This window comes from Pongo pygmaeus, chromosome 2 (assembly GCF_028885625.2).
Source record: "Pongo pygmaeus isolate AG05252 chromosome 2, NHGRI_mPonPyg2-v2.0_pri, whole genome shotgun sequence".
In the NCBI taxonomy this organism is placed as follows: domain Eukaryota; kingdom Metazoa; phylum Chordata; class Mammalia; order Primates; family Hominidae; genus Pongo; species Pongo pygmaeus.
In genome coordinates, this window is record NC_085930.1 from 101,548,109 (window position 1) to 101,612,879 (window position 64,771).

General features: G+C 55.7%; 7 protein-coding genes across 36 annotated transcripts; 3 read left to right on the top strand and 4 right to left on the bottom strand.

The window, feature by feature from the left end:
* Positions 1–1,682: 1,682 nt before the first annotated feature.
* On the bottom strand, positions 1,683–8,123 carry ACY1 (aminoacylase 1). Of its 2 annotated transcripts, none has more exons than XM_054483673.2 (15): positions 7,309–8,123; positions 6,737–6,848; positions 5,625–5,689; positions 5,431–5,535; positions 4,949–5,043; positions 4,564–4,640; positions 4,391–4,480; positions 4,230–4,286; positions 3,829–3,902; positions 3,694–3,743; positions 3,437–3,581; positions 3,266–3,334; positions 2,287–2,366; positions 2,060–2,120; positions 1,683–1,975 (listed from the first exon to the last, which is right to left on the bottom strand). In XM_054483673.2, exons 2-15 carry the CDS (start codon positions 6,840–6,842, stop codon positions 1,811–1,813), a joined length of 1,239 nt encoding a protein of 412 aa, XP_054339648.1. In that variant the 5' UTR covers positions 6,843–6,848; positions 7,309–8,123; the 3' UTR covers positions 1,683–1,810. The 2 variants fall into 2 exon arrangements, with proteins under 2 accessions (XP_054339648.1, XP_054339647.1); XM_054483672.2 differs by having other exon boundaries at positions 7,340–8,120.
* A 1,559-nt stretch (positions 8,124–9,682) lies between these two features.
* On the bottom strand, positions 9,683–16,311 carry ABHD14A (abhydrolase domain containing 14A). Of its 4 annotated transcripts, none has more exons than XM_054483675.2 (6): positions 15,815–15,922; positions 13,353–13,517; positions 12,950–13,161; positions 12,658–12,773; positions 10,265–10,500; positions 9,683–10,053 (listed from the first exon to the last, which is right to left on the bottom strand). In XM_054483675.2, the coding sequence occupies exons 2-6, from the start codon at positions 13,398–13,400 to the stop codon at positions 9,871–9,873; spliced, it is 795 nt and encodes a 264-aa protein (XP_054339650.1). In that variant the 5' UTR covers positions 13,401–13,517; positions 15,815–15,922; the 3' UTR covers positions 9,683–9,870. The 4 variants fall into 4 exon arrangements, with proteins under 4 accessions (XP_054339650.1, XP_063517989.1, XP_054339649.1 ...); XM_063661919.1 differs by having other exon boundaries at positions 14,032–15,913; XM_054483674.2 differs by lacking the exon at positions 13,353–13,517 and having other exon boundaries at positions 15,815–16,311.
* A 602-nt stretch (positions 16,312–16,913) lies between these two features.
* On the top strand, positions 16,914–22,395 carry ABHD14B (abhydrolase domain containing 14B). 3 transcript variants are annotated; one of them, XM_054483700.2, is made up of 4 exons: positions 16,914–17,055; positions 19,001–19,434; positions 20,718–20,959; positions 21,301–22,395. In XM_054483700.2, the coding sequence occupies exons 2-4, from the start codon at positions 19,224–19,226 to the stop codon at positions 21,478–21,480; spliced, it is 633 nt and encodes a 210-aa protein (XP_054339675.1). In that variant the 5' UTR covers positions 16,914–17,055; positions 19,001–19,223; the 3' UTR covers positions 21,481–22,395. The 3 variants fall into 3 exon arrangements, with proteins under 3 accessions (XP_054339675.1, XP_054339676.1, XP_054339677.1); XM_054483701.2 differs by having other exon boundaries at positions 16,941–17,055; positions 19,196–19,434; XM_054483702.2 differs by lacking the exon at positions 19,001–19,434 and having other exon boundaries at positions 16,944–17,055.
* Positions 22,396–22,446: 51 nt separating this feature from the next.
* PCBP4 (poly(rC) binding protein 4) lies at positions 22,447–33,480 on the top strand. Of its 17 annotated transcripts, none has more exons than XM_063661929.1 (15): positions 23,041–23,146; positions 23,473–23,581; positions 25,404–25,535; positions 29,590–29,734; positions 29,884–29,907; positions 30,017–30,049; positions 30,273–30,389; positions 30,595–30,726; positions 30,891–31,019; positions 31,263–31,337; positions 31,506–31,550; positions 31,625–31,688; positions 31,818–31,870; positions 31,959–32,128; positions 32,786–33,480. In XM_063661929.1, the coding sequence occupies exons 4-15, from the start codon at positions 29,654–29,656 to the stop codon at positions 32,832–32,834; spliced, it is 972 nt and encodes a 323-aa protein (XP_063517999.1). In that variant the 5' UTR covers positions 23,041–23,146; positions 23,473–23,581; positions 25,404–25,535; positions 29,590–29,653; the 3' UTR covers positions 32,835–33,480. The 17 variants fall into 17 exon arrangements, with proteins under 17 accessions (XP_054339654.1, XP_063517996.1, XP_054339667.1 ...); XM_063661922.1 differs by lacking the exon at positions 23,041–23,146 and adding an exon at positions 27,465–28,082 and having other exon boundaries at positions 23,399–23,581; positions 32,589–33,480; XM_054483679.2 differs by lacking the exons at positions 23,041–23,146; positions 25,404–25,535 and adding an exon at positions 22,447–22,565 and having other exon boundaries at positions 32,589–33,480.
* An 8-nt stretch (positions 33,481–33,488) lies between these two features.
* Positions 33,489–41,786, bottom strand: GPR62 (G protein-coupled receptor 62). Of its 2 annotated transcripts, none has more exons than XM_054483698.2 (2): positions 41,638–41,786; positions 33,489–35,311 (listed from the first exon to the last, which is right to left on the bottom strand). In XM_054483698.2, exon 2 carries the CDS (start codon positions 35,284–35,286, stop codon positions 34,195–34,197), a length of 1,092 nt encoding a protein of 363 aa, XP_054339673.1. In that variant the 5' UTR covers positions 35,287–35,311; positions 41,638–41,786; the 3' UTR covers positions 33,489–34,194. The 2 variants fall into 2 exon arrangements, 1 of the variants encoding a protein (XP_054339673.1); XR_010125724.1 differs by lacking the exon at positions 33,489–35,311 and adding an exon at positions 39,352–39,467.
* A 296-nt stretch (positions 41,787–42,082) lies between these two features.
* PARP3 (poly(ADP-ribose) polymerase family member 3) lies at positions 42,083–48,877 on the bottom strand. Of its 6 annotated transcripts, XM_054483705.2 has the most exons (12): positions 48,242–48,655; positions 47,903–48,133; positions 47,412–47,598; positions 46,738–46,863; positions 46,379–46,567; positions 46,047–46,179; positions 45,733–45,959; positions 45,313–45,462; positions 45,018–45,104; positions 44,614–44,791; positions 43,064–43,219; positions 42,083–42,641 (listed from the first exon to the last, which is right to left on the bottom strand). In XM_054483705.2, the coding sequence occupies exons 3-12, from the start codon at positions 47,589–47,591 to the stop codon at positions 42,472–42,474; spliced, it is 1,596 nt and encodes a 531-aa protein (XP_054339680.1). In that variant the 5' UTR covers positions 47,592–47,598; positions 47,903–48,133; positions 48,242–48,655; the 3' UTR covers positions 42,083–42,471. The 6 variants fall into 6 exon arrangements, with proteins under 6 accessions (XP_054339680.1, XP_054339678.1, XP_054339681.1 ...); XM_054483703.1 differs by lacking the exon at positions 47,903–48,133 and having other exon boundaries at positions 47,412–47,593; positions 48,242–48,877; XM_054483706.2 differs by lacking the exon at positions 47,903–48,133.
* A 69-nt stretch (positions 48,878–48,946) lies between these two features.
* Positions 48,947–57,589, top strand: RRP9 (ribosomal RNA processing 9, U3 small nucleolar RNA binding protein). 2 transcript variants are annotated; one of them, XM_054483707.2, is made up of 15 exons: positions 48,947–49,187; positions 49,473–49,555; positions 52,770–52,879; positions 53,238–53,305; positions 53,388–53,429; positions 53,709–53,835; positions 54,471–54,595; positions 54,677–54,769; positions 55,334–55,434; positions 55,549–55,683; positions 55,766–55,828; positions 56,241–56,386; positions 56,466–56,545; positions 57,238–57,311; positions 57,420–57,589. In XM_054483707.2, exons 1-15 carry the CDS (start codon positions 49,101–49,103, stop codon positions 57,511–57,513), a joined length of 1,428 nt encoding a protein of 475 aa, XP_054339682.1. In that variant the 5' UTR covers positions 48,947–49,100; the 3' UTR covers positions 57,514–57,589. The 2 variants fall into 2 exon arrangements, with proteins under 2 accessions (XP_054339682.1, XP_063518005.1); XM_063661935.1 differs by having other exon boundaries at positions 49,025–49,187; positions 57,238–57,589.
* Positions 57,590–64,771: the final 7,182 nt, after the last annotated feature.

Consider the following 64,771-nt stretch of genomic DNA (forward strand, 5'->3'; position numbering starts at 1 on the left):
GGGGGCGGCAACTCATGGAGGAGGCTCCGGCCGCACAGGAGTCCATGGAGGGGGTGGGAGGCTCAGGCATGGCGGGCTGCAGGTCGGGAACCCTGCCCCGGGGGAAGGCAGCTAAGACCCGGTGAGAAATCGAGAGCAGCGTCGGTGGGCTGGCACTGCTGGGGGACCCAGTACACCCTCCGCAGCTGCTGGCTCGGGTGTTAAGCCCCTCATTGCCCGGGGCAGGCAGGGCCGGCCGGCTGCTCCGAGTGCGGGGCCCGCCAAGCCCACGCCCACCCGGAACTCCAGCTGGCCCGCAAGCGCCGCGCGCAGCCCCGGTTCCCGCTCGCGCCTCTCCCTCCACACCTCCCTGCAAGCTGAGGGAGCCGGCTCTGGCCTTGGCCAGCCCAGAAAGGGGCTCCCACATTGCAGGGCTCCTCAAGTGCCGCTAAAGTGGGAGCCGAGGCAGAGGAGGCGCCGAGAGCGAGCCAGGGCTGTGAGGACTGCCAGCACGCTGTCACCTCTCACCAGCACTTTGGGAGGCCAAGGCAGGCGGATCCCCTGGGGTCAAGAGATCGAAATCATCCTGTTCAACATGGTGAAACCGTCTCTACTAAAAATACAAAAGTTAGCTGGCCGTGGTGGCACGCGCATGTAGTCCCAGCTACTTGGGAGGCTGAGACAGGAGAATCCCTTGAACCCCGGAGGCGGAGGTGAAACCCCGTCTCTACTAAAAATACAAAAAGTTAGCCGGGTGTGGTGGTGGGGGCCTGTAGTCCCAACTACTCAGGAAACTGAGGCAGGAGAATGGCATGAACCCAGGAAGCAGAGCTTGCAGTGAGCCGAGATCACGCCCACTGCACTCCAGCCTGGACGACAGAAAAAGACTCCATCTCAAAAAAAAAAAAAAAAAAAAAAAGCCAGTCTAAGTCCTGGCTCCTTGTCAACTATGAGCAGAAGTGATTGTTATTTCTATTAGTACTAAGCCTGCAGCCCAGAGCCAGGCTCTGGACTTCTGGCTACAACTAGAAACTTAAAAAATCCAACTACCCCACCCCAGCCCTGTCTCCCCTGCCCCATGCTCGGGGAAGTCAGAACAGGATAGAGCAGATCTGGCTAGATCAGGCTCTGCTATTGGGGCCATAGTTTACTCTTGGTACTGCCTGGGGGTCCTAGCAAGGCTGAGGTGGAAGCCCAGTTCCTGGGCCTCTGCATACACAGATCCAGGGTGCTGAGGCCCCTAAGATGAACTGACCTAGTCTACCAGGGACCCTGCCCCTCTGTGGCCCCTGCTGCCAACACAAGGGTGTACAGGTTTTGACAGGAGCCAGCAGTCACCGTTGGCCCTCTGCCTGCCCCTCATCTGGCAGGGGCCCAGCTGGTGCTATTCTGGTCCTGTCTTAGGATCCCAGATGTACACCCAGGAAGATGGGAGTAGTTCCTGAGGTCCTTAGTATCCCCCTTTGATGGGAATGGAATCCCTGACAGGTCAGAATAAGTATGGTGGCCACTCAAATAGGAACTGTGGCCCTTTCTTGCTAGGCACAGACATGGCTGGATGGTACTGAATGGGTGTGCTGTGTCAAGGGGCACAGAGCAGTGTGGGGTAGTGGGGAAGTGCTCACTGCCAGGCTCAGTTTCCTCATCTGTGAAATGGAGATGGTAACATGTCCCCAGGAAAAGGAAAATTCTTGCTCCACGGGTGTCCTTGCTGTTAGTACTTCAGAGACAGCCCTGTCCATAGACTTTATTATTTGGAAGGGGGAAGAGGAGGTCCTTGGCACTGGTTGGGATGGAAGCCCCAGGGGCAAAGGTTGAGGAGTTCCGGGGCTCAGCTCTCACTGGGCAGGGCAGGCACACTGGCAAGGGCAGGCAGCAGGCGTGTATATATGTCCACCCCACGGAGGAACACAGCCTCATGCAGCCGTTCATCGTGGTCGTGCAGCAGCACAGGTGTGCGGTTCATGGGTGAGAAGCCTAGAGCTGGGATCCCCACCTGCAGGGGCAAGGAAGAGCCGTTAGGGAAAAGCCAGCAGTCAGGCCCAGTCCACTGCCCAGGCACTATATGCAAGTGGCTCACCGCGCGGATATAGCGGTTGTCAGTGGCAGCAGGCATGATCTCAGGCTCCAGAGTAAGCTTCCTGTAGGAGAAAGAGCCTGATGAATGGGGAGGGAGAAAGGGAAGAATTGAAGAGACAAAGGAAGGTGGGAGAGAGGTGGGAGGAGGGAGGAGGGATAAGGGAGGGGGCAGCAGGAAGGAGAGGAGTGGGGGGCTGGGCTGTGAGGAGAGCTGGCCAGCGAGCTCACATGTCCTTGCAGACCCGGCTAAAAGCTGCCCACCAGGGGTTTGAGTCATCAGTAGGTGTCACTTGGGGGTGCATCCACTTCTGAGGGACGGGAAGAATGGCAGGATCAGGACATGGGCCTGGGCATCTTGCCCTATTTCCCATAGAACGGGCTGTGCCTAGCACAGAACACCTCCCCACCCCCACTCCTTCACCTACCCAGACATCTGGGTGGCCAGTCCAGCCACAGGTCCTCTTTCAGCCCCTCAAATGTCCTAGGTCTGGGACCTTCCCACCCTCCATCTACTTACCTCCTGTCCATCCTTCAGATCCTAGCCCAAGTGCCCCTTCCTTAAGATGGCTCCCCCAGACCTCTCAGACTAGTTGGATACTCCAGTTACAGGTTTTCAGAGTGCAAGGGGCCACCCTTTCTTGTACCACATGTGTTATATGAAAGTACGGCTGGGCGCAGTGGCTCATGCCTGTAATCCCAGCACTTTGCAAGGCCAAGGCGGGTGGATCACTTGAGGCCAGGAGTTTGAGACAAGCCTGGCCAACATGGTGAAACCCTGTCTCTACTAAAAATGCAAAAATTAGCTGGGCATGGTGGCAGGTGCCTGTAATCCCAACTATTCTGGAGGCTGAGGCACAAGAATTGCTTGAACCCGGGAGGCGGAGGTGAGCCGAGATTGTGCCACTGCACTGCAGCCTGGGTGACGGAGTGAGATTCTCTCAGAAAAAAGTAATATCACATAAATGTTTGATTTATATCTCCCCGTTTCACCATACAAGGGCATGAACTGTGCCTAATTTTACACCCCACAGCATTCCCCAGCACCCACAGTGGCCTCTACAACGAATGCTTGTTGGAATAAAATGTGTCTCTCACAGATAAAGAAATGCCCAGACATATGCAGACATACCAAGCACACACTCCACTGTTGCACACTTGGGTCTCTCCCAGCTCCCACACTCTCCCATCACATGTCCCAAGTCCATACCTGAGCAAACTCTAAGGTGACCCCCTCGCCAGCTGCCTGGCACCAGCTCTGCAGCTGCTCCTCAAAAGCCTAAGAGAAGGGAGACGAGCTGATCCTTCAGGCTTTCCAGAGGCCTCTAGGACAAGATTGAGGACCCAGGATCCCTCCTCCAAACCCAGGTGGAGGTGGCACCTTGAAGTCCACATCCGGTGCCACACGGAAGTCAAAGCTGGCGCTCATGGTGGCAGGTATCACGTTATAGGCCACGCCACCCTCTAGCTTAGTCAGGTTCACGGAGGTCACGGACCCCTCTTTCAGGTGGGGGTTTGACTGCAGCCTGTAGTGCGGGGGCAGGGTAGCGGCAGCAACAGATAAAAGAGGTGGCTCAGACTCTATCCTCTGTGGTACCGCCTCCCAGAGCCACCCCACCGCTTCCCAGCCTGCCTCACCTCTGCCATTCCTTCTCCCGGAATGCCAGGATGGAGCTCACAACCTTGTGCTACGAGAACATGAGGTTAAATGGGACAGTGGCCTCAGGATAGAGCCTCTTGAACTCCCAGACTCCCTCCCGGGGTGCCACGTACCAGCTTCTCTGCTGCTGTGTCCTCCATGAAGCGTGAGGCATGGCCTGGCCTCCCAGTGCTGGTGACCCGCACCCCTGGGGAGGTGTAGGGGGAAGGGAGTGTCTTCAGCATGAGGGGCTGGAGACACAATCAGCCCTGGGGTGGGCCCAGGTCTCCCCCTCATTCCAGGCTCCTCTGGCAGGGTCCTGTCCCCACTTAGGGCCCGTAGCATAGAGCTGGTTTCTGCCCAGTCAGGGCTTGCCCTCAGATAAGCTCAGATAGGAAAGAGCTGGGAGGCAGAGGCCCTGGGTTCAAGGCCTTCTCAGGCCTCAACTTTGCTGTGCAACCCTTCATAGGACTGTGCCCTTTCTGGCCTAGCCTCCCACCTGTAGAGTGAGCCCTCCCTCCAAGCTCATACTTACACCAGGGACTCCGCTCACTATAAAAGACAGTGAAGGCATCAGTGGGATTGGCTATGCCTGAGGAGGGAAAGGGGGTTCAGAGGGTGGAGCAGCTCAGTCCCCACTAGCAGCCTCCTACTCCCTCCCTGCCTGGCTGCTCATTGGCTTGCCAACCTGCTCACCCTCATCCAGGGCAAAGCCTGCCCTCAGGGCATGGAACTCAGGCCGCTGCACGAACAGCTCCATGCCTTGGTGACCACCAACCTCCTCATCTGTGAAAGCAGCAGGGACATGAGATAAGGAGGCTGCCCCGCCCCACCCTCCCCTTTCCCAAAGGTATCTGAGCCACTCCTACCAGGTACAAAGGTCATGTGGATGGTTCTGGGGAACCGGTGGCCCTCCACCTTCAGCCTCCTCACAGCTTCCAGGTACCTGAGGGGGCATAAGCCAGGTGCTGGGGGAGCCACCAGATGCTCAGGCTGGCCCCGCAGGCAGGGCCAACAGGCTGGAGTCCTGTGCCCTGGACTGTACCCTGCCACACCCTGATAGGGACTCCAGAAAGTCCCTGCTCCTCTCTGGTCTGAATCTCCCTATCCATGCAATGGTCATGGCAGTAATTCCTGTCCAAGAAGTCAAGGTGTTCCTTGGCCTTGAGTTTCTCCAATCACCCCCTCAGGTCCTGGGTCAATCCATTGGACCAGTGGGGACATTGTAGAGGAGTAGGAATGGAGGACACTCACTGGATGCTGATGCACTTCATGTCCTGGGCACCCCTGGCATAGATGTAGCCCTCAGAATCCTTGAAGGCCTCAAAGGGGTCGTGACTCCAATGTTCCTGGGGGCAGGGATGGAAAGAGGGGCCCAAACCCCAAATTTAGCCATTAATCCACTCTGGTCAACAGTGGCCCTGCCCTGGGAGCCCACCATAGGGTTGGAGTGACAGGTGGAGTGGTGGGAGAGGAAAGACGGGGGCTGAAGAAGGCAGCTGATTGCCATCCCCCATCACTGTCTCCTGCTTCCCACCCCCCAGTCCCCCACCCCACTCTGGCCCAGAACTTGCTGCTGGATGAAGGCTGCTTGAGTGGTGTAACGTCATAAGGATGTTGAGAGTTACTGCCAGGACTGGGACCAGGACCATGCGCTCCCTGAGGTTGAATCCTGGGGTCTGCATCACATCTGTCCCCAAGGCCTGCACTGCCCACCTCCCCAGCCCCTTACACACCTTGAAGACAGGCACCACATCCGTGTGGGAGTTGAGCAAGATGGAGGAGAGTGTAGGGTTGGTGCCTGGCCAGGTCAACACGGTCACCACATAGCCAGGTGCCACCTGGAGATGGTCATGAGGGTAGGTGGTCTGAGCAGGGTGAGGAGGTGCCCAGGCCCACCTCCCTTCCCCGCTTAGGGCCCCCGGCTCACCTCCACTTTCTGACAGCCCAGGCCCAGCTGGCGGGCTCTCTCCTCAAAGAAAGCCACAGCAGCTCCTGGAGGCACAGAGTGTCTTGGGGCTGCTTCTGCCTACCCACGGCTTCCCACCAGCCCAGGCAGCCCGGAGAGGGGAGCATACCCAGAAATGGGCTGCTGCCTCCCTGACACACTCCATATCCCTCAGAGACTCCTGCATTTCCATCCCCAAGAAAGAAGATATTTTTGGCTAGTCAGTGACCCTTTCTGGAAGGCCAGGCGGATGTCCAGGGTTGGAGGAAGGTGTTATCTTCCTTAAATATGGGAAACTATGGCACAGAGACATGAAGAGATTCACCCACCATCTCTCAGCTGATTAATCACAGAAGAGGAATTTGGACCCATGTACACAATTCCCAGCCACCAAGTTTTTTTTTTTTTTTTTTTCTTTTCCTTTCTTTTTTTTTTTTTCTGAGACAGGGTCTCACTCTGTCACCAAGGCTGGAGTGAAGTGGTGTGATCTAGGCTCACTGCAGCCTCGACCTCCCAGGCTCAAGCGATCCTCCCACTCAACCTCTGGAGTAGCTGGGACTACAGGTGCACCACAATTCCTGACCAATTTTTGTATTTTTCTGTAGAGACAGAGTCTTGCCATGTTGCCCAAGCTAGTCTTGAACTCCTGGGCCCAAGCAATCTGCCAGCCTCAACCTCCTGAAGTGCTGGGATAACAGGCAGGAGCCACCTCCAAGGCCCTAGCCACCAAGCTTGATTCCCTAAGGGCTGTGGCCTTTGTCCAGCCCCAGTGGACTTCTGGAGGGCCTCTCCTTTCCCTGTGGCTGCCTCAGGCTTCCCCCACCACTCCTGCCCTGGAGAGTGAGGTGAAGTTTTTCTTTAACCAGCTGCCAGGAGTAACCTTGGTCAGCAGCAGAGCCTCTGGGGAAAGGGTTCCTCCTTAACCTGGAGGGGCTGCCTCAGTCTGTTTACTTGGGGAATGGCTGGAGGGGTTGGGGAGCCATTTGGTACAGCAGAGTGGGGCTCAGCTGGGTGACAGGGGTTGGAGGCTGGTTTAGAGCACAGTCCCCGTCCCTTAGGCCCCGTCACAGGCTCTGGAACCACCGTCTTCTCACCGTAGTCAGGCTTGGGCTGGACGGTGCGGATGCGCAGGTACTGGCGGAAGAGCGTCACCGATGGGTGCTCCTCCTCGGGACCCTTGCTGGTCATGGCGCTGCACATGGTGAGCTGGGGGCAAAGTGAATGGCTAACTACCCCTCCAAGCCCCTGGAACTGGTGCGCTCCTGCACACTGCCTGTCCCCACGGCGGCTCCCGGACTTCCCACAGGGGTAGGATACCGTGTTTCGGAGCCTCCATTAAGGAGCACCCATTCTGTTTCAGGCGCTGGGCTGTCTGCTTCCAGCACATTTCCTTATTTAATCCCCAAAGAGCCCCATGAAGTTTGTGCTCAGAATGCCCACTTTACAGAGGAGAAAGCTGAGAGGCTCAGAGAGGTTCAAGGACAGCTCAGAGAGTAGCCGAGCAAGGTTTGAACCCAGACTTGTACTCCCCCCGCCCTCCTAAAAAAAAAAGGCAAAAACAAAAACAAAAAACAAAAAACAAACAAGAAAAACCTCAACGCCTCCCAGTTGCCCGGCTTTCAAGCCACGGAGCCCCAGTCCCTCTATCCCTCCCCAGGGCCCCCACCTCACTCTCCTGTCGCTGGGCTCACGCTCACCTCTCAGCGCCCTTTCCTGACTGTGGCCTGGACTTAGGGTCCAGCGAGGTCGCCTGGGAGGTCGCAGGCTCAGGACCGCCCCGGTCCGCCCACCACGTGGCCGGAGCCGGATGTCGGGGCGGAGACCGAAGACCGCCAGTGAGGGCCGTCCCAGCGCCCGCGGCCGCGTCGGCGCGGATGTCCCCGCCCGCCTCTGGTTCGGGCCTCAGCGGGATTACTGGAGGCTTAGATCCGGATCCCGCCTCCGGGCAGCGGCCGCCGCGGCCAGCGCCGCCCCGCGAGTTGCGAGCTCCGGGCGGGCACCGCTCTGACAGGCTCGCCCCGCCCCACACGACACGCCTGCCACTCCTGCCCCCGGGTATGCGCCGGGAGCTCAGGACGGTCCCGTCCCCTAAAGGCGCCTCCTCCTTCAGCCCCTGGATAGGGCGGGAGGAAAGGGGGCCGCCCCGAGGCTCTCAAGATGCAGAGCTGCAAAGCCCAGGGCCTGCGCCCCCGCCCTCCTCGGCAAGTCTCCAACGGCTCCCCTCTGCAGGCCTCAGCTCCTCGGGGAGGTCCTCCCTGACGCCTCAGCTCCGCTTGTACTGAAGTTATTGGCCAATGTCTGTCTGCCCACACTGTGAGCTCCAGGAGGCTGTGAGCTCCACTTCCTGCAAGGTTCTGCCCAGGGCCGTGCCGAGCCCGGACAGTGCCTGGAATGGGAATAAATGCATGGACAAGAGCACGTGTGACGGTTTAAGCGTGCCACTGCGTGTGCAGTCTATCAGTGGGTATGATTGTGTATGTGACAGTGTGAGATGGTGGGTGGGTGTGATGATGTCACTGTGAACGGATGTAATTGTGACCCTGGATGACAGTGTGAGGAAACTGGCTCTTCTGCAGCCACTGGAGGGGAGGCTAAACAGGCACAGGTGTACCACTGGCCCCCTGCAGGCCACAGCTGCAGTTGCCCACTTGTGTCCCAGCTGCCCTTTGTACTCCCAGCCGGGTCTGCCCTCTGCTCCAGGGGCTGAGTCAGCTTGGGGAAGGGTGAGGGACAAAGACTTCAATCTCTAGGCCAAGGAGGCAGGCTGGGGGGAGGGGTTCTGTCCCGCCTTTCCTGAGGTTTAAGTCTTGGCTGCTCACACATAACATGGGGGCAAATGGACTTTAACTCATAACAATGCTGGCTAATTCTTTATTTAGTTATTTTTTTGATACAGAGTCTCACTCTGGCATGCGGGCAAATAGATTTTAACTCATAACAATGCTGGCTAATTATTTACCTATTTATTCATGCGGGCAAATAGACTTTAACTCATAACAATGCTGGCTAATTATTTAGCTATTTATTTTTTTGAGATGGAGTCTCACTCTGCTGCCCAGGCTGGAGTGCAGTGGCTCCTTCTTGGCTGGCTGTAAACTCCGCCTCCTGGGTTCAAGTGATTCTCCTGCCTCAGCCTCCAGAGTAGCTGGGATTACAGGTGCGTGCCAGCACGCTGGGCTAATTTTTGTATTTTTAGTAGAGACAGGGTTTGTCATGTTGGCCAGGGTGGTCTTGAACTCCTGACCTCAGGTGATCCACCCGCCTCCGCCTCCCAAGGTGCTGGGATTACAGATGTGAGCCACTGTGCCCAGCCAATGCTGGTTTTTTTGTTTTGTTTTGTTTTTGTTTTTTTGAGACAGTCTTGCTCTGTCACCCAGGCTGGAGTGCAGTGGTGTGATCTCGGTCTTGGCTCACTGCAAGTTCTGCCTCCCGGGTTCACACCATTCTTCTGCCTCAGCCTACCGAGTAGCTGGGGCTACAGCCACCCGCCACCACGCCTGGCTAATTTTTTGTATTTTTAGTAGAGACGGGTTTTCACCGTGTTAGTCAGGATGGTCTCGATCTCCTGACCTCATGATCTGCCTGCCTCGGCCTCCCAAAGTGCTGGGATTACAGGTGTGAGCCACTGCGCCCGTCCAATACTGGCTAATTGTTAAATCACGTTCCCCACACCCTCTAGGTTCCTGACTTCCTTGGCTTGGCTGTCCAGACCCTGGCTTTCCCACCAATCCCTGTGGTCATGCAGCAGCAGTAATACACCCCGCCTCCCACCAGCAATTCCCCAGCCTTATGTGGCCAAGTACTCAGTTATCCAGACTCATTCAGTCCTATAACCACCCTCCAACCTAGGTGTTGCCATCATACCCGTTTTACAGATGAGAAAACTCAGGCACAGAGTGGTGAGGCCAGGCACTTAGGAAGTGGCGCATTCTTAGCCTTCTCAGACTGCTGGACATCCCCTCCAGCTCCCAGGCCCAAAGTAGTCCCAGACTTGCCTCCCACTCCTGTCCCTCCCACAGCACACCAGGAAACGGAACCTGTCACTTTCCAGGCAGGGCAAATATGCTTTTTTATTGTGTCTGTGAGATGAAATGAGAAGTCCTGGCTGGGTCTGACCCTCTGGCCTCTGGCCTCCAATCCCAGAGGCTGTCTCCCTGGTCGGGGGAGGGTGGCTGGCGGTCCAGACTGTCGAAGCTCAGGCCAGGCCGGGACCTGGGAGTGGGTTAGTTCAAGGTAGATGGTCAAGGAAGGCAAGCAGGACAAGGTGGAAGTCTCGCGGCTTGTGGAGGTAGCAGGCATGGCCTGCATTGCGTAGCTTCACTACAGAGTGGTTGGGCAGGTGGCGGAGCTGCCGCAGTGACTCTCGAGCCAGGATGTGGTCTAGCTCTCCATACAGGATAAGGGTTGGAGTCTGCAGGGCAAGGCAGAGGGCTGTGATCTTGGGGCCTGATGAGTTTCTGACCCCCAAGCCACTTCCTAGGAAGCCTTCCCCAACACCATCCAACTCTTCCATCCAAGATCAGGGATAAGGCCATGTCCCTCCAAGTAAGACTTGAGTCCTGAACCCCCCCCCCCAAGCCACAGACAGGGTGCCAGGACCTTTGAGATCCTTCTCCCAGTACCTTCACAGCCCAGAATTGCTCCTGGGTGTAGTTCTGGGTGGAGGTGGGTGCGATGGGCACGAATCCATGTAGCTGGTGGTGGCCTCGCATCAGGAAGGGCAGGGCATAGTGGCCACTCAGCGAGGGGCTCACCAACACTGCATTCTGTACCTCCAGGTCCCGCAGCGCCCGCTCCAGCAGCGCTGCCCGCCCTGCCTCTGTGCTTGCCTCCTTCAAAGGTGCCGAGTTCCCAAAACCTAGGAACAGCAGCAGGTACCAGCTGAGGGGCACTGGGAAGGTACACAGGACTTCCTGCCCACCACAGTGGGGGAAAAAGTTGGGGACCAGTGGCACTGGCACACACTACCTAAAACTGCCCAGAAGCTATTTTTTGGTAATGTAATATGCCTGTTAGAAAAGCATATCTTGGCCAGGAGTGGTGGCTCACGCCTGTAATCCCAGCACTTTGGGAGGCCGAGGCAGGCAGATCACCTGAGGTCAGGAGTTTGAGACCAGCCTGGTGAACATGGAGAAACTCCATCTCTACTAAAAAAAACACAAAAATTAGCTGGGCATGGTGGCAGGCGCCTGAAATCCCAGCTTCTTGGGAGGCTGAGGCAGGAGGATTGCTGGAGCCCAGGAGGCGGAGGTTGCGGTGAGCCAAGATCGTGCCACTGCACTGCAGCCTGGGTGACAGAGTGAGACTCTGTCTCAGGAAAAAAAAAAGGAAAAAAAAATGGAATGCAGGGTTGGAAAATAGAGTTAAGTTAACTCCCCACCAGGAGCCTGGGATTCAAAGCTCCTGGTAGAAGGAAAGGGCCATGGGCTGCATGCAGCGTATCTTTCATTCATCTAATATTAGCAAAATGAAAAAGACTGAAATAATACCCAGTGTTGGAGGAGACATGGGGAAATGGGTACTTTCATACATGACAGGTGGGAAGATAAATCCATACAGTGTTTTTGGAGGGTGAGGTAGTAGTTATCTAAATTTAAAAATGCATGTCCTGGTGGCTGGGCGCGGTGGCTCATGCCTGTAATCCCAGCACTTTGGGAGGCGAGGCGGGTGGATCATGAGGGCAGGAGTTTGAGACCAGCCTGACCAACATGGTGAAACCCTGTCTCTACTAAAAATACAAAAATTAGCCGGGCATGGTGGGGCGCACCTGTAATCCCAGCTACTCAGGAGACTGAGGCAGGAGAATCGCTTGAACCCAGGAGGCGGAGGTTGCAGTGAGCCGAGTACGAGCCACTGCACTTCAGCGAGGGTGACAGAGCAAGGCTCTGTCTCAAAAACAAAACAAAAACAAAAACAAAAAAACGAAACAACAAAACGAAACACATCCTTTGGCCCATCAATTGTCCTTAGTAGCTACCCTAGAGAAATTATTGCTCACATGCTCAAAGAAGCATGTCCAAGGATGCTTTAGCTACCACATTGCTTGAGCATTCCACCAGTAGAGGAATGGCTGGATAAAGCCTGTCCATCCTTCCTATGGGACACACTGCAGGGTTGACAACAAAGAGGGAGGTTTGCAGGGACCGGCATGATCCTTGAGACATGATGTAGGGGGAGAAAACCAAGCTACAGATGGATGTGCTAAGCAGACAGGATACCAATCATGTTTACAACCCCCACCAGACAATCCTCTATATTGTCTGCATCTTTACGTGTGGGAATACCCAGAAGAGGGTGTGGCATCCCCTAAACTTTTTAGAGAGGGAGAGAAATGCGGCACCGGTCTCTCAGAGCTTCGCTATTTTTTAGTATTTTTTAATCCTCTATGACTCGATGACATTTTTTCATCTTTTTAATGACAAGAATGATAGCATAAATCATTTGTGTACTTAAAAACACAAAACCTATATAGTTTGTCATAGAAAGTACACTGCTTGGCCGGGCGCAGTGGCTCACACCTGTAATCCCAGCACTTGGGGAGGCCGAGGCAGGCGAATCACCTGAGGTCAGGAGTTCAGGACCAGCCTGGCCAGCATGGTGAAACCCAATCTCCACTAAAAATACAAAAATTAGCCAGGCGTGGTGGCAGTTACCTGTAATCTCAGCTACTGGGGAAGCGGAGGCAGGAGAATCGCTTGAACCTGGGAGGTGGAGGTTGCAGCGAGCCGAGATTGTGCCATTGTACTCTAGCCTGGGTGACAGAGCAAGACTCTGTTTCAAAAAATATATATAAATAAAATTAAAAAAAAGAAAGTATACTGCTTGTGGAGAGTTTTTATTTGCTCCACGACCTAGAATTCATACTGTAGTTTTCATGGTAGAAAATGAAAACACTGACTTTTTCATGGTGCCACCTTATGTTGTGACCTGCCACGGCTTGTCCAGACACTAGGGTCCAGTTGCCCCCCCCAGCCACACTTAGGGCTTCCCTAGACAAAGGGGTGGGGGTGCTCACCTGGAAGGTCAAGGGCCACGGCCCGGTAGCCCCTCTGTGACAGTAGCTGCAGTGTGCCCAGCTGCTCCCACGTGTGAGAGTTAAAGGCCTTTCCATGAAGCAGCACCACCTCCACCCTGCAGGCACACAGGGGAATGTGTATGCTGGGGACCTGGTGTAGCCCACCTTTCTTTATTCCTAGGCTTCTCCCATTGCCCTCCCAGGCCCTGAGCACCCTGAGTATAATGGGGGTCCCACACAGGGACTCCCCTTGGGCCTAGTCCCTCCACTAGACCCTTGGAGCAGCACCTACCTGTGTGCCTGGTTGAGTGGGAGCACCTCGCGGTAAAAGATGGGGGAGTTGCCAGGGGTGAGACCAGCCAAGACTGTGACATTGGGGTCTCCCCAGAGCCAGGAAGTCTGCTCAGGGGGGCCCAGCAGCCCCACATACAGTAGGAGCATGAGCAGCAGACTCAGGCCCAGCAGGGCTACCTGGGACCGGCTCATGGAGGTCTGTACCACAGTCTGGAGGAGGAGAGGAGAGGGAAAAGAGGCTGGGACTGAGCCCCTACAAGGACCCTGGATCCCATCCCAAAACCCCACCCAGAGTCCCCAGCAGAGGAAGAGCTCTAGCCCTTGCCCTTTCCCTTGCTCTGGGCAAAGTTCTGGGGGTTCACACTCAACTACTCCACATGCCAGGGCAAGTGCTCAGATACCTCACAGTGTGAGGAGGTGCATCTGAGGTGTTCCCTGGCACACAGCATGCTCAATGACCACCACCATCATGGCATCAGCTGAAACCACTTCCGTTCATCAAGCGCTTATGAGAGCAGGCCCTGAGTGTGGCGCTTCACATACAAGGTTCTTTTCCACCAAGAATGCTGGGGAGCAGACGTGATTATGGGTCTCTTATAGGCGAGGAAATGGAGGCTCAGAGAGGTACATTCTCTTGCCCAAAGTGCCAAGTAGCAAGTGGGGGAATTGGGGTTTGAACCTAGGAATGGGCTTCTAACTACCAGGCCACACTCGGTTTGCCAAGGAGGAACCTGTGGAGCTGGGAGGTGATGGATGAACTGGAGCCTTGCAGGTGGAAAAAGTGGTGAGGGCTATCAAAGAAGAAAGACTGCGTGCAAAGGGACCTCCCACTTAAGGGCATGTTTGGAAATGGTTCTTTTAATCTCACGGCATTTAATACTGCTAAAATCAGAACGCGTTTTACAATCACATTATAACTAAGGTCTAACCCAGCTGTTATGAAGAGGCTCACAGAGAATGTCTGTAATAGAGGAAAATGCTGAGGAGTAAGGGGCTGCAGGGCCAGGGAGGAGCATGGTACACCCAGAAATGAAAAGCACAGTGTAGAGGTTGGAGAGATGAATGCCGCTTGCTACTCACCATCCCACACACAGACAGCTTCTGGCCAAATGACCTGCTTCGTGGACTCCTCCAGTCTGGGGTCTCTGCCACCCCAGACGACAGCCCTTAGGACCCAGGACTCAAACAGGACAGGCCTTTGAGACTGCCACTTCCTGACCTTGTGTTTTCAGTTTGTCAGTAAAATGGGATAACCTCGTGGCTGCCCTCCTAAGCTTCCTGTGAGATTTTGATAATACCGTGGACTGGATCAGGGTTGTTCCTGTCATTTCTTGGGCCTAGGATGAGCACGCCTGCTTCCTTCCAGGAGTCCAGCAAACACATCTTTATTTTATTTTTATTTTTCTGAGACGGAGTCTTGCTCTGTCGCCCAGGATAGAGTACAGTGGCACAATCTCGGCTCACTGCAACCTCCGCCTCCCGGGTTCAATCAATTCTCCCGCCTCAGCCTCCCGAATAGTGGGATTACAGGCGCCCGCCACCGCGCCCGGCTAATTTTTGTATTTTTTAGTAGAGACAGGGTTTCACCATGTTGGCTACGCTGTTTTCGAACTGCTGACCTCGTGTTCCACCCGCCTCGGCCTCCCAGAGTGCTGGGATTACAGGCGTGAGCCACCGCGCCTGGCCAGCACATCTTTATTTTGTGCCAACTGGGCGCTTGTCCGAGCTAGGAGCCGGGGGCCCGTCTTGGGTCCTATTCTTCCCTCCGGGATGTTTTGGGGCTGTTTCCTGAGCCCGCATCCCCAGGCTTCGGGGTCGGGGGGTTTGTGGGCCACAGCAGCAGCCGCCTTTCTGCTCTTTCTGGAAAACCAGGACCTAGTGGAGGAAGAGCGCGTTCCTCTTTTCTTCGAGACCACTAACAACCTCAGACGCGCGTCTCTAACTGGGCGTTAGCCCAGATTCCCACCGGGCGCGAGGGACCTTTCCTTGCTGTCCACTCGGGGCGCCCCAGCGCTTCTCCAAGGCGGGAAGGGCGGGGCTTAGGCTGTTGCCTTGGCAACCCAGGGTGCCCGCAGTACTAGGCAATTGTAGCCGACCTGCAGCCGGCCGCCTGGGGGGGGTTTGCGGGGGGCAGGGTAAACTGTGCCCGCGTTAGGTCATTGGAATATGCGTTGACAATGATACACAGGTGCACACACGCACAAATACGAGTCTTGCCTCCACACGCCTTTCTTTTGCACAAGCTATTTCTTGCATGTACATGCAGCCTCCTTGCACACACACTGGCCTGTGTGCAGTCAATCCCTTGTAATGGTACCCTCTACATCACGCACACAGTCAGGCATCAGGAAGCCAGAGAGACTGATGGAGATGCACACTTTCAAAACCACAGGCTGATCCTCAGAAATACTCAAGCACGGTCATACACACAACCATAAGACTACACACTCACACAAGAAAGGAACATGCACAGGAAAGCAGACACACACACACACAAACCCCCAGAAATGCACACACGCAGACAGGTAGACACATACCCTTAAAATCACACGCACACAGAAATACACTCGGAAGACATACGCTGACACAAGCAGGCAGACATCAACACCCCCCCCCCAAAATACAAGCGCGCGGAAACCCACTGACGGACACCACGCAGACACACGAGCGTACACATACACCCAGACCCCCAAGAACATATGCAGACCCTGCGCACACACATAACACGCGCGCACACGCACACTCGCAGCCCCAGCGTCTGCTTCTTCCGCGGGACTCTGCCCCGGGGCGCCGGGGCAAGGGGCGGGGTAAAGACGGCCCTCCCCCGGGCCACCGGCCGGCCTCCCTCCCCGGGGAGACTCACCGGGCCGAACGGGTTGAGCGGGCGGGCCCCGCCCAGGCGGAACCAGCAGCCGCACAGCGCCCCGACCATGGCTGCCTCCGCAGCTCCGCGGGCCGCTCCGGATCTAGGCAGCCAGGAGCGCGGCCACCTAGACGCGCCTGCGCACTCCGCAGCCGCGGGCCTGCAGCCCAGTTACCGAGTTGTCTGAGTGGAGGGGATGCTGGGGGCGAGCCCCAGCGCTCTCTGGCCTCCCCCTGCCCAGATTTTCGGAATTGTTTTTGGCTTGAGGGTCGGCGGAGAGCCATGTGGCTTCTTCCCAGTGGAACATCTCCACCCTGGCTCAGTTCTCTCGCCTGTATAATGGAGTTAAGGATAAAATCCACCGCACAGGGTTGTCCTAGGTTCTCAAGGACGGGTCAAGCCTCAGAACAGTGTCCGGAACAGAGGCCTCGTTGTGTAAATGCCAGATATTGTTATGCAGCAGCTCCAAGTCTTGGCCGAGCCACTTTCCTGACTCCTATCCACTCCTCCCCACCCCTCCCCGACGCACACCCACAGTCAGAGCCTGGGCTGGCCCTGGGCTCCTTCACGTCTACTCATGGCGCCTGCCCTGGTTGGCGATGTGTTACAAACGTCTGGCCTGTCCCAGGCCCAAGGCTCCGCGTGGCGACCAGGCCCAGCACTGGGAGGCTGTGCAGAGTGTGGCGTTTACTCCTTATTGCTACTCTGCAGAGGTTGGCAACATCTGACCCGCTCTACAGGCAGGAAACAGGCTCAGGGGCATTGGGAAAATGATCAAGGTCACTTGGCTGGACACTGGCGGAACCTCGCACTCAAACCTGTCGGGCCTCAACTCCGTGCCAGGCCAAAAAGTTGCCCTAGGCAGTTCTGGCTGGGGATAAGGGGGATGGGGAGCAGGAAGAGAGCAGCAAGGATGCGATCCCGAAGGAACTTTCCTCCTCAGACTGCTCCATGTCCATGTGGGGCAGGTCGCTGAAGAGTTCGAAACCGTGCTCAGCACCGCGTTTGGGGCATGTGGGACCGAGAGGCTTTGGGAAACTGACGCCGCTGTGAGAAGAACGAGTTTAGCGGAGTCTATGGACTCTGCGAGCTTGTGGCCGCAAGAGGGCGCCCCGGAGCACGGTCCAGTCCCCGCCCCCGCTGGATGGGGCCCGACCTCTCCCCAGCGTTCCTCCTCCGGCCCCAGTTCACCGCCAGCACGCGCCTGCTTCCCGTCTGCGCGAGTCCACGCAGCTCCCCAGGTACCCGCCCTGCACTCCTGACCCTTTCTTCTCTCCAGTCAAAATCCAACTCCACCTACCCCAAGTCTTACTTTCTCGGATCCCTGGGTCCCCTCCTTGGGGGTTGCCACCATTCCCTTCCCGTGCTCCCTTCCAGAGCTAGCGAGCCAGAACCGTGGTCCGCGGAAGCAACCTGACCGCGAGGTCAACGCGTTGGGCCCCAGGTGGCAGCGCATTGAGCACCCCGCGTCCCCGGGGGGTCCCCTTTCCCACTGGGCGCTTCGGTTTCCGCCTCTAGAAAATGGGCTTACGGTGTGGAAGCGCGCCTGTGGTTCCAGCTACTGGGGGTGAGCCGGGAGGATCACTTGAGCCCAGGAAGGTCAAGGCTGCAGTGAGCCATGATTGCGCCACTGCACTCCAGCCTGGGCGACAGAGCGACACATCTTCTCTTAAAAAAAAAAAAAAAAAAAAGACGAAGAAAATGGGCTTTTAGTCCCGGCGCGGTGGCTCATGCCTGTAATCCCAGCACTTTGGGAGGCCAAGGTGGGTGGATCACTTGAGGTCAGGAGTTCCAGACCAGCCCGGCCAACATGACGAAACCCCGTTTCTACTAAAAATACAAAAATTAGGCCGGGCGCGGTGGCTCATGCCTGTAATCCCAGCACTTTGGGAGGCTGAGGCAGGAGAATGGCGTGAACCCGGGAGGCGGAGCTTGCAGTGAGCTGAGATGTGCCATTGCACTCCAGCCTGGGCGACAGAGCGAGACTCCGTCTCAAAAAAAAAAAAAAAAAAAAAAATTAAAGGTCATGGTGACGCGCGCCTGTAAACCCAGCTACTCGGGAGGCTGAGGCAGGAGAATCGCTTGAACCCAGGAGGTGGAGGTTGCAGTGAGCCGAGATCATGCCACTGCACTCCAGCCTGGGCAACAAGAGTGAAACTCCGTCCCAAAATAAATCAATAGAATAAAATAAAATAAAATAAAATAAAATGGGCTTTTTACCCCAATTTGGGCTCCCTCTGGCCTGCGTTGCCAACTCATGACCTGTAATTTACCGTTAATTGAGCACCGAGCCCTTACTACGTGCTAGGCATGGTACCTGCATGGCCTTATTTAATCCTATCAACCACCTATGAGCTAGTACTATTGAATTATCCCCATTTACAGAAAAGGATAATAACGATGAGAATAAGAACAGTAATCATAATGGAGCCCCACCACATATTGAGTTTTTACAGCAGGCACCCCCACTGATAATTTTTCTGTTTTTTTTTTTTGAGATGGAGTTTTGCTCTTGTTGCCCAATCTAGAGTGCAATGGCGAGTTCTCGGCTCACTGCAACCTCTGCCTCCTGGGTTCAAGCAATTGTACTGCCTTAGCTTCCCAAGTAGCTGGGATTACAGGCGTGTGCCACCACAGCTGGCTAACTTTGTATTTTTAGTAGAGATGGGGTTTCTTTCTCCATGTTCATCAGGCAGGTCTCAAACTCCTGACCTCAGGTGATCCGCCCACCTCGGCCTCCCTAAATGCTGGGATTACAGGCGTGTGCCACCGTGCCCGGCCTAATGAGAGTTCCATGTGACTATCAGCTGGCTCTTTTTTTTTTTTTTTTTTTTTTTTTTGAGACCGAGTCTCACTCTGTCGCCCAGGCTGGAGCACAGTGGCACGATCTCGGCTCACTGCAACCTCTGCCTCCTGGGTTCAAGCGATTCTCCTGCCTCAGCCTCCTGAGTAGCTGGGACTACAGGCACATGCCACCACACCTGGCTAATTTTTTATTTATTTTTTTGGTAGAGATGGGGTTCCACCATGTTGGCCAGGGTGGTCTCGAACTCCTGACCTCAGGTGATCCACTCGCCTCGGCCTCCCAAAGTGCTGGGATTATTACAGGCCTGGCCGATAATTTTTCTTAAACTTTTAATTAAATTCCTAATTCTTGAGGTTGGCTTTATTGTTCCCGTATTTCAGATCAAGAAGCTGAGGCCCAAGGTTAACACACTAAAGTAAATGGTGGAGGCAGAAATAACACCTATGTCCTCCTGACCCCGAAGCATGTTCTTAAAGTTCTGGAAGCCTCCTGGAGGCTTCCTTGCTGCTCCTCTGGGACTGCCACCCTGGGCAGGGTGTTCTGTGGCCCCTCATCATCGTGGCTTTGAACCACAGGCCCTTCACCAGCACAGCAGCGGCAGGCATGGCGGCAAGTGTGGAGCAGCGCGAGGACACCATCCAGGTGCAGGGCCAGGCCCTCTTCTTCCGAGAGGCCCGGCCCGGCAGTGGGCAGGCTCACTTCTCTGTACTGCTGCTGCATGGTATTCGCTTCTCCTCCGAGACCTGGCAGAACCTGGGTACACTGCACAGGCTGGCCCAGGCTGGCTACCGGGCTGTGGCCATTGACCTGCCAGGTACTTAAGGGGCAGGCTTCTGGGCAGGGGTTGGGGAGGTCTCATCAGGGACAGGACCAGGTTCCTATAACATGTAGCCCCTCCCCACTCCAGGGGTGGGGGCGGTGGGATCTGGAGGACCCAGCCAGGCTGGGCCCTGAACTTGACAGCGTTTGGTCAAGCACACTCCAAGGGCCTCTGAGCAGTCTTGATCCAGATGTGGTCCTCACTGCCCAGCTGTTCCTCACTGTTACCTGGGCATTGTCTCAGTGTCTCTGAGCCTCTGTTTACTCATCTGCAATGGGAGATAACCACACTCATGTTTGGGGCTGGCTCTAATGAGAATGGAATGAGATAATCCATGTGAGTATGTGGCTAGTACCTGACACAGAGTAATCGGTGCTCAGCCAATTGGAAGTAAAGTATTGTGACTGAGTCATAACCATAGGCTTTTGGAAGCCCTAAGGAGTGAGACCTGAGTCTTCTGGAGCCTTGGGGGACAAGGCAGGGCCTGGTGGATGGCCAGGCCCCCACTTGTGATCCCACATGCAAAGCCCTGAGCTGGGTTCTAGGGTAGGTGGGATCAGTGCCCAGACTGCCTGTCATAACCCAGATGGCTGGGTCCCAACCCTTGGTGCCAGGTGTGAAAGGAGCAGCATGGCTGGCCCCACCCCCTCAGGCCAGGGATGGTATGGTTTCAGGGCTCAAGGGCGAGCCTCCTGCCCAGGCAGGATTGATTCCAATGGTGGGTTGGCTTGAGCTTCAGGGTGAAGGTCTGGAGCTAATCTTGTTGGTGAAGCCTGAATGACTGGAGGAGGAGCTGCAGAACCCACCCCTCAGCTGCTGTCCTTCAGGAGCCTCTCCTGTCCCAATCCAGGGCCAGGTGCCTTTCACACAGTTAATTTTCACAACAATCTTAAATGGCAGATACTTTTGTTATCCCCCTTTAACAGATGGGGAGACTGAGCAGCTGAGAGAGGGCTGAGGGGGACCTACCCAAGGTCACATAGACAATAAATGCAGAGTTGGGTTCTGGACCCAGACTTGCTGGGCTTCAGGGCCTGATTCTCTCCAGGACACTTACTGCTCGGGAGACAGGCACAGACGTGGAGAGAAGTGCCTCATGCTTGGCACGATAAGATAGAATGAGGCTACTGTAGGAATAAATGTAGGCACACTGGATGTTATAGGAACCTGACCACAGAGAAACTGACCTAGGAGGGCTTCCTGGAGAGAGCATCCATCTCCGTTGTTTTGCCATTCACTGCCCTTGTCTTGTCTCTTTCACACCTGAATCCCTGCAGGTCTGGGGCGCTCCAAGGAAGCAGCAGCCCCTGCCCCTATTGGGGAGCTGGCCCCTGGCAGCTTCCTGGCGGCTGTGGTGGATGCCTTGGAGCTGGGCCCCCCGGTTGTGATCAGTCCATCACTGAGTGGCATGTACTCCCTGCCCTTCCTCACGGCCCCTGGCTCCCAGCTCCTGGGCTATGTGCCAGTGGCCCCCATCTGTACTGACAAAATCAATGCTGCCAACTATGCCAGTGTGAAGGTACCCTTGTGTGGGAAGCTAAGGTGCCCCTGCCAGGAGCAAGGAAGGGTGCATCCCTGGGCTTTCCTCATCTGGGGGCTGGGTAATCAAGGGGTGTCTTCTGGGAGGAGCTGACCACCCAACTCCACCCTTTTTGTTTACTCAGCAGACTACTGTGCCAAGCCCTGTGCTTAAACTGTGTTCTGGGGCAGACACCAATCTGTGCCCCCACCCACTGGGCCAGCTTGTCTGTCTCCCTCATATGGGGTGGTCCCAAGAAGAGACTGAAGTGGTGGGGAGGGCTGGGGATGCTATGGCAGGTCCCTGTTGACTCTGCCCCACCCCCCTATCCTTCCTCTCAGACTCCGGCTCTGATTGTATATGGAGACCAGGACCCCATGGGTCAGACCAGCTTTGAGCACCTGAAGCAGCTGCCCAACCACCGGGTGCTGATCATGAAGGGGGCGGGGCACCCCTGTTACCTGGACAAACCAGAGGAGTGGCATACAGGGTTGCTGGACTTCCTGCAGGGGCTCCAGTGAAGCCCAGCACTGCTGCAGGGGGTGGGCTGCCTGCCTGCCCTGAGCTCTCTCTCGCACGCTCTCTCTTCTCTCACAGGCTCTGGCTCATGCACATGCAACAGGTGCGTCTGTCTATATGTCTGGGTTCTTGTCTTTTGTGGTCTGTTTGTCTTTTCTGCCTCTTTCTCTTGCAGTGATAGACTGAGGGGGTAAAATCAAGAGAAAAAACCCTCAGGAATCAAGGAACATAATCTGGTGGAGGGTAATCCATTACATGAGCTTCTCCTGTTCTTCCACTTTCCTGCCTGGCTTTCACTCCCTCCCCTGCTCTGCCCAGCCTTTCCCTCCCACCCACTCCTCCTTCTGCAAATGCCCTGAAGGCCAGCCCTTCCCCCAACACCCACTTCCCCACCTCCTTAGGCCCCAGATACATACATGCCCACATGCACGCTTACATGTTTAGAGCCATCCTTGTTCCCAAATATGACCCTTCGCTTGAGAGCAACTGCATAGGTACATGTAACTCTGGACTGGCATGCACATTGTCATGTGCAGCTTTGCATATACACACATGCATACATGAGCCTCCACACAAGCACTTGCACACGTGTGGACTCCTAACCATGCTAACCTCACTGGCTGGGAAGGTGGGGACCCCATGGGCCAACCCTTGCAGGAGGCCCTTTTGCAAGGCTTAGGGTGTGGCCAGCCCTGAAAGCTACTTGGACACAGGTTTCAGCTGGCCCCAGCCCAGAAGTGACCCCCAGAAAGGGAGGGCCACCGCTTCGCCCCCCTGCTTTTACCCTTCCTTCTGGGTGCTCTACACCTCCCCAGGTTACCCAGCCTGAGGCATCTCAGCCAAGCTTGTTTCCTGCTCTGAGGCTTGTGGGGTGAGAGCCAGAGTGGAGGTCGGTGAAATAAAGTGATGCAATCAGACCCCACCGGCTCCTGCTTCTAAGAGCGCCGCCCCTCCCCCACCCCTGGGACCAACACTGTGGGCTCCTCCCCCACCCTGGCGGGACCAGATGGTCCCCCTGCCCTTTGTCCACCAGGCCAGATGGAGAGGAAGGGAGATTGGATTCCCCTCCCCACCCACACATACCCAGGTGCCAAGAGACTCAGCTGTGGGGGGAGGTGGAGGTCAGTGGGACCAGGCTGAGCCGATTATGGAGTGGGGGGAGGAATAGTTGCTCCCCCGAGGGCGGGGGGTGCCCAGGGGACTTGAGAACAGTTCGTCTCCACCCCCACTAGTATCCCTTCCCCAGTAAAAGACTCAACGGAGCCCGTTCCTTGCGACCCTATCCCCAAAAGGAATTCCGGGGGTTGATTTGGGGTTATCACAGGATCGGGTGCACAGGGCCACACGGCTCTCAGGCCCCTCCTCCAGCCAGTCCTGCGCGGACGAGGGCCGGGCCGTGCAGCTGTGGGTGGCCGAGGAGAGCGGGTCTTGGTGGGCGCAAGCCCGAGCGGAGGATGGCGCGCAGCGAGCAGAGCCGGGAGCTAGGCGGGGCGCGGGGTCCCAGCCAGAGCTCGGAGGGACCCGGGCCGGGAGCGAGGCGGAGCCGGGGCTGGCGGGGCCAAGGCGGGGATGCGGGTGCAGGGGGCTCGGCAGAGGCGCCGGGCGGGCGGCCCGGGCCGGAAGGACTGGCCTGGCGGGAGCGGAGGGGCTTGGAGACGGGCGTAGCGGGTGCGGTGAGGGGAAGGCCGTGGCTGGGGACCGGGCTTCAGGCCGGACGCCCCTACCCCCAACCCGTGGGGCTCTGGGAGTGGCAGGGGAAGGGTCGCCTGAGCCCTCCAGGAAGCGGCCGCCGCTCGGGGCGCACCGCGGCGCGCGGGGCGGGGCGGGCGGCTGCGGCACTGGGGCGGCTGGGGCGGGCCCGCCGCTCTGTAATCGGATCCGGGGAGGGGGCGGGGAGGGGCCGGGCCGGGCGGGCCGGGGGGTGGGGGGGGGGCGCGGAGCCGGGCTCCGGGCCGGCCGGGCTCCGCGCCTGTCAAACCCCTCATTGTTCGCAGCTGATGTCACTCGCAGTTGTGAGCGGCCGCCTCTCCCGGGGACAATGTGGGACTGAGCGGCCCAGCCGCCGTGCCGCCGCCGCCGCCGCCGCAGGACAGCCCCAGCGAGGTAGGGCGCGGGCCGGGCGGGGCACGGCGGGCCGCGAAGTTTGGGGGTTCGCCCGGGGGCAGGGAGCCCGCGTCCAGATCCCTTGGTTGGGGTCCCGGGTTTGTGAGACTGCGAGGAACACGTTCTCTGTCCCACACCGCTGAGGCCTGCACAGGTGGGGGGCGCTGGTCTGCCAGAGGCGCTCTTGGCACCAGGGAGGGGCTTCCTGGACCTTAGATCCCAGATTTGAGGCCCCCATCCCACTCGCTGTTTCTGTCCTTTGCGCCTGCTCCTCTCTCTGCCTCCTGCCCTGGGTTCTGGTTCTGCTCCATCTCTGCCCTCATCTGCCACTCCCCTGTAGCTCCTGGCTGGGCACACACCCCTTCCCATCCTCCCCAGTCGTTGGGGGAGCCAGATACAGACCTCCAGGCCAGGGGTGTATGGATATGACAGCTGGGGGCTCAGAGTGGTCCTTCTTGCCCCATAGCTCTTCAGCCCTTCAGCTCTGACCTAGCTTCTTGGCTGGGGTCCTGGGGGGTGGGGGTGGGAGGCTCTGCTACTCACTTCAGCTTGGCCCTCATGCCTGCCTGGCCAGGAGAGGGAGGTGCCCGCCTCCTCTCTCCCCTATCCCTGGCCCGCCATCTTGAGACCTGTGGCACCCACTGCCCCACCCGGCCCCAGCACCCAGGGGAGTGGTCTCCAAGGTGATGATGCACCCAGGGCCAGTTGCATTCCTTTCTCCCCACCAAGCCCAGGATGCTCATGTTCGTGCTGAACCAGCAGGACATGTGTCCCCAGGGGCTCGCCTTCCGCTACAAAGGCTCTTACAATCCATGAACTTCCTAGGAGCTGAGCTCCTGCCCTCCCTGTTCCCTGGGTCATCCTCATTGCCTCAGGACCAGTACCTGGGACCCTATTCTTTCCCCATCTGAAAAAATCCCCTGGCCTTCCCAGGTCCTGGAGCCCCCTCAATCTCCAGGGCACCCCCATCCCAGCCCCCACCCCCTAGCCTTCATCAGCATGCAGGCTCAGGCTGCCCAAACACAAGGGGATTGTTCTTCTTGCATGCTCAGGGTGGGGGGCTGGGAGCAGGCAGCCCACACACCCTGGCAGGCCCAGGCCACGAGGAGGCTGGCTTGCCCCACCCTGTGTCCCCAGACAGGCTGTCCACCCTCCCTACTCCCATCACTGCGGCCCCTCCAGCCTCTATCACCATTGCCCAGTGGCGCTGACATCTTGAGGAAAGAGCTCTGAGCTGCACAGGTAGACCCCTGGGTTCTCCAGCTCTGCCAGTTGTCTCCCATGTAGGCTTACAAACATTTCCCTTCCTCTCTGGGCCTCGAGCCCCTCTTGTGATTAGTGAGACCTTTCCAGCTGTGACAGGCTGAGCCCAACTCGACTCTGTGAAACGTACCCCACCCCCCAGCTCTTCTTCCAGTCCCCTCTTCCATGAGGAGACCCACTCTGCTCCCACCCTCTGAAAACTTAAAGCACAAACCAAATCCGCCACCCCATCAGCATACCTAGGGAGCTCCTAGTCCTGGTAAAATGGCAGGAGTAGGGCTGGGGATGCTGAGAAAGGAACCAGGAATCCTGTTCAGGCAGGTCCTACCTCTGCCCATGTGGCTGGCCCTCATGTCTGGGTCTTCTCACTCTACTCTCATTACTCCTCTGGGACCCTCAGCCCCATCTTTGGTTCCAAATGTCCCCAGGCCCCATGAACCTTAACTCTTCTCCCTGCACACTGACCCTGGTCTTGTCTCAAATTTCCTCTTTCTGGAGCTCTGTGTATAGTGGAAAGACAGGCTCAGAAATGCCCAACGGGGACTTCTTTGAGTTGCAGCAGCATCTTTGAGGGGCACAGAGGCCTGAGTGATCACATCTGACTTGGAAGCCTGGCGAGGGCTTCACAGAGGAGGTGGCATTTGAGAAGGATTTTGACAGAGAGTGGGGAGGATGGGCGTTTTGAGCTGAGGTAAGCCTGGACAAAGGCCCGAAGGGCTGGAGGTGCTAAGTGTGTTCTGCAGCCTGGCATGTGTGAAGGATGGGGTGGAGATGAGACAAGAGAGACAGGGGCTGGATCATGAAGATCCTTGATGGCCTGTCTGTGGAGCTCAGGCTTTATTCTTTGGGCACTGGGCAGCCATGGGTGGCTGTTGAGCAGCAGAGTAAGCATATAGTTTTCAGCACGGAGAATGGAAGCTAGAGGCCTTTCTCAATGTAGGTGAGAGAGTGAGGGGATGGGTACCATGAGGCTGTGGCCTTTCTCCTGGAGCCCAGCCTGGGCCCTGGCTTGACTGGTTTCCCTTGGTTCCGAAGACTCCTGGGGGCTGCCTAATGATGCTCTATGGAAGCTGTAGCATTTCTGGCACCTGCCAACTTGTCAGAGCTGCCTTTCCCTTCCTGGCACTTTGTCTATGTGGCAGATCTGAATCAAGAAGACAGAGGCTGGAACTTGTGGACCCCAGGATGCTCACCTGAGGCTTCCCACTCCCCTCCTCCTCTCCCAGCTGTAGATGATTGGCTATCCCGGGAGGCTGGGCACATGTGTCCAAGGATGGTGGGGCAGTTCTTATGAAGGCCTGGCTAGTTAGGAGAGTGAGCATCTCCAGAGAAGGGATTGGGCAGGAGAGTTAGGAGCCCTCGATGCAGACCTGCTGTGGCCCAGGGTCCACCCCCACCACACCCTGCCTCCCTGGATGCTCCGAGCCATTCCCCAGCATCACTGGGTGTGGCTAGCATGGCTGCTTTGGGAGTGGGAATAGGAGAAGGGGGCTGCTAGGTGGGGAGCTGGGGGTGCTGAGAGGATGTGGGGGGATGTGAGATGGAGAGTGAAGCCCAGGTGGGTCCACAGGCCCTAGCTGGTCCAGGCATTCTGGCCAGCAGAGCGGAGGGAATCCCCCAAGGGGCGGGCCAGTCTACTTGAATCGCCTGGCCCCAGGAGCCCTCCCCTCCCCCGGATTGTTCTTGCTCCAGAACAAAGGCAGGGTGGACATTTGATCCCTGCATGTGGGGTGAGCTGGCTAAGCCCCCAGCCCTTTGATTGGGCAGCTGTCATGGGAGAGAGACAGCTGGGGGGGAGGGGCAGGAAGGGGGCAGCCACCATCGCTTACACAGCTGTCACCCCCCCGCCTCCTCCAGCCTGAGTGGCAGAAAGCCAGGGACAGAAGGAGTGGGCACTGGGGCTGGGGAGGGGGTCTGGGAGTCAGGAGGGAATGCCCGAGGTCAGAGGCCTGGTGTGAGCTTGGTGTGTCCTGCCAGGGAGCCCTGCTGACCAGAGGGGGCTGGGCACCCTCGGAGGTGAGCTGGAGGTCACTGTGGCATGTTGTGTGGCTGCCACGTGGGTGGCCCGGCAAAGACCCAGGGCCCACCCGGCTGAAGCAGCAAATGACTCCCTAGAGCCCCACTGAGGGCAGGGGGAGCCAGTGATGCCTCATGGGGCTGCTTGTTCCTTGGGCCCTAGGAGAATAATTTGGAAGACATGGGTCAGAACCCCTTGTTCTTGCCTAAAGATGGGAAAGACCTTGAGAGTCTCTCAGAACAGGAAGGGCGCAGATAGACCAGCAACTCTCTCCCTACCCCCAGCCCCTAAACACAATACAGGTGGGTTTAGATCAGGTGAGGACCTGGCCAAAGTTACCCAAAGGACTTGGGGCAGTGGGTCTCTGCTGGAGACCCAGGCATCTTTTCATGGCAGAAGCTCTAGGTCTGGCCATGTTCCAGCCCTCCTGCCCCATTTTTCCTGGAGGCACAAGAGGTCATGTGGAGAATGTTTGGGGACAATGTCAGGTCTCCCACTGGTTACCATCCCAGGGGGTCCTTGAACCCCAGAAAATTTTGGAATTTAAGACCGAGGCTCTGGACAAGTTGTCAGTCCTTTCCAAATAGGATCCCTGTCTACTAGCCAGGCAAAGGTCTCAGAGACGACTGAAGCCCAATCCCCACTTTCAAAGGAGCCCGCCCTCCAGGAAGAGGACTAACAGATCCAGACAGGAGCAGCCTGAAAGGGGAGGCAGATGGGGCTTTGGATAGCCTCACACTAGCAATGCTAGTCCCACCGTGTCCCACCTCTCTGTGACCTTGGGCAGGTTACTGATCCTCTCCAGGCATCAGGTTCTCCTTCTGTGCAGTGAATTCATCCGCTCAGCTAACCAGTATGTTAGCTGAGTTCCAGCTGAGCTCAGTATGTTCTGAGCACCTTCTCTGGCCTGGCTCTGAACTGAGCCCTGGGGACATAAGGAGAAGGCAGCAGCCTTGGCTCCTGCTCCAAGGGGCTCCTGGGCTTGGCTGTCCAGAGAGGCAGAAACCAAGCACGTCATCACAAGTGCTTTGATGGGGGAAGTGCAGGCAGCCGGGGGAATGTCTAGCAAGGGCAGCCAGCATGAGGCTGGCCAGGATGCTGGGAGAGCACAGTCCCTGCATCCACTGCTCATCTCCACCCTCTGGAGTCCCTGTGGCAGAACTCAAATGGAAGGAGGAGCAGCTGTGCCCAGGGGAGCAGGGTGTCACCTCCGTTGGATAGGTGAGGAAACAAAGACCTTATGCCATACGGTGGCTTGCTGGGGCTTCTTAGAAGGAGCCAGGCTGGGAGCCCCTTTCACCTTCTGTGCTCAAGCTCTGTCTAGCAAGGGGAGTTCAGAAGAGGGCGTTGGACAGAACTCCATGCCCTTTCCTGTCATGTCGGGATGGGGCAGGGGGCCGAGGAGGAAGGCGCCCAGAGACTTCTGGAGTGTTCCAAGCTCAGCACACTCATCCTTCACCCGCACACCCTCCTGGGCATGAGGAATTTGCAGTGTTAGGGCTTGGTCTTGGCCCAGACTTAGCACCAGTTGGTCCCACTCCCTGTTTTCCCCATAGGGTTCTGGTCCCCCAGTGAGCTCCCTATCAAGGCTGAGCCTTGGCAGCAGACAGATGCCTAAGGAGAGGGATTTCCAAGCAGGATTAAGGTTGAGGATTAAGTCGGGGCATGAAAAAGGGTCGGGTGGGGAGGGCTGGCCACTGAGCTAATCCCAGCAGCTAATCTCAGGCTCTACCTTCCTCCATCAGTTAACGGCCTTGACATTTCCGCAGCCCACCAAATCCTTTTCTTACCCATCACGCAGTCCTAGGGAGAGGTATTCCCTCCATTTTATGAGTGAGGAAATTGAGACTCAGAGCCCAAGTGACTTGTTTCTGGTACAGTAGAAAGTGTTCCAGGCTGGGAATGTGGCCAGCCTGGACACTTCTTACCTCCTGTTCCCAAGGCCATTTCCAGCACATAGGAGAGAGATTGGAAACCAACGTGCAGAACTGCCAGTCCCCTGACACACTATGCCCCACCCACTGCAGCTCAGTGCTGAATGAACCCTGCCCAGAGGTGTCTGTAGTGAGCTTCTGCCCTAGTGACTTTTGGTAGGTGGGAGTGTGCCTCAATTCCCCCCTCAACCCCTGCCTCAAGCCTTTACCAGGCAGTGGCAAGACCTGACCACACCCGAGGCCTCCCTGCCTTCAAGGCTTCCCATGGCTGCTCCAGCTTCCTCCCCAGCTGCTCTTCTGTGCTCCATCCAGCATCTGGCCGCTGGACGCAAGTGCCTTTCATATAGAGTAAGCTTTCAGCCTGAACTCCACCTTCAGGGCCCCATCCACAGAGGTGACCTCTTCCAAGAGGTCAGGGAGGAGGCTCTCCTCTCTGGACTCCCATAGGCTTCCTAGTTAATTATTTCTTTTAGTGTCTCTGGGTAAGGGAAAGGCTAGGTACCTACCATGTATGTGCTTATTGTTCTAATTCTCATCACTCTTTGGAGATGGGAATTTGTATCCCCTTCTACAGATGGGGAAGCTGAGGCTCAGAGGGTTGAATGGGCTCCCCAGGCTTACATAGCTCGTGAGACACACATAAGCACCCCAGTCAGAGGGTTGTGTGGCGCTTAAGCTCCATGCAGTCTCTTTCCTCTGGGAGTTTGACTAGCCCAGCTCTGGGGTCCCCATGCAAGGGCAGGGGCAGGGTGAACTGGGCTCCTCTTGAACCCCTCTTTGGCTGCCCCTGCCAGAGCCGGCCAGGTCACAGCGCGGACACACTCGCAGGTTGCTGTGGCCCCAGCCTCGCCTGACAGAATGAGCGGCTCGGATGGGGGACTGGAGGAGGAGCCAGAGCTCAGCATCACCCTCACGCTGCGGATGCTGATGCACGGGAAGGTGAGTGGGAGGTGGAGGGGAAGATGAGTGGGAGGTGGAGGGCAAGGCGAGGCAAGGCTGGGCTGGGCTGGGTTTCACTCGGTATCCCAGTGGGGAGGGGCTGGGCCTGGGCACTGGCACCCATCTGACGGCTCTTGTCTTGTCCGCAGGAAGTGGGCAGCATCATCGGGAAGGTAGGTGCCCAGCTCTGCTCTGTACATCCCCCTCCAGCTGAGGCTTCAGCCCAGGGAAGGAGGCTGTGACCTCTAAGTTAAGAGTGATTATCTGTTTTGTCTCCCACAGAAGGGCGAGACTGTAAAGCGAATCCGGGAGCAGGTGAGGATGGAGTTTGGGGGAGGAGCCCAGGGCACCTGATGTGGAGGGGAGATCCCTGCCCCACTTTCTCCCTGAACCACTCCTTCTGGGCTGACCAGTGAGTGCCCCAGAGGGTGGCAGTTTTGAGCCTTGCCTCGGGCCTAGTGAGTGGAGCAGGCAGACAAGTTCCGGCAAGGGAGCAGGGAAGATGCCCCGCTGCCCGGCGCTCATTCTGTATCTGCAGAGCAGTGCCCGGATCACCATCTCCGAGGGCTCCTGCCCCGAACGCATCACCACCATCACCGGGTCTACAGCGGCTGTCTTCCATGCAGTCTCCATGATTGCTTTCAAACTGGACGAGGTCCGTGGCTGGCCAGGGCAGGAGGCCAAGAGTGGTTCCCCAGGAGGAACGCAACTCCGACTCCAGATAGTGGCTATGGGTGGGAGGGGAGGTCAAGCCCAGGACAGTGTTCCCTTGAAGTGGGACTGGGGAAAGGGTACCCTCCTGACCCCTGGGCAGATATGGCAGGGACAAGCATGGCCAACCCACCGTCTCCCTGTCCCAGGACCTTTGTGCTGCTCCTGCAAATGGTGGAAATGTCTCCAGGCCTCCAGTGACCCTGCGCCTTGTCATCCCTGCCAGTCAGTGTGGCTCACTGATTGGGAAGGCTGGCACCAAGATCAAGGAGATCCGAGAGGTGAGGGGCGAGATATACCACCCACAGGGAATCCGGGGCAAGGGAGCAGTTGTAAGAGGGGTTTGGGCTTATGGTGTCCTCCCCCTCTAGAGAGCTCTGAGCCTGGGCAGCCCTTTTCTGGGTTATGGGAGCAGCCAGAAGTGGCCCCTGTTCTCTGTTTGCAGACTACGGGTGCCCAGGTACAGGTGGCAGGGGACCTGCTCCCCAACTCCACAGAGCGAGCTGTTACGGTGTCTGGGGTGCCTGATGCCATCATCCTGTGTGTGCGCCAGATCTGCGCTGTTATCCTGGAGGTGCTGCCCTGGGGCAGGGAGAGAGGGGGCAGGAGATGGGCCCTGGGTCTGCCTTGTCGGGTACCCCAAACCCTATGCCTGTGCCACAGGTGGGGCAGGGCAGGGCTGCAGGGATGGATGATGAGCTCCAGGGATTATGTGCATTTCCCTGGGGGTCATGGTGGGGGCCTGAGGCCACTAGGCAGTTGGGGAGGTTATCAGAGCCTGAGAGGGTCCTGACAGAGCCCTGTTTATGCCTTCCAGTCCCCACCCAAAGGAGCCACTATCCCCTACCATCCGAGCCTCTCCCTAGGTACTGTTCTTCTCTCTGCCAACCAGGTGAGGGGAACAACAGGAGCAGTGGGACACATTACTGGAGAAGGGGGATTGAGATGGAGGAGGGGATGGAAGAAGGAATTGGAGGTCCAGGGACGGGGGAAGGAGTGACTCTGGCTGAACTGCCCTAATGTCACAGTAACCCCCTTTTCACCCACTTTGTCCCCACAGGGCTTCTCTGTCCAGGGTCAGTATGGGGCTGTGACCCCAGCTGAGGTGAGTGACCCATAGCCCAAGGCACCCCTTCCCGAACCATGCCTCCTCTGACCTCTGACTCCTCTTTGGCACAGGTCACCAAGCTCCAGCAGCTCTCAAGCCATGCGGTCCCCTTTGCCACACCCAGCGTGGTGCCAGGTAAGCCACCCCTGCACAAGGAGGCAGGGGGAGGGTCCTAAGAGGGCAGCCCCCTCCCTTCCAGGGAGAGTGGAAATGGTGGGGTGGGAAAGGCCCAGAACCGCACTCAGTCCCTCTTCTCCCCCTCAGGACTGGATCCCGGCACACAGACCAGCTCACAGGAGTTCTTGGTTCCCAACGACGTGAGCAGGGGATGGGATGGCTGGAGGGTGGGTAGGGGGGCCTGGGGGTCTGGGCCTCACCCAGGGTTGAATTCTGCCTTCCCTCTAGTTGATTGGCTGTGTGATCGGGCGCCAGGGCAGCAAGATCAGCGAGATCCGGCAGATGTCAGGGGCACATATCAAGATCGGGAACCAAGCAGAGGGCGCTGGGGAGCGGCATGTCACCATCACTGGCTCTCCGGTCTCCATCGCCCTGGCCCAGTACCTCATCACTGCCTGGTGAGCGCGTGCTGGGCGGCAGTCGGGGAGCAGGTCATGGTTCTCACGTGCCCAAGAAAGGCAGGGGTGGGGAGAGGAAGCTGGCCTCCTCTCTCTGTCTGGGCCCGACCTCTGCCTCTCCTAACCCTACTCCAATTCCCCATGGTCTTTGCCTAATTCACCCTCTGTTGCCCCATCTCCCCCCTCTATATCCACCTCTCATTCTCCATTGCTGTCTCTTTTCCCTGGGTCTCTGGCCACCCCATTTCTCCCTGCACCTCATGCTATATCTGCTTGTCCTTTCTTCCCTTCCTCTTCCACTTTTCCCATCTTCCCCTCAAACACATCCACCCCATGTGATTGTTCTCTGTTCACTACCTCTCTCTTGCCTTTCATCTAATCTCATGCCCATCTCTGCCCTCATTGCCCCTCTCTCACTCCCACTTTCCCCTTTGTCTCCCCTCTATATCCCTCTCTCCAGTCTAGAGACGGCCAAGTCTACCTCTGGGGGGACGCCCAGCTCGGCCCCCGCAGACCTGCCTGCCCCCTTCTCGCCACCCCTGACGGCCCTGCCCACAGCTCCCCCTGGTCTGCTGGGCACACCCTATGCCATCTCCCTCTCCAACTTCATCGGCCTCAAGCCCGTGCCCTTCTTGGCTCTACCACCTGCTTCCCCAGGGCCGCCGCCAGGCTTGGCGGCCTACACTGCCAAGATGGCAGCGGCTAATGGGAGCAAGAAGGCTGAGCGGCAGAAATTCTCCCCCTACTGAGACCAGCTGAGGTACAGGCAGGGGCAGGCAGGACCACCAGCAGGGGGCTGCCTCCGCACCCTACCCGCCCAAGGAGACTCCACCCTGGGGTCCCAAACGCCGCTAACGCCCAGACGCATGGATGCACCCCCTACCCTGCCTCCGTCTATGGGAGTTCTTTCTCTCAGAGTGGGGGCAGTTTCTGGCCCAGGGGTCTGAGCTGCGGCAGCCCCAGGGCAGGGGGCCCTACCTCCTCAGCTCTGTGCTTGGATACAGGGAGCAGCCAGGAGACTCCCTAGTGCCCCCACCATGGCGGGTGTCACTCACGCACTCCCCATCCCTTAGGGCTTCCTGGCCTACTGCATCCTTGTGGGAGTCAGGGAGGAGGGCCCGGGGGGTAGCTGGGGCCAGGCTTCTCTCCCCACCACCTGCAGATTTCTCGCTGCTTCCACTGATACCCTTTTGACTGGAATGAACTGGCTGGGCTTGTCAGGGGGCACCCCAAAGAAGGGGCACTGCCAGGTAGCTGCGGGAGTGGCATGGGGCAGGGGCCCAGTTCTCAGCAGCAGACACTCTGTACAGTTTTTTCAATCCCTGTTTTTGAATAAATATTCTCAGCGACCAGGAAGTTGTGAAATACTGGTGTTGTGGGCAGCAAAACCTCCAGAAAATGGGTGCAGCTGAGGTCCTGGAGGACCCCCAAGTGTGAATCCACCAACCTCAATTAGGCCTCAGCCCCTTCCACACGCCAGTTCTGGGGCTTCAGGACCCTTTGGGGGTGAAGTCGTCCAGCCTCCTACTTCTAACACCAAACTGGTCCAGTTGTCTTCTGGGCATTTTAGAAGCAGATGGAGGAGTTTCAGTAGCTTTGTCCAGACTCTCCTTGATGCAGATGTCAGGGAAGTCCTTCTGAGTGTCTCTCCAGTGGTTCTTCCTGCTGTGGCTGTAACCCAGATACTGCCCTGCCTGGCGGATCACTTTGGTTGTGAGCCCTTAGGGCCCTCTTCTTTGTGACACCTGCCCACCTTGGCCTGGGGACCACCTGTGAGTTTCACAAACCACCTATGCTGGAGGGGCCCTCAGAGATGTTGCAGGGTGCAGATGGGAAAGCTGAGGCCTAAGGAAGGGTCGGCCTGTGCACAGTGCTATGCAGTGTTGGGCCCAGACCCCAGGATTCCTGGCTCTCAGACGTCCGTGGGCCTCACCAGGCTGCAGACACCCTTTCTCCTCCTGTTCCAGAGCCAGATGTCCAGCAGGGCACCTGCTGTGACCTGTGCAGGGGTTGGATGAGCCCCCACGGAAACCACCCTCCTTTCTCCTGCTCAGGAGAGAGAACTCTCAGGTGGCCCTTGGTATGCTGGGGCTCCGCCCTCCTGCCAACTCGGGGGTCTGTTCTGGAGCCTCGGAAGGGCCTATGGCAGGGCCCTCTGGGGGTCTCTGGAGGCATTGCAAGAGTGCCCGCGGGTGCCAGGCTTGCGGAGTGCAGGCCCGCAGAGGTCCAGGCAGTGCACGGCGAGAGAGGCGGCCCAATGCCAAGCGCACAGGGCGCTGCAGCAGCCCATATAGGAAGGGGTGAGCCGCGAAGGCCGAGTAGGCGACCCAGGTGACAGCCGCCTCGGCTTCCGCGGCCCGCGCTGCGGGCGCCAGGCACGCGCAGCCATAAGGCAGCCAGCAGGCTGCAAATTGGCCCACGGCCAGCGCTGGGGCCAGGGCCGCCTTGCCCCCGGGCAGGCGAGGCCGGAGGGGCGGCAAGATGGAAAGGCGGCTATCCAGAGAGTCCGAGCGGAGTCGGGACCCGCGCGCCGGCCGCGGGGGCCTCAGGGCAGCGCGACGCGCCACCACGAAGATGCCGCCGTAGGCGCCGAGCAGCAGGAGGGCGGGCAGCGCGAAGGCCAGCAGGGCCCAGAGCGGCCGGAAGGGCCCGAGGCCCCCAGCCAGGACCGAGCAGCGAGCAGGAGCAGGGGGCGGTGCGGGCGGCGGGCCGAGCAAGGAGAGCGCGCCCAGCAGTCCAGCCGCGGCCCACACGGCGGTGAGCACGAGCACAGGCGGCGGCCGCGAGCCTGGCCGCAGCGGGTGCACGATGAGGCGGTAGCGTGCCAGCCCAAGTGCGGCCACCCCGAGCGTGCAGGCCGGCAGCAGAGCGGCGGAGAGGAAGCGAGCGGCGCGGCATGGCGCGGGGCCCAGGCGCACGCGGCCCAGCCCGGGCGGCGGTGCGGCCAGCAGGCCCAGCGGCATGATGGAGGCGGCCGCCAGCAGGTCCACGACGCACAGGTGCGCCAGGTAGAGCGCGTCGCGCAGTCCCGGCGTGCGCAGCACCACGACCAGCAGCGCGCCGTTGCCCAGCAGTGCCCCCACCTCCACGACAGCTGCCAGGATCAACCCCACCGAGCCTGCGACTTCTGAGGCGTTCAGCCCTGTGGAGTTGGCCATTTGGGCTCTCAGGCTTCACCCTGCGCTGGGATGTAGATGGCAGAATGGAGCCTACAGCTGCAGGATTTCCATCACCTGTTCCTCTTGTCCCCTGCTCCTCTTGTCCCTTGCTCCTCCAGCCCCTCACCTCATTGGCTGCCCAGGAGGTGGCTCCGACGCCCAGGCTGCCATCCTCTTGGGGGCTTGGCCAGGCCCATGGAGGGGTGCAAGGATGAGTCTGCTGTCTTTCTCCCCTGCCCCAGCCTAGCTCCAGCAACTCAGCCCCTGTCGGAGATGGTACTGGCTGTCACTCTGATGTTGCCACACAGGGCTGGCAAGGGAAGGGCAGGGCCTGGCGCCAGCCCCCTGGGTCCTAGCAGCTGCCAGCTGAAGGCTGGAGGCTCTACTGTGGAAGTGCTTGGGGGTGCCTCTAGGGTGGAGGGGTGGAGGACAGAGCAGGCACAGACTTGGAGCCTAGACTTGAGAGGGTTAGAGTGTGGCTTTGGAGTCAGCCAGAGCCTGCTCTACCTTTCTCAGTGGTGAGAAGTGCCCCGCCATCTCCTGTCCTCCCCCATCCTCATCAATGGGATGAGCATTTAGCTCTCTTATTAAAGGGAAACTGAGGTACCAGTGAGACGAAAGCCGAAACAGGAGGACCCTTAGGTATGCCCTGACCCCCCAAGAGGGCTAGTTCTCTCAGAAAGAAAGGAGGATGGAAAAGTGAGAGAAAAGCATAGGACATGGCACATAGTAGGTGCTCAGCTAATATTAACTTCACACAGAATAGGTGCTCCATGATAGTGTGTGTGATGAGTGAGAGGAGGCCTTAGCAGGCAGATGCTCTTTGGTTTTTTTTGCTGTTGTTTGCTTTTGTTTTCGCTGTTAGCAAACAGGTCCCCTTTTGGTAAGAGCACCCTGAATTTTCTTTTCTTTCCTTTTTTTTTTTTTTGTGACAGGGTCTCTGTTGCCCAGGCTGGAGTGCAGTGGTGCAATCTTGGCTCACTGTAATCTCTGCCTCCCAGGCTCAAACGATCCTCCCACCTCAGCCTCCTGAGTAGCTGGAACTACAGGCATGAGCCACCACATCTGGCTAAACACCCTGAATTTTCTTTAGGAAACCACCCCTCCCCAATTCTCAGGACAGGAAGTTTGGGTGAACAAGATCCCCACCCTCTATTTTCCTGATTAGGCACAAAACTCAGTCCTGACTAATCAGTGAATGTCAGGGTTCCCCACCCCAATGTGGTTGGCTCATGGAAAGCCATGTAACTCCCGTGGGGCATATGCCCCCAGGTGAAGTCACCCAGTTTCATGGCAAAACCCTATCTATAGTCTGATAGCTTGCATTGGTATCTGAAGCCTCTTCCTCTTTTCACGAGTATCCAGCTGCCTTTTCAACATTTCCCCACCAGGACTTTCACTAATGGGCATCTCAAACTTCCTATGTCCAAAACAGAACCATGACTCTTGACCCCTCCCCAACAACCTGCTCCTCCCAGAATCTTCTCCATCTTAGTGTCCATCTCAGGATGACTCCCTCTCCCCCACACCCTATATCCAGTCCGCTGAGGTCTCTGGAATCCAGCCATTTCTCACCATCACCATCAAGCTGGTCCCAGCCACCACCACCTCTCACCTGGACCATTTCAGCATCCTTCTAACTGGTCTCCCGGCCTCAGCTCCTGCACCTTGCACTGGCCATCTGCCTGTTTGCCCTCAGATTCATTCCCTTCTTCGTCAGTGCTATACTGCCTTCCTGGGAACTGTATTTCCCAGGCTCCTTTGTCAACTGACTTTGGGTATGTTCAGCCAATGAAAGTTACCAGCAGAAGACTGATGGATGGGAGGAGGGAAGAAGCCAGGATTTATTTCCCTCTGAAGCTCAGCCAGGGGCTCCCTTCAGGTGGCCCCCTCTGTGGTTCTGGCTCCTGCAGGGTGATCCTAGCCTCTGGGTATCAGAGCACCATTCACTTCCTTGATCTCTCCAGTCTTAAGAGTAGTAGTGACTTCCAGCTGTTGCTCATGTTTGGATTGCCTCATCATCCCCCATTTGGTCATTCAATTCTTTCCCTGTATCAAATTTCCCTTGTCTGAAATACCTAGGGTAATTTCTGTTTTGCTGACTGGTTGTTAACTGACGTATACTCTACAGTCCACTCTCTACACAGGGGCTGAAGTGGATCCCTCTAAAAACAAAGCAGATGGGGGCATGACCCAGCTCTCATCCCTCTAAGAGCTTCCCGTCATCAGAATAGATCAGAATAGAATCTCAGCTCCTCTGGAACTAAAAAAAAAAAGGCAGATAAAAGGGAGCTAGGCCCTTTTATCTGCCTTTTCCATCCCTTTCTGAGCTCACCCTCCTCCTTGCCCACAGTATTTCTAGCCACAGCAGTCTGCTTGCTGTTCCTTCCGCCCGTCAAGCCAGTTTCTTTGCATTTGCTGTTTCCATTGCAAGAACACCCTTGCTGCAGATCTGTCCATGGCTTGCTCCCTCACATGATTCAGGTCTCTGCTCGAGAGGGACCTTCAGCGACCATCTTTTTTTTTTTTTTTTGAGACGGAGCCTCGCTCTGTCTCCCAGGCTGGAGTGCAGTGGCACAGCTGGGCTCACTGCAAGCTCCGCCTCCCAGGTTCACACCATTCTCCTGCCTCAGCCTCCAGTGTAGCTGGGACTACAGGCACCCGCCACCACGCCCGGCTAATTTTTTGTATGTTTTTTTAGTAGAGATGGGGTTTCACCGTGTTAGCCAGGATGGTCTTGATCTCCTGATCTCATGATCCACCCGCCTCAGCCTCCCAAAGTGCTGGGATTACAGGCGTGAGCCACCGTGCCCGGCCTTCTTCTTCTTTTTTTTTTTTTTTTTGAGACAGCGTCTCGCTCTGTCACCCAGGCTGGAGTGCAGTGGCACGATCTCAGCTCACTGCAAGCTCCACCTCCCAGGTTCATGTCATTCTCCTGCCTCAGCGTCCTGAGTAGTTGGCACTACAGGCGCCCGCCACCATGCTCGGCTAATTTATTTTTATTTTTTTATTTTTAGTAGAGACGGGGGTTTCATCATGTTAGCCAGGATGGTCTTGATCTCCTGACGTCGTGATCCGCCCGCCTTGGCCTCCCAAAGTGCTGGGATTACAGGCGTGAGCCACCGCGCCCAGCTTGCGACCATCTTTTCTAAAATTGTTCCACCTTCCCATCACTCAAATCCTTTTATCCTGCTTTTTCTTCCCGGCACTTTCCCTACCTGCTATGGTATTTCATATTTATGCATACATTTGCTTAGAGCCTGCTTTACTAGAATGTAAGCTCCATGACAGCAGGGACCTTATCTGAGCCTCACTTGTGCCTATGGCCCTAGCACCCCTCACAGACACACGGTCAGCATTGCTGCAGATCTAGATGGTGAAGACAGGACATGGACCTCTTGGTTTAACTAATTTTGTGCTGGAATTCAAAGGGCTCCAGTGCAGTTCTCCATTATTCAGATGAGAAAAGTAGAGTGGAGAAATGGGTCCCAGGTCACACAGCTGAGTTTTGCTTCCTAGAGCTCTGTCCACACAGCTGTCCCTTCCTGTCCTTGGCTACAACTTGAACTTGGGCATTTGCCTCTAGGAGGTGAAGCTGGATTTTTGAAGTTTTGGTCCTTACCCAGGCAGCCCTATAAGCCCGGGGCAGCCCCTGAGTTACCAGGGCCTGGAGAGAGCTCGGTGGGGCCAAGTGGGAACAGCAAATGAGAAAAGTGGATTGGGGAACGCGATAGGGAGGGGTGGGGACTGTGGTGGGTTGCAGAGTTCATGCTCCCTTCAACATCATTAATATAAATAAAAAATTAAAACACTTCCTTAGCATGTGTGTGTGTGTAAGTGTATTGCAAAATTTGCAAAAAACAAAACAAAATTAAAAAAAAAAACACAGGAAGGATATGCCAGAAACTAATGAAACTGGCTCCCTCCAGCAGGTGAGTAGGAATGGAGTGAGGGGAATAGAAGGACTCTTTTGAGCACAGCTTGCACAGAGTGGACCTTTTGGAACTATGTTAATGTTCTACATATTGAAAACAATAAAGTAACAAAGAAGAATGTAGACAGAAATGACTGAGCCTACCTGTATTTCAGACGAATAACATAACCACATTGAAGAGAAAGAACCAATCCAAGTAACATCTGAACCTGTATTCAAACTGTTACTTTGACCATGGACCCTCAGTCTAACGACAAAAAAAAAAAAAAGAAAATACTGAGTAAGATCAGATACATCTTGAGCTCTACTTAGAACGTTTGTTTTTCACAGGGTATGGGCATGGCAATTCTGAAACTCCTTTTTGTGTAGGATTGAGCAAATAAGTAGATGTATTGATGTTGATAGAAACCCAGGTTCTTACTGTTTGAGAATCGAGGAAATAGGGAATTGGGGAAGAATGGAAGAACTCTGTGGTGTTTGATTGGAACTGGAGAAATAGATATAGAGAGATGTTTGTTATTTATTCACACATACGTATTCTGTCTCTCCCCTTTTTTTTTCCTTTTTAATTTTTTTAGAGACAGGGTCTTAGTCTGTCATCCAGGCTGGAATGTAGTGTTGCAATCATAACTCACTGCAGCCTTGAACTCTTGGGCTCAAGAGATCCTCCGGCTTTGGCCTCCCAAAGTGCTGGGATTACAGGTGAGAGCCCCTGCGCCAAGCCACATATACACATTCCTTAGCTCTCTTTGCTGAAAGGACTTAAAAGCAATGACATCTCAGTACCAAGGAGCACATCTATTGCCCAGATCTTGGATTCTAAACATTTCCTGCTCCAGGGAACCAGGGCTCCTTGGAGAAATGGCTGATTCCCGGTTCGTACGAGATGAACCTGGAACATCTTGTGATGCCAGAGAGAAAGGATGTGCTCAAAAAATGATCAGGACACAGAAGGGACCTTCTGCTGGCCAAATCTGGGACAATTTGAGGATCAAAATAACTAATGACAGTAATGGATTATAACTCACTGAATAAAATAAAAATCCATGAGTCTACACTGGTAATAAAGACAGAAACTAATACAGATAAAAGAAATGATGGAGTTAGATAACTACCATTTGCAACTATCTTAGCAAAAATTGATTCAGGTAGTTGATTTCAGTTAAGTTATCATCGATGGATAAAGCTAGTGGGTGAAAGGTGATGAGGAAAGGGACATTTACACCCAACAATATTTCCCCACAGATTATTGATTAATTACAAAGAGGAGAAATAGTAGCTTCACCGTGGAGAAACATGGTGGACATCACCTTAATGGATGATTAAAGTTAATTAACATCACCAAGAATGGGCCATGCCCCTACAGATGGAATTCCCTAAGGGCATATCATTTATGTCACATTCCTGCCCATGCAATACCTAAATCTAATCACGACAAAGCATCAGAGAAACCTAAACTGAGTGACATTCTATAAAACAACTGGCCTGTATTCTTCAAGAGTGTCAAAGTTATAAAAGAAAAAAAAGGCTAAGCAGTGTTTTCAGATTAAAGGAGACTAAAGAGACATAACAACTAAATGCAATGTGCAACCCTAGCCTGGATGTTGGCCTGCTCCAGGAATGGCACCCCTTGTCTGTGGATAGGATGACCTGCCTGGTGATCACTGGCATTCCTGCCTGAACAGCCTCCTTTCATGATTGCAGAGCTGTGCTCCTCTGACATAAGCTCAGCTTGTTTCTAACATTTAGATTAAGACACAAAGGAGGCTGGGTGCAGTGGCTCACACCTGTAATCCCAGCACTTTGGGAGGCAGAGGCAGGAGGATCACCTGAGCCCTGGAGTTTGAGACCAAACTGAGCAACATGGCAAAACTTCATCTCTACAAAAAACACAAAAATTAGCCAGGTGTGGTGTCATGTACCTGTAGTCCCAGCTACTCTGGAGGCTGAGGTGGGAGGATCACCTGAGCCTGGGAAGGCTGAGGCTGCAGTGAGCAGTGGTTGCACCACTCCACTCTAGCCTGGGTGACAGGGTGAGACACTGCCTCAAAAAAAAAAAAAAAAGAAAGACACAAAGAGATGTTTGGTGCCAAGACATGAGGAATGCTTGATTCACCTGGCAATGTCTGGGATAAAGGACAGAATCACCAGGTGGGTCCCCAGATGACAAATAGTTCTGAGTAGACAGTGGGGGTCCCCCTTGAAGGCTCAATTAGAGGAAGCAGGTTGTTGCAGTGATGGACCAGGAGGGGCAAGGAGTATGTGCATGATCCACATCAACCCATATGAGCGCTCGCTCCCTGGAGTGTGCCTGGAGGCCCAGGCCCAGCACAATTGTGGCACAGACAGGCAGAGGCTGGGACAAGAGAATACCACGTTTAGTAAAGCTGCTTGCGCGTGCCTGCAGTTTAGCCTACCTTGGTGACCACATGGCTCCAACATGCAGTCCAGTCCAGGATGGACGGCCTAGGTGGATGTGGGATCCAAGCCACTCTCAGCTGTGCCCCTTGAGCAGGCTGCTGCATCTGTGTCCCTGTAATACGCCCGTACCACACCCATCACTTTAGGAGGCAAGACTCTGGGGCCACAGACACATCAAGGCTAACAGGGATTGGAGGGAAGGGGGATCGATGTCTGGGACACAAGGGAGCCTGGCAAGAAGGGGTGATATGGATCCAGAAACCCCACTACTGGGTATACATCAAAGAGAAATGAAATCAGTATGTTCAAGAGATGTCTGCTCTCCCAGTTCACTGTAGCACTGTTCACAATGGCCAAGATATGGAAGCACCTTGGTGTCCACTGATAGATGAACAGATAGAGGAAATGTGGTGCATATACATAACAGAGTACCATTCAGCCTTAAAAAAGGAGGAAATCTTGTCATTTATGAAAACATGGGTGAACCCGGTGCAAATTACACTAAGTGAAATAAGCCAGGCACAGAAAGACAAACACTGCATGATCTCACTTACATGTGGAACCTATAAAAGCTGCCCTTATACAAGTAAAGAGTCAAATGCCAGTTACCATGGGCTGGGAGGAGAGGAACTGGGCAGATGTGGGTCAAAGAATACAAAATTTCAGTTAGGAGGCATAAGTTCAGGGATCTTGTACAGCATGGTGACTACAGTTAACAACAACGTATTGTATTCTTGAAAAAAAGGAGTGATATAGGGGTACCAGAGATGGGCAGGATGATTGAAGATCACGGTCCAGCCTTGCAGGACCCCGGCGGACAGGGTGGGCACTCAGAGGTGGACCTCCAGCAGGTAGCGCAGGCGACACTGGCTCTCCTGGTAGATGAGGTACTCGCTCTGGGAGAATGTGGACCTGCTGAACTCTGGGCAGGGCACAGGCTGGCCCTGGGGCACCACCACTTGCTGGCCATCCAGCTCCAACTCAGTGTCCTGGGTCGGATCTGCAGGGCACAGCAAGGGCCAGGGTGGCCCAGGGGTCACAGGTCACTGGTCCCTGGCCTTACGAGTAAGTCCTTCTCCCTACGCTCTCCACGTCTGTCACAGGGCACACCTGCTCATTTCCACCTTGCCCACCTCCAAACCACTGCAGCGGCTGGGGCTTCTGCCTGGGGTGTCCTCCCCGACTTCTCTCTGGGAAACTCGTACTCATCCTTCAATGCTCAGTCAACAACTTCTCTTTTTGAAGCCCTCCGGGATGCCCAGGAATGATTTGTTGAACAAGTGGATGTTTGTCAAATGACAAACTGAGTGACTACAGGGAAGCTTCTTTTTGTCCCTCTTCACAGCCCCCTCCCTGAAAATGTCCCAGCCCCTATCTCGGCCCCACCTCTCTCCCTGGGCTGTACAGCTTCTGAGGACTCACCAGGCTCGGTGTGGCCTCGGGCAATGACACTGTCGAAGCCGGGAGGTGGGCTCTTCAAGCTGGGGTTGTCCGTGTTGATATGGTGCTCTCTGCCCAGGGCCACCTCACCCAAGAACATGTAGCCGACATGGTGGGCCCCACACTTCATGCCAGTAACTGCAGGACACAGGGAGGCACCAGTGGGCAGCTCAGCCTGCCTCCTGCTGACCTGTGGGGCCCCTCTCTGCTGCGATGTTATCTCTTTTGGCTTTGCTGCTCCAGCAAGAAAAGGCTCACTCTCCTCCAGCTGTCACTCCCTCCTTGTCCCAGCCTGCTCCCTCCCACCTCACTGTGCTCCCTATGGCCAGGCCTCTGCACCCTCTGCTGTCCTCACCAAGGTCAGCAATGGCCTCCCAGTGACCAAACCCGGGGCAGGGGCTTTTCTCCCTGGCCTGCTCTGCTTACTTTGCTTCTGACATCATCAGCCCCTACCTGGGACTTCCTCGCACTGGCTCTCCTAAGCCCTCCACCCCGCCACTCTTTCCTAAGCTCGTCTGCCCTCCTGGTGGACCCCTTGCTCTTGGCGACCTCAGGCATCCTAGAACTTCAGCCCCATCTATTCTGGGATGAATCCTTGGTCCTTGCTCTCTTGGCCAGCTGGGTGGTGGCCTCCAATGATGGGGACAGCCTGGGCTGAGGAGCTGGTCTGGGGGGGTCATTTTGGTGAGGACATTCCTGGCCAGAAACTCCGAAGTCACTGGAGACAGCCTTGACCCTTTCCCACATGCTCCCCATCCCACCTCCTATATGCCCCTCTCATGGGCTCCCTCCCCTGCACTTCCCAGCCCTTGGGCCAGGCACCCATCACATCCAGCCTGGATAAGAGCACGGCCTCTCTGCAGCCTCTGGCTGCTGCCCCCCTCTCCACAGCTGTAGCCACTGGGATCCTGCTACAGACAAGTCCAGCTGGGCTAACCATCAGTCTCTGGATAAAGCCTCCTTGATCGTTCTGGGCCCCTAACCCACCCTGCCCCCACTAGGCATTGCTCTGAGCTCCAGTATCAGGAAGTGTTTGGAAGCCCTGACCTGCCACATCCTCACATCCTCCCAGCCTCTCTGCCCATCCCCTTGCCTTGACGTCTCCTCTTTTTTATTTTTATTTTTTCAGATAGAGTCTGGCTCTGTCACACAGGCTGGAGTGTGATCATAGCTCATGGCAGCCTTAAACTTGTGGGCTCAAGCACTCCTCCTGCCTCAGCCTCCTGAGTATATGGAACTACAGGTGTGTGCCACCACACCTGGCTCAAAGGCTCCCCTTTTACCCCCTCCCAGGTCTGGTTGGTGCACCCATCCTATCTGTATTGCCTCCCCCAGGAAGCCATCCCTGACCATCAGACACTTCCTCTAAGACCCCCGCCACCAAAGCTCAGGACAACCCACTGAGCACTGTAGTCATTAACCACTAAAGGATTCCTCTCTTGGATTCACCATGAATTTCCAATGACCAAGGACTGGGCCCAATCCACCTTAGTGCCAAACCTCCCAGGGCTTGGCCCAGAGGGGCACCTCACCATATCCAGCTGACTTGCTGTTCTCTGAGGCAAAGTAGATGCCCTTGCCAACACGCCCACCAGAATGTGGCATGATGCGGAGCCCACTAGTGAGGATGGCGGCCACCACGGCCATGTTGGTGCCATGCCACAGCAGCTTCCGATTACCCAGTTTGGAGTGGGCCTGGAATCTGTCTTCCTGAGTGGAGAGGAAGTGAGAAATGGGAGTGATGCCACCCGAGTACTCAGGCGCCTTGCCCTGCTGCTCGTGACCGAGGCCTAGTGTCCCTCTGCTTACTCACACGCACTCATGGCCGGCAGAAACTGACCAGAGTTGCTAAACGATTTGCTAAGGGGCAGATTAGTCAACGACATCTTCCTAAGGCACAGTGGTGATGGGGGAGAGGTGGGGGAACCTCCCTCACCTCCCCTTCTCGGTTTACTTTCCAGATGTGTTGAAGTGTAGGGCACCTGTGGTTGCTGCCAGTCTGTTCTAAGTAGGTCTGTATCACCTGTGGGGAGAGCAGAAGCTGGTTGCCAGGGTGGGAGGCTCAGAAGCTAATCCCCCATTTTTCTTCCCCCAGGCCCAAGCCCTCCTCAGGCCCTGGAGACACAGGAAGAGAAGGCTGAGGGCGAGTATTCCTCTGGGCACCTCGAGGGCAGGTGGGCAGAGGGACAGTGCCCACTGATAGCCTGGCCCCTCTGTGGGGCCCAACTCACCTTGTACTCAGGTGCTCCAGAGTCTAGCAGCTGCAGCTGGCACTTGAGAAGCTGGTAGTCTCGGTCCAGGGGGTGTGGCACCTCCTCCACCATCTTCTCCTGCTCAGAGGCTGCCTGCAGGGCCTGGGCCAGCTCGATGTCCGCCAGCACCTAGGATGATGGGCCCTGGCAGCTTGTCTTCCCACTTGACCTCTGGCCTCCCCTCTCCTCTCTCACATGACTGGTACTGTAGCCACCCCACCTGTGTGTCCCGCCTGTCCCTCCCCACCCTATCTGTCTGCCTAGCCTTCCCCACCCATCTGTCAGCCTGCCCAGGCAGTCCATCCTTCTGGGCCTTCTTGGCCACCTGCCCCTCATCCCGCTTGCCTAGGCTGTCTGTTCAGTGCCCCACTGCCTGCCCGCACCCCTGCCAGCCCTCACCAGCAGCATGTCCTTCTTGGCCTGCAGAAGCTCAGGGGAATTGATGGGCGGGGGCTGGCTGCGGCCGAAGTTGTGCGGGATGACAGTGTAAAAGTGGGAGGACAGCTCCTCCAGGCTTTGGCCACCATCAGTGGGGCCTTTCAGGGCCTCCTCCAGCGCCTCCAAGGCCTCAAAGCCCCGTGCAATCTGTTGCTTGCTCAGCTTTCCCAGGGGCATCTTCTTCACATCTAGGGGGACAGGGGAGTGGGGAGACTCAGCCCCACAGCCCTGTCACCCTGAGGCCCCTGCCACCCTGCCTGCCTCTCACTCCTCACCCAGGTCCATGAGGGCCATGGTGTTCTTGAACATCTCCTTGCTGAAGATGTTAGTGATGAGCTTCTGCGTGGCTGGGTCCAGGGAGCAGGGCTGCACCCGCTTAGCCACAGTCCTCACTGGGCCTCCGTCCACCTGAAGATAGAGGGCACACATGGGCAGAAGCAGCTGGGCAGGGCGCGACACCAGACAGAGACCGGCCAGCCTGAGGCTAGAGGGGAGTTCTGTGGCTGAGGCTGCGCAGCTGGGCAGTGGCAGAGCCCAACCAGCGGGAACTCTCCAACGAGTCCCCTCCCTCAGCCCAGGGCCTGCTCACCTTCCTTGGCCATCTCACCTTCACCACAGCTTCCTGGGCCTCATCCTCTGCCTGTACTTCGATAAGTGTGTACTTGCCCGGGTGAGACACAAAGCGGTCCCGCTCTGCCCAGTTGTTCTTGGTCTTTTCACGAAATTTCTTCTCAAAGTCCTTCTTTGCATCTTCTAGCCTTGTGAAGTGGTTGATCTTCGACTGGCCGACCTCTCCCTGCAACTGACAGCCTTCAGGGGTATGCCCACCATCAACATTTGCTGGCCTGCGTGTCGGGCCAGGTCCTGTGCTGAGCACCCCGGGACAGTTGGGGGTGCCCCCCTAGTCAGTAGCTGTGGCCTTTTGAGGACCCTGGGGAGTATGTGCAGAGCAGGCGGGGCACTCACCACACGGCCCCAGCGGTTCCAGCAGGTGAAGCGGTCGCTGTCTTGGAGCAGCTGGATGATGTAGAACTTGTTGTTGTTGTTCCCGATGTTGGTCTGGTTCAGGGTGCAGTCGTAGTCCTCATACACCTGGGCCAGAGGGGAGGTGGGGGGCAGGCTGGCTGGGGTCAGATGGGGTGCCTGGCCGTACACCGAGAGGGCTCTGATGGGGACAGGAGTCTGACGGCAGTGGGAGTCAGAGGGACCCTGTCTTGGAAGCTTGGGCAGTCACTGCTCTTCCCTAGGCGATGCGGTGTGAGAGGACATGGCTAAACCCTGACATGGGGGTATGGGGGGTGCTGGGGGGACACAGCTGGGCCCTGGATGGGGGAATCTGAGAGGGACATGGCTCTGCCCTGAGGGGACATGGGCGAGCGCCCAGGAAACTGATGTAGTCACAGCCTTTCCCTAAGTGCGGTGGGAGGAGGCCTGCATGGGGTCTGCAGGGCAGATGTGACCCGCCTGGACCTGATGGGACACAGCCCTGATGTGTGGGGTCAGGAGAACATGGCCTGGCGCTGGCGCTTACCTGGGGGCCTTGGGCTCCAAAACCAGAACTGAGTCCTAAGGGGGTGGCCTGGGTATGTTTGTGCTTATCAGTGGGCAGGTTCTGGGCCTGACTGGGGACTGCAGCTCACCTGGGTCCCGGGGTTGCTGCTGAGTGGACATGTTGGATCCACGCGGATTATGCGCTTCTCTGCGGGTATGGCCTTGAGGGCCTCAGCGGCGGAGCGGAAGGGGTCCTCCTCCCTTCCTGCCTGCCGGCCCTTCTTCTCAGGGCCCTCAGTCTGTACCGAGGGCTTCCGCTTTGGAGCCATGGCTGTCCTGGGGCACAGAGAGGCCCTTAGGCCTGAGTGGAGGCCTCCTCATCCCCAAGACCCACTCTCAGTCCCCACCCCTGCCCTGGGCCAGCACAACACCAACTTGCCCCACCCCGGGCTGGCCCTTCGGTGGCCTCCCATTGCAACCTGTGTCCACCCTGACGGCATTCCCAGCCCCAGACCACACCCGGCTCTTTGTCCCTCAGAAACGCCCCTTTCCCCAGTCCCAAGTGCAAGGTTAGGACTCTGTCCAGTCTGCCCACTCTGGTCAACAGGGTCTGCCTGGCTCCCTACCCTCTCCAGCTGACCTGTGTGTCCTGAGGGGTAGGGAAAGTGAAAGGAGGATCTCTCTCTTCCACTTCGGGGCTCCTCCCCCTGTGTCAGCTAGTTCAGCCCTGGCATGGTTGCGGGGCTGAGTCACCGAGCTATGGGGGAGGGTGGGCAGAGGCTCCTGGGGGCAGGATTCTTGGGGCCAGATTTATCCTCCCGGAGCTTAGAACCCAGTGCTGTAGAAGTCCTTCCCAATGGACTCAAGAGTTCTGAGGAGACAGAACTCCAGATCAGTGGCCTTGAACTGACAGAGGGCAAAGGCCAGTCCCACCAGGCCTTGCCCTGCCCTGCCGTGGGCAGGACCATAGCACACTCACCCAAGAAAAGCAGGGACATGGGAGAGGAATCTTGGCTGCCACCCGGCCTGGTTGTGTGCGCCTCCCAGGACAGTCCCAGGTCTAGCAACTCTCCATGAGCCTCAGGCGTGAATTAGGGAGAGAATTCCCAACAATCGCCAGAGGCCGGGGATGAGCTTGTGTGGGGGATTAGACATCGGCTATTTGGCCACCAGTGAGGTGAAGCAGTGGCTGGGGCAGGCCGAGTCAGGGGACCAGTCCCACGGACGGGTGGACACTCGATCTGGCATATCCAAGTCCGGGGCAGTCGCGTCCGTAGCGACTCATGTGGCCGGGGCCTGCAGCACGCATCTGCCGGTCGCCCGGTGACCTTGGGCCCGGTGACCTTGGGCCCGGATACAGACGCAGTCTCCCTCTCCCCGGGGCTGCTTGGATCCCCGTTGGGTCTAGCGCGGGGCTGCCCATGGAGGGGAGGAGTCACGCTCCAGAACGCGAAAGGGCGCCGCGTCTCTGGCGCCTCCCAGCGGCCAAGGGGCGCAAACACAGAGACGGCTCTTGCTCCGACTTCGAAGTCGGCCGGCAGCAGAGCGCAAGCGCCACAGCTTCAGGCCGGAAGCGCCGTGGAGATACGGGCTTCCTACTCGAGCCTGGTGCGGGAGCCTAGGAACTTCAGGAGGCGGGGCTACAAGCGTGCATCCTATGGGTGCCTGGGGGCGTGGCAGGGCCTGCCGAAGGACCCAATGGAGCAGTAGGAGGCGGGGCCCGGCGGGCGGTGGAAGCCTATCAAGACGCGGGGTCTTGCCATGCGGCTGGGGAGCTGGGAGGGTTCAGCTGCCACGTGAGTTCTCCTGCGGCCGCTGCTACACGCCTGGTGGGCAGCATGTCGGCAACAGCGGCTGCTCGTAAGCGGGGAAAGCCGGCCTCTGGGGCCGGGGCTGGCGCGGGGGCTGGCAAGCGGCGGCGAAAGGTGAGCATGGCGCTTCTGAGGGCCGCGGTCAGCCCTGCTACTGGGACAACCGTCATCCCATCCAGGGGACCTAGGTCCGGGCCCTTCCCCAGCCCTTCGCCCTGGACCCCTGCTGGAGTCAGCTTCATCCCTCTCTCCGCGGGCCAAATCCTAGAAAGCCGTTCGCTTAACCCGGGAACTACCGCCTTTCCCAGTCCTGGGGTTCTGAGGGAACCGAGGGGGGCCCTTGGTCAATGCCAGGGTGGTCTGGACCCCTGACCAAAGAAAAGACCGTATAATTCCCAGGCCGACTCTGCGGGGGACAGGGGCAAATCCAAGGGTGGCGGCAAGATGAATGAGGAGATCTCCAGCGACTCTGAGAGCGAGAGGTGAGCTGTTCTTTTCCACATAGTGGGAGGGAAAACTGAGTCCCATGGTGCACGGAAGACTGAGTGAGTCCGAACAGAGCTGAGCCGAGAACCCAAGACTCTGGCCCTTGGCTCTGAGATCGTGGCTCTTTCCTTTAGTTTCTGGTCCTGCAAAGTCTTGTTTCTGCGAGGTCTCTGGGTGGGAAGGACCCTGGGCCCCAATCCGAGGCCATTGAGACCTCTTTAGGTTTTGGCAGGGACTGGACTGATTGAGAAATTGCAGGAAAAGAGAACAAAGCTGTCAAGTATTTCTTGCATCCTTCTTCCCTTGCCAGTTTTCCTGCAATTTCACAATTACTGGACTCCCCGTCTCTTAATATGCCAGGCACTGTCTTTGCTGTTGGAAGTGCAGAGATAGGCAGGCGGGTGAAGAGAGTGTTGTAGTGAGGTGTGTGTTTTATAGTTGTGTGTTCTGGTAACAGGGGAGGGACATTTAAATAGGGTCTTGAGAGATGAAGAGGAGTCTCTCACGGAGAGGTAGGGAAGGCATTCAGTGATCAGAGGAAAGTCTGAGGTGTAAGTGTGCCAGAATGGGCAGTAGAAAAGATGGAAGGGTGCTGGGCCTGGTAACTCATGCCTCTAATCCCAGCACTTTGGGAGGCCAAGGCGGGAGGATTGCTTGAGGTCAGGAGTTTGAGACCAGCCTGGGCAACATAGCGAGATCTTGTCTGCACAAAAACAAAAAAAGTTAGCTGGGTATGGTGGTGTGCACCTGTAGTCCCAACTACTCATTAGGCTAAGGTTTGGGGATCCCTTCCCAGGGAGTTGAAGCTACAGTGAACTATGATCATACACTGCTCTCCAGTCTGGGTGACAGAGCAAGATCCTGTCTCTAAAAAAAAAAACACACACACAAAAACAGGAGGACTGGTCATAAGTGCATGTAGATTGTAGAGGGCTTTGAATGCCTCGCTCATTTCTGCAGGTGATGGGTGTGGTTGCTTGCAGGATTTCAAAGGGTCAGGCAAGGTGTCAGGCCTGACCCTGTGGGTTGGAGGCTCTTGGACCAGAGAATCCTAGTGCCTTCTCTATGAGTTGACTTTAGAACCTCGCTTCTAAAATTGAGTATGTATTGCCTTAATTTGCTCACGGAAAGACTTAATGTACTTTTTTTTTTTGTTTTTGAGACAGAGTCTCACTCTGTTGCCCAGGCTGGAGTGCAGTGGTGCGATCTCGGCTCACTGCAGCCTCTGCTTCCCAGGTTCAAGTGATTCTCCTGCCTCAGCCACCTGAGTAGCTGGGATTATAGGCCTGCACCACCATGCCTGGCTAATTATGTATGTTTAGTAGAGACGGAGTTTCACCATGTTGGCCAGGCTGGTCTCGAACTCCTGACCTCAAGTGATCCGCCCACCTTAGCCTCCCAGAGTGCTAGGATTATAGGCATGAGCCACCACACCCAGCCATTAATGTACTTTTCTTAATCTGAAGGTTATTGTGGGTGAGTGTGTGCCAGGCTAGTGTGGGCTAAGTGCTTTTAAATATTTTTAGAATGTTGTGTTGTGAAGTGTGTTAGATACAGAAGAGTGAATGAGATATATTTGTGCTACAGAGAGTAATGGTAAAATGGTAAACCTCTGTATACTTACTTACCACTTAGGTTAAGAACTAGAACATTTGCAGAAACTTAGAAGCCCCAACTGTCATTCCTAACTTGAGTTAATCATTTCTTTGGTTTCTTTGTTCTTCTTTTAAAAAATTAACATTTTCCATTTAGGTGTAATTTACATATAGTAACATTCACTTTTTAAAGTTATAGTTCAATGAGTTTTGACAAACACACACAGTCGTGTGACCACCTCTACCCTGAAGGTAAAGAGTTTCATCACCCTCCAAAACTCCTCCTGCTCCTTCATAGTCAGCCCCTGTCCTTCCCCCCAAGTCTCTGCTAACCACTGCCCCTAGAGTTGTGCATTTTCTAGCATTCCCTGTAAATGGAATCATAGTGTGTACTTCCCTTGCATTTCTTTAGCATTCTGCCTCATGCGTATGAATCCTTCAACAATAGATTAATTAGTTTGGCTAAATTGAGTAGAAGTCCGAAGTTAACACAGGTCCTTTGGCTGTGTAAGGGAAGGGCAGCACTAGCCCTGTTGGCTGAAGGCTTGCCAGGCACAGGGCACTAAATTATTTCTGGGGCATGGTCCAGCTTTGGCTTTCCTGAGAGTTTCCAAGATCCCTTCTGGGGAAGTCAGGGGCAGGGTGACGAGTGAGTCCTGGGAAACACGGTTAGGGGAGTGGACAGAGACTAGATGTCTGCAGGCACATGATCAGAGGGAGTGGGCTGCCCTGGATCCTCTGTGTCTGAGTGCCCATGACCTACCCCCACCTCCCAGGAGCAGGTCAAAGCAGGGCCTGTCTTTGAGTGAAGTGAGTACTCTCAGCTGGTCTGGGGGCTGGGGCATGGAGGGGAAAGCCGTAACTTCACCAGTAAAGGCCAATCCCCAAACAGTGAAGGTTCGCTTGGAACCTTGTTCCCAGGGTAAAGGATGGTGCTGTGGTGATGACAGTCCTGGTGTGTCTGCCTGGTGGGTCTTTGGATCTGATCCAGACTGCCCCTGTTATGTCTGGGTATGGTGTCACCTTTTCTGCTCTCTGTGTCGCATCTCTGGTTTCCGGTATCCCTTGCCTTTCTCTTTCCCAGTTTACCCTCTTGTTTGGGAGCACAGCCTCTATCCTTCTTAAAGAAAAAGAGGGAGAAAATTCCGTGGCACCTTGCACACCTGGCAGTGTCGTCATTGATTGTTTGACTGGGCATGGCATTTTAGGGGTCAGTGTATTCCTCCAGAGCTTTGTGTGTGAGTCTCCTTTGTCTTCTTGTTTTCAGTATTGCTGTTGAGATGCCTGTGCATTTTGATTCCTGACTCTTTGTATGTGACCTGATTTCTTTTGGAAGCCTGGTTTCTCTTGGAAGCCTCCTCTTTCTCCCAGAGTTGAGAGGCTTTAGTGATCTCTTTGGGATTTGGGTCTGTTTCCACCCCTACGTGGGGCACTGAGTGGGGCCTTTTAGTTTGGGGAGTCACATCCTTCAGTTTTCTGCAGTGTAGTCACCGGCCACGTGGGCTGGCAGGGAATGGGGGAGGTTGGATGGCAGGGTGAGCATCCAAAAGGCACGATCCTAGCGGCCAGAGGAACAAGGTGAGCCCCTCAGACCCAGCCCCTTTCCTGCCCACAGCCTAGCTCCAAGGAAGCCTGAGGAGGAGGAGGAGGAAGAGCTGGAGGAAACTGCACAGGAAAAGAAGCTGCGCTTGGCCAAGCTCTACTTAGAGCAGCTCCGTCAGCAAGGTGAGCCAGTGAGCAGGCCAGCCATGGGCAGGGCTTGTGCCTGTGCTGGTCTGCTGCTCATCGCTGCAGCCCCAGCCACTTGATGGGTGACTGACATGGGTTCCCAGTGGGTGCCCGGGCTGTCGGTGCTGGCTGCCCTGTGGGGGTGGCCAGGAGCTCTCATGGGCCTCCTGGGGAGCCTGCAGGGGGCTGATCTGATAAGTAAAGGCAGGAGGAAACCCTCCAGCTTGCCCTCCCCTCTGCTGAGGCAGCTGGAGCTTCCTGCATTATCCAGCGCTGGGGCAGTGGGATGGGGACAGGATGGAGGGGAAAGAGGGGTCTCAGCCTCAGTTTATTTGGTCTGGTCTGTCCTGCACAGAGGAGGAGAAGGCTGAGGCCCGTGCATTTGAGGAGGACCAGGTGGCGGGGCGCCTGAAGGAGGATGTGGTAAGTGTGGAGGGAGAGTTGGGGGAGGGTGGAGGTGGAGCTGATCTGCTCCCAGGGTCTCATCCACCTCTTCTCCATGCAGCTCGAGCAGAAGGGCAGGCTGCAGAAGTTGGTGGCAAAGGAGGTGAGTGGACATGGTATTTTGTTATAAGGTTGGAGGGAATTGGGGGCCCCACTTGGGTTGGTGGGCAGGTGGCTCGGTGGGGGCTCAGAGTGTGGGGGCCTTTGCTCTGGAACATGGTGGACACTTGGGCCTATCTGGTCAGGTAAGGATCTGGTCCTTGTAGCCTTGGGTCTTGTTTTCCTTCTGGCCTGGGTGGGAAAGGCCAACACTGCGCGGTGGGGTTGGTGAGGTGGTGCCTTTATGCCACTAGCCACAGTGACCCAGCCCCTGTCTGCCCAGATCCAGGCCCCAGCCTTGGCTGACATTCGCGTTTTACGGGGGCATCAGCTGTCTGTCACATGTTTGGTCATCACCCCCGATGACTCAGCCATCTTCTCTGCTGCCAAAGACTGCACCATCATTAAGTGTGAGTGAGTGCCTGGGTGGGGCTGGAGCCCCCTTGGCGGATGCGGGAGGGCTGTCAGGGGAGTGGGAGTGGTCACGGCAGGCTGAGCCCTGCAGGGGGGAAGTCTCTGGAGGCAGGTTTGCTGCCCTAGAAGTGCTCTCTGGGTGACAGTGAAAGCTGCTGCCCGGCAGTGGAGCTTATGAGCTCCCTGTCCCTAGAGACCTTTGGACAAAGTCAGGATGATGATTTAATGGGAATTAATGCCGCTGGTGGGTGGTTGGACTAGAAGACATTTGAGGCTGTGCAGTCCTGGGATTGAGTGCCCGGTCCTCCTGGGTTCCCATCCATTGCTGGCTGACCAGCAGTTCCTTCTACACCTGGTGTAGTAACAGAAGAACTCACACCATCAATCCCAAAGTCCTTGTTCATCCCTTCTCTTCTTTGGGCTTTGTGGCTGCTGTTTGGCATTAATGTCCCTCTTCATAGATGAGGAAACTGAGGCAGCTTGTCCGGAGGCTCACAGTGGCTGAGCCAGGTCTTCTGGCCGAGTCCGGGACATTTGCCATGGCTCTTCTTTCCATGCTGCCCCTTGACGGGGGTTGCCAGCCAGCCCTATCCCCCCATCCCAGTAGCTTCTCCCCCACCCCCAACGGCAGGGAGCGTGGAGAGTGGACGGAAGCTGCGTGTGATTCCTCGAGCCAAGAAGGGTGCCGAGGGAAAGCCCCCTGGCCACAGCAGCCACGTCCTCTGCATGGCCATCTCCTCCGACGGCAAGTACCTTGTAAGGCCAGGTTGGCCCTGGGGGCAGGCAGGAGGTCTGGTGCATGGTGGGTGCCTGTGATCATTGTCTTCATCCCTGCAGGCCTCCGGTGACCACAGCAAGCTCATTCTCATTTGGGAGGCCCAGAGCTGCCAGCACCTGTACACCTTCACAGGACACCGGGATGCAGTGTCGGTGAGGAGCTGGGTCTATGCCAGTGGATCTTTAGTGGGCACATGCTAGTGTTCTAGGCTCAGTGCTGGCCTCTGTGGTCCCCGTCCTCAGGGAACCTGCATCCTGGGGTAGCGAGTGGGTAGTGAGTGGTGCTGTAAAATACATAAATGGGCGAAAGGGATGGGGAGGAGCTGGGGGAGACTGGGCCGAGCTTGCTCAGGAATCAACGAGGGCCTTGAGAAGCCGCCTCTGGGCGTGGTGTGGCAGCTCTTGCCTATAATCCTAGCACTTTGGGAGGCCAAGATGGAGGATCATTTGAGCCCAGGAGATGGAGGCTGCAGTGAGCTATGATCGCACCACTGCACTCCAGCCTGAGCAACAGAATGAGACCCTGTCGCTAAAAAAAATAAATAAATAAAAAAGAAGTCTGCATCTGCTCAGGGGCAGACGGGCATGTGGGCGGCACAAAAGTGCCTCACAGGACATGCCACGTGGCTTGCTTTTTGGGAAGTCCTCCCTGGGCCTGACCTGTCTCTCGCCTGCTATAGTCCAGGTCCCCTTTGTCCTCTCCCCATGCACCCTTAGGGTCTGGCATTCCGTAGAGGCACCCACCAGCTCTACAGCACGTCCCACGATCGCTCTGTGAAGGTGTGGAATGTAGCAGAGAACTCCTACGTGGAGACGCTGTGAGTATGTTTGGGAGAGGGTGTGTGGATGGTATGGGAGAGGGTATGGGAGTGTGTGCCCATGAGTTCATGCGATACCCCTATCCCCCCATCCTGCTCTGCCCGGCCCTCTAGCTTCGGACACCAGGATGCTGTGGCTGCGCTGGATGCCTTGAGCCGGGAGTGCTGTGTGACGGCTGGAGGCCGGGACGGGACTGTACGTGTGTGGAAGATCCCTGAGGAGTCCCAGCTTGTCTTCTATGGCCACCAGTAAGGTGGCCTGCCATGCCAGTGGGGGCTACATGGGCTGGGGGTGGGCTTGGGCCACAACCCTCACAGCCCCTTTCTCCAGGGGCTCCATCGACTGCATCCACCTAATCAATGAGGAGCACATGGTGTCCGGCGCGGACGATGGGTAAGAGCTCCTTTGGATGTCTCTGGCCACAGCTTCTGCTCCTGAGCGCTGGCTGCCCACGGGGCCCTGAGCTTGCCCCAGGGCACCCCCAGTGGGGGAGCTGTTGTAACCTCTTTTCATAGATGAGGATGATGAGGCAGAGAGCTCAGATGACCTTGTCTGGGCTGTGTGCCCTTGATCCCTTCCTGTCGTGGCCTTTTTTCTTTTTTTTTAGAATTAAAAAAAATTTTTTGTGGGTGCTTAGTATGTATTTGTGGGGTACTTGAGATGTTTTGATACAGGCATGCAATAAGTAATAATCACATCATGGGAAATGGGGTATCCATCCCCTCAAGCATTAATCCTTTGTGTTACACATGGGGCCTTTTCTGCCTCTGGCCCCCTCACTGCTGTATTCCCTCCCTGTCTGTAGCTCTGTGGCCTTGTGGGGCCTCTCCAAGAAGCGACCACTTGCCCTGCAGCGTGAAGCTCACGGGCTGCGGGGAGAGCCAGGCCTGGAGCAGCCCTTCTGGATATCGTCGGTGGCAGCCCTCCTCAACACAGACCTTGTGGCAACAGGTGGGTGCCCTGAGAGGCAGGAAGGAGGGGTCGCCAGGTGGGCCGGTGCAGGGGTTGCTCACTGTTCCAGTCTCCCCAGGCTCCCACAGCTCCTGCGTGCGGCTTTGGCAGTGTGGGGAAGGCTTCCGGCAGCTTGACCTTCTCTGTGACATCCCCCTGGTGAGTGAGTGGGCTTGAATGCTCAGCCTGTCTCTGCCACACTGCCTAGGCCCCTGGAATTAGCTCTTTAAGGTCTTTCTTCCTGCCAGAAGGGAACCTTCTCAGGGCAGGGCCAGCTCCTAGCGCAGGGCCTGGCAGGAACCCTCCCCACTTTCCCTCCTCTGTTCCCCTTCCTATCCTAGGCCCTGTCCAGGGTGCTGGGGTACAAGTCAGGGAGCAGCATGGGGAGAGGCATGGAGGCCTGGCCCTGTGATGAGTTCTGCACTGCTGGTGCTAGATTGGGTGCCAGGCTAGAGGGTGTGGACCTCACTGTCCACACTAGGGTGACCTGGGGGAGGGTGGCAGGATCTGTCAGTGATGTGTGCTGAGAATGCAGGGTCTAGGTCAGTGGGGACAGTCATGGGGTCTCCAGGGCCCCACCACCAGGAGCCAGCCTCAGGTCATACTTGGTGTACATTGCCTCCTTCATCCTCACAAACTCACTGCTAGCCCCGTGCTCTGCTTACCCCCGTCTCGCAGATGTGGAGGCTGAGGCCCCGACAAGTGTAGGGCTGGCCTGTGTCACCAGGTGGCAGGAGGCAGAGCAGGGATTTAACCCAGGCCTGATAAGGCCCAGCCCTTGACTGTCATGCTGAGGACGGTGGTGGGGGGGCATTCTAATGTCTTTCCGTGTTGTCTCTCTTTCTGCTCAGGTGGGTTTTATCAACAGCCTGAAGTTCTCCAGCTCTGGGGACTTCCTAGTGGCTGGGGTAGGGCAGGAGCACAGGTATGTGTGGCCCTCGAGGGTTCAGGTAAGGTGGTGCAGGCTGGACAGCTGGGTGGAAACGGGGTGGAGACTGGGCCGAGTCTCAGCTGCTTCTTGCACTCCCTGCAGGCTTGGCCGATGGTGGAGAATCAAAGAGGCTCGGAATTCTGTCTGCATCATCCCACTCCGCAGGGTCCCCGTACCCCCAGCTGCTGGTTCCTGATACTCTTACTCTCCTTATTTAAGTCCTTCCCAGGCTATGCCCCACCCTCTTTGTATTAAAACCCTCCTCTTTTTGGTCTTGTCTCTTGTAGCTTCTTGGTGGGGGTGGGGGTGCATCAGGGACTGGGTGGGAGGCGGCCTGGGGTGGGACAGGACTCCAGCAGTCTCCTAGCTCTGCCCCTCTGCTAGCCTGAGGGCTGTTATCCTTTTCCAAAGAACTTGGGATGGAGACCTCAACTGGCTCCTGGCTCCTGTCCCTGCATGTCCTGCACAACCTCCTGAGGCTAGCTGCCTGCCACTGCTCTGGGTGGTCGGGGTCAGAAGCTACTCACCCCTCAGCTCAGAAGCCAGGGCTTGTAAGGGCTGGCGCTGGGGTCAGGACTGGACTGTAGACAGCGGACCTGCACATGAAACTGGCTTCGCTTCCTCTCCCAGGTCAGGTCAGGAAGCTGGAGGGGACAGACTGCCCTGAGGTGTGGGGGTCAGGAGTGGGAGTGGGAGTGGGACCCTGCACTGGTGGGCTTACTGTTTGGAGACAGGGGTCCAAGTTGGGAAGAGCTCTGTCTTTGGTCTGAATATCAGAACCAGGACCTACCTGCCAGGACCTACCTGCCAGGGAAGTGAGTCAAAGGAATGCTCACTCTCTCTGATTTCACCGAGTGGGTAGCTCCCTCCTGCTGTGGGGTGAAGCCAGCGAGGAGGAGGTAGAGGTGGACTGGAGGTGTAGAGGCACAGTGAGGTCCCCTCCTATCAGGAAAAAGAAGAAGGGGGTGTTAAGGGAAAGCCCCGTGCCCATGGGGCCCAACGGCTGAACCTGTGAAGGAGTGGTGTGGCCACCTGAGAGACGAAGCCACAGGGCTCCCCTTGACCCCATGCTCACGAGGCCTCCCCCTCAGACTGACCTGTGCCTGCAGTTAACCTGGGGCCAGAGGGGTCAGGTTCAGGCTGAGCCTCTGAAAAATCATTTTTTAATTTTTTTTTGAGACGGAGTTTCAGTCTTGTTGCCCAGGCTGGAGTGCAGTGGCACGATCTCAGCTCACTGCAACCTCTGCCTCCCAGGTTCAAGCAATTCTCCCACCTCAGCCTCCCAAGTAGCTGGGATTACAGGTGTGTGCCACCACACCTGGCTAATTTTTGTATTTTTAGTAGAGACAGGGTTTTGCCATGTTGGCCAGGCTGGTCTCAAACTCCTGACCTCAGGTGATCCATCCACCTCGGTCTCCCAAAGTGTTGGGATTACAGGCGTGAGCTACTGTGCCCAGCCTGAAAAATCCTATTACAGATGAGAAGATGTTGGTAGAATTCACTCACTCCTGTGTCCCGTCCCAAATTGAGCTCAGCAGTGTCATAAACACACCTGAAAAACACTGTAAACAACACAGAGAAGCCCCTGAACGAGTGAACACTTTCCTAAGTACATTCTCATCAAATGAAAATGAGGACTCCGGATTCAAAGTGAAGATAACTTCTTCCATGGTTTCTATTCTCAGCGTTGCTCTGTCGGGGCTTCCTTGCTATTGAATTCTTGAGCAGGGACTGCTATCAGCAAACCCGGTGCCTTCAGCCTCTCCCAGGACCCTTCTCCTCACCTCCACTTTGGCCAAAGTCTGCCTGTTTCGGGCGGGTTGCATTCCACCCAGCTCTCAGGCTGAGATTGAGTAGGTGTTCTCTCTGGCTCCTGCATCCGTTAGCTATTGCTGGGTGCAAACCATCCTAAAACTGGCTTAGAACCATTAGTGTGCATGGGTCTGCAGGCCAACGGGGGATTTCTTTTCTTTTTTTTTTTGAGACAGAGTCTCGCTCTTGTTACCCAGGCTGGAGTGCAATGGCGCAATCTCAGCTCACCGCAACCTCCGCCTCCCAGGTTCAAGTGATTCTCCTGCCTCAGCCTTCCGAGTAGCTGGGATTACAGTCATGTGCCACCATGCCTGGCTAATTTTGTATTTTTAGTAGAGATGGGGTTTCTCCATGTTGGTTAGGCTGGTCACAAACTCCCGACCTCAGGTGATCTGCCCGCCTCAGCCTCCCAAAGTGTTGGAATTACAGGCATGAGCTACCGCATCCAGCCCAACTGGGGGTTTCTTCTGGTCCCAGCTGAGCTTACTCATGATTTTGCAATCAGCTGTGTGTTTGAAGCTCTGCTGACCTTGACTTATCTATGTTTGGAGGTTGGCTGGCAATGGACACACTGGGAAAACTGCACTTCCATATGTGGTTTCTCATTCTCCAGCAGGCTAGCCCAAGCCAGGAGAGAAGCATGCAAATCATCTAGAGGTCCAGGCTTGGATCTGGCACTTCTATTGCATTCAGTTGGCCAAAGTGAATGGCAGGCCATCCTAGATTCATGGGAATGAAACTTCATCTCTTGATGGGAGTGACTGCCATGTCATGTCATGAAGGGCAGGGAATCCACATAGTTTACTGTCCAGTCCAGAACATCACTCCACCTTTCCCCTACCAGAGCCAGGCTCTTCTTACTCCTGAGTTGGCAGAGGATGTGCTAGAGGGCAACCTCAGATTCTGATGGTGCAGGAAGAGTCAAGGATGAACGGCCAGATCCTAGCTCACTGGCCCCCCCTTTTTTTTTTTGAGACAGGGTTTTGCTCTGTCATCCAGGCTGGAGTACAGTGGTTCGATCTCAGCTCACTGCAACCTCTGCCTCCCTGGTTCAAGTGATTCTCATGCCTCAGCCTCCCAAGTAGCTGGGTTTATAGGCATGAGCCACTACACCTGGCTAATTTTTGTATTTTTAGTAGAGATGAGGTTTCACCATGTTGGTCAGGCTGGTCTCAAACTCCTGGCCTCAAGTGATCTGCCCACCTTGGCCTCCCAAAGTTCTGGGATTATGGGCATGAGCCACAGCACCTGGCCACCCCCTGGCCACTATTAGGAGGTTGGCATGACAGAAGAGCAGCCAATATCCACTCCTCGCTCCTGCCTGAGAATGGGCCTAGGAGTATAGTCTGAACCTCTGAGCCACCCAAATCACTGCCATTCTAGGGGAATCTACCATCAATCCTAACTTCAAAAGGGAAACTAGAAATCAGGGAGGTGAAGGCAATAGGGCTGGCAACCCACCTTCTTTCCACAAACAGGAAGTGTTGAGGCCACTTTATGGAGATGGTGACAGTAATATGTCTTCGATACCTGTTGTGTGGTCTGCCAGGTACTCATTCTCATTTCCTTCTGAAAGTGTAACTCCAATTTCTCTTGGAAAACTCCCTCGCACCTTGTAGCATATCCATCCATCCATCCATTGATCCATTGATCCATCCATCCATCCATTGATCCATCCATCCATCCGTCCAACAAAACTTTGTTGTGTTCCAGTGATGCCCCAGCTCCTGTTCTAGGCCATGGGGATACAGAAACGAACAAGAAAAAGTTCCTGCATTCAAGAAGTCTACTCTCTTGAGGTGTAAAGCATGTAAATAAGCAGACACAATGCAAATCCAAATGATTAGTGTTAATGAAGAGGTCAAGCAGAGTGAGAGGACAGAGACTAGGTAAGGTCTCTGGAGAAACATCCAGTGAGACCTGAATGACAGGAAGATCTGGGGGAAGAGCACCCCCAGTCTTTAATCATCTGTGCAAAGTCCTAAGGCAAGAGAATCTTCCTCAAGGAGCCACTTTCCAGGGTCTCTTGATTAGAGAAGTGTGTGGACAGAAACCCCAGGCAGAGGTGAGTAAGACAGAAGGGTAGCTGGTGCAGGACGGGTTGGCTGCCAGCTAAATGCCCTGCCTTTCTCAACCCTTCTTAGTCTACCACGTCTCTGTCTCATTTCTCTTCCCCACCCCTACTGTTCCAGTGCTGGTTCTTCTGGTTGCTGTCCAGTTTCCAGTGCTGAACTCCACCTTCCCCAATGTGGAGCTTCCTCATTCCCAGCTCAGTCACTTCCTGCTCACCCCCACCTCTTTCTGGGGACACTGGGTACAGGGAAGCACAGTGACAGGACCTGTCCCTAGACATGGAGAAAAGGGTCTCCGGACTTTAGGGCCTTGGGTCTCCTTAGAGAAGCATCTGGTCCTCTTTTACTTTATAATATTCATTCATTCAATGAGCATTTATTTAGTACTTGCTCTGTGCTGTCACTTTTTAGCATCTGGGGACACAAATGAGGAAATGCTCAGATTCTGCCAGCAAGGAGCCAGAAGAAGGAAGAGACCGGCTAGCAAAGGTGACTGCATAAGATCAGGTGAGGACCACAAGTGGATACAGATCAGGTGGAGATCTTTAAAGGGGGCCACGAGGCTTCCCAAGGTGCAGGATCCACCAAGTAAACTCCTGGGTCCTCCTGGGAGGCTGCTGTGCCAGGGGCTGCATGTGAGGGTCACTTATCTGGGGATGGGGCTGGGGCTGCTGCAGAAGAAATGCCGGAGGCAGGGGCTGAGGGTTGCCTTAGAACAGCCCATTCCCAGGAGACCTGCATTTCCTCCTCTGCAGGCCGTGGGGCTGGGAGCACATGCAGAGGGCTGGTCCCACTGGGACCCTCACTGAGTCCTGCTTTCTTCTCCCTTTCCCAGCCCTCCTTCAAGGGGCCTACTGAGAACCTCTGGATGAAACTCTGGTAGAGGAGGTGCAGAATGGTGGGGGTGGGATGGGAGAATGGTACCCTAGGATGCTGGTACTTCTGTGCTCAGCGCTCACCCACAGTGGCCCTGAGGGGCCTGTGTCTTGCTCCCTGTACTGCATCCCTTACCCCAGATCCAGGAGGCTCACTCCACCATGCTCGCCCCAGCCCCCTCACCCAGCGCACTTTCCAACCTCCCCTTGGATGGCATCTGCCTCTGCTCCTCAGCCCCTGGGGTGCCTCCTCCCTGCCCACTGGCTAGAGGCTGAGCTGGTCTTGGTGGTACTCAAGGCCCCAGCACCCACCCTGCCTCTAGAGTCACCTCATCCACGAATGCCCCAGCCCCTGGGTCTCTTTCCTGTCTAGGCCTCCCTCCATTCTGGGCTCCAGCTCTCTAGTCACCCTAGGCTCCAAATGTGGGATCTTTCCTGTGCCCTTGGAGTGCAAGGACCTTCATCTCTTGCTTCTCATATAGACCCAAATAAGAGGATCATGCTGGGCAGGGTGGCTCATGCCTTTAATCCCAGCACTTTGGGAGGCTGAGGTGGGCAGATCACCTGAGGTTGGGAGTTTGAGACCTGCCTGACCAACATGGAGAAACCCTGTCTCTACTAAAAATACAAAATTAGCTGGGCATGGTGGCGCATGCCTGTAATTCCAGCTACTCGGGAGGCTGAGGCAAGAGAATCTCTTGAACCTGGGAGGGGGAGGTTGCCGTGGGCTGAGATTGTGCCATTGTACTCCAGCCTGGGCAACAAGAGCAAAACTCTGTCTCAAAAAAAAAAAAACATGATTGTTTTGAGTTGTTTTTAAAATTTACACACAATAAACTTGTTTGATGTGACATGGGGTTCTAAATTTTTAAAAATTATTGTGCAGTGAAATTGACTTTTTTAGGGAATGTACAGTTCTTTGAATTATACATTATAACACATGTATAGATTCATGTAACCACCATCACAACCAAGATACTGAATAGTCTGTTACCCTAAAACAATCCCCTTGGTACCCCTTTGTGGTCAGCCCTCCCCCATCCCTAACCCCTGGCAGCCACTGAGCTGTCTTTTTGAGAATGTCACATGAATGAAATCATACAGTATGTAACATTTTGAGACTGTCTTTTTCAACTCAGCGAAGTGTCTTTGAAATTCATTCACATTTTCACATCCTTTTTCCAGCTGAGTGGTATTCTATTGTATGAACGGATTCCAGTTTGTTTATCCATTCATTTTGTGATGGAAATTTGGGTTGTTTCAAATTTTTGGTACTATGAATAGAGCTACTATGAAGCCGGGCCTGGTGGCTCACACCTGTAATCCCAGTACTTTGGGAGGCCGAGGTGGGTGGATCAGGAGTTAGAGACCAGCCTGGCCAACATGGTGAAACCCCATCTCTACTAAAAATACAAAAAATTGGTCGGGTGTGGTGTCAGGCGCCTGTAATCCCAGCTACTCAGGAGGCTGAGGCAGGAGAATTGTGTGAACCCAGGAGGCGGAGGTTGCAGTGAACCAAGACTGTACCACTGCACTCCAGCCTGGACGACAGAGTAAGACTCCGTCTCAAAAAAAAAAAAAGGATGTCAAATAAATGGAATTATACAGCATATAACATTTTGAGACTGGCTTCTATTACTCAACCTAATGTCTCTGAGTTTGTACAAGTGGTAGTGTGTATCAACAGCTTCTTCCTTTTCACTGCTGGAATTACAGCAGTTCGTGTTTATCCATTTACCCTTTGAAGCACATTGGGTTGTTTCCAGTTTTTGGCTATTACAATTAAAACTGCTGTGAACCTTTGTGTACATGTTTTTGTGTGAGCGTAAGGTTTAATTTCACTGGGGCAAATACCCAGGAGTGGGATTGCTGGACGATTTGGTAAGTATATGTTTACCTTATAAGAAACTGCCAAACCATTTTCCAGCATGGTTGTATTTTTCTCATTCCAACCAGCAGTGTATGAGTGTTCCAGTTCCCCGTCATTCTTGCCAACTCTTGTTGTTGCCAGGATTTTTAATTTTAGCATTTCTAACGGGCATAGTGATATCTCACTGTGGTTTTAATTTGCATTTTCCTAATGGCTAATTATATTGAACATCTTTTAATACATTCACTTGCTATCATTATATCCTCTTTGATGCTGTGTTTGTTCAAGTCCTTTGTCCATTTTTAATTGGGTTTGTTTATTATTTAATTTTGAGAATTCTCAACAAATAAGTCCCTTCTAGAATGTGATTTGCATATATTTTCTCCAATTCTGTGGCTTGCTTTTCCATTCTGTTAACAGTTTTTTTCACTGAGCAAAAGTTTTTTTTTTTTGAAACAGAGCTTCACTCTTGTTGCCCAGGCTGGAGTGCAATGGTGTGATCTTGGCTCACCACAACCTCCGCCTCCCAGTTTCAAGCAATTCTCCTGCCTCAGCCTCTGGAGTAGCTGGGGTTACAGGCATGCACCACCATGCCCAGTTAATTTTGTATTTTTAGTAGAGATGGGGTTTCTCCATGTTGGTCAGGCTGGTCTCGAACTCCCGACTTCATCCGCCCGCCTCAACCTCCCAAAGTGCTGGGATTCCAGGCGTGAGCCACTGTGCCTGACCTACACTGAGCAAAAGTTTTAAATTTTGAAGTCAAATTCATTTTTTCTTTCATGGATAATGCTTTTGGTGTTATATCTAAGAAGTATTTCTTTAACC

Excerpts from the sequence above, each read along its gene's own strand:
- ABHD14B (XM_054483700.2), top strand. The coding sequence starts at position 19,224 with ATGGCGGCAAGTGTGGAGCAGCGCGAGGACACCATCCAGGTGCAGGGC. Across the intron at positions 19,435-20,717 it reads TGTGGCCATTGACCTGCCAG|GTCTGGGGCGCTCCAAGGAA; the intron begins GTACTTAAGGGG and ends GAATCCCTGCAG. Across the intron at positions 20,960-21,300 it reads CCAACTATGCCAGTGTGAAG|ACTCCGGCTCTGATTGTATA; the intron begins GTACCCTTGTGT and ends CCTTCCTCTCAG.
- ABHD14A (XM_054483674.2), bottom strand. The coding sequence starts at position 15,883 with ATGGTCGGGGCGCTGTGCGGCTGCTGGTTCCGCCTGGGCGGGGCCCGC. Across the intron at positions 10,501-12,657 it reads CGTGGCCCTTGACCTTCCAG|GTTTTGGGAACTCGGCACCT; the intron begins GTGAGCACCCCC and ends TGCTGTTCCTAG. Across the intron at positions 10,054-10,264 it reads AGCAATTCTGGGCTGTGAAG|ACTCCAACCCTTATCCTGTA; the intron begins GTACTGGGAGAA and ends CTTGCCCTGCAG.
- ACY1 (XM_054483673.2), bottom strand. The coding sequence starts at position 6,842 with ATGTGCAGCGCCATGACCAGCAAGGGTCCCGAGGAGGAGCACCCATCG. Across the intron at positions 3,903-4,229 it reads TAGTGAGCGGAGTCCCTGGT|GGGTGCGGGTCACCAGCACT; the intron begins GTAAGTATGAGC and ends ACACCTCCCCAG. Across the intron at positions 2,367-3,265 it reads TCACCTTAGAGTTTGCTCAG|AAGTGGATGCACCCCCAAGT; the intron begins GTATGGACTTGG and ends CCCGTCCCTCAG.
- PCBP4 (XM_054483679.2), top strand. The coding sequence starts at position 29,654 with ATGAGCGGCTCGGATGGGGGACTGGAGGAGGAGCCAGAGCTCAGCATC. Across the intron at positions 29,908-30,016 it reads TGGGCAGCATCATCGGGAAG|AAGGGCGAGACTGTAAAGCG; the intron begins GTAGGTGCCCAG and ends TGTCTCCCACAG. Across the intron at positions 31,020-31,262 it reads TCTGCGCTGTTATCCTGGAG|TCCCCACCCAAAGGAGCCAC; the intron begins GTGCTGCCCTGG and ends TATGCCTTCCAG.
- RRP9 (XM_063661935.1), top strand. The coding sequence starts at position 49,101 with ATGTCGGCAACAGCGGCTGCTCGTAAGCGGGGAAAGCCGGCCTCTGGG. Across the intron at positions 52,880-53,237 it reads AGAGCAGCTCCGTCAGCAAG|AGGAGGAGAAGGCTGAGGCC; the intron begins GTGAGCCAGTGA and ends TGTCCTGCACAG. Across the intron at positions 54,770-55,333 it reads GACACCGGGATGCAGTGTCG|GGTCTGGCATTCCGTAGAGG; the intron begins GTGAGGAGCTGG and ends ATGCACCCTTAG.
- GPR62 (XM_054483698.2), bottom strand. The coding sequence starts at position 35,286 with ATGGCCAACTCCACAGGGCTGAACGCCTCAGAAGTCGCAGGCTCGGTG.
- PARP3 (XM_054483703.1), bottom strand. Across the intron at positions 45,960-46,046 it reads CATGGCCCTCATGGACCTGG|ATGTGAAGAAGATGCCCCTG; the intron begins GTGAGGAGTGAG and ends CTGTCCCCCTAG. Across the intron at positions 45,463-45,732 it reads CCAAGAAGGACATGCTGCTG|GTGCTGGCGGACATCGAGCT; the intron begins GTGAGGGCTGGC and ends CCATCATCCTAG.